Source organism: Eurosta solidaginis, chromosome 5 (assembly GCF_040869045.1).
Source record: "Eurosta solidaginis isolate ZX-2024a chromosome 5, ASM4086904v1, whole genome shotgun sequence".
Lineage (NCBI taxonomy): Eukaryota > Metazoa > Arthropoda > Insecta > Diptera > Tephritidae > Eurosta > Eurosta solidaginis.
In genome coordinates, this window is record NC_090323.1 from 62,241,135 (window position 1) to 62,313,223 (window position 72,089).

Here is a 72,089-nt window from a genome sequence, read left to right on the forward strand (position 1 = left end):
TTCCCTCCGTTTCGTACGATTTTTCAAAATATCCCGTACGCCCCCTGCCGAATGTTTTTGTATCGTGTCATCGGCTGTGACCAACCTCTGAATATAGTTTAAAATTTCAAGTCTCTAGCTCATCGAGAAGTAATTTAAAAGCTGGTTTGCAAATTTTATTCTTATCTAATTATTTATTCTTATCTAATTATTTCGATCCCTGCGCCACCTAACGGATTTTTCTTTCCTTTTGTTGCATTGTCACGGTGTTCTATCCTATGTTTAAAGTTTCACGTTTGTAGCTCAATGAGAAGTTACTTAAAAATCGATTTCAAGATTTGTATGAAAAACGGACAAACATTCAACCGACCTAATATAAAGGAAGTAAAAATACAGAAGTGCTTCAAAATGAATATAATACCCAATATTAAAGTATTTTACAGTCATCGACTATCTCTCGTGGTGAACGGTATTCTTTTCTCTCGCGAGCTTTGTCTTTGTTGTTTTTTTTTTTTTTCACTTTCTGTTTACGTGACCAAGTGACTATTCAACTTAATTCATACTTATAATCGAAATTCTTAAAAAAGAATATAGAAAGTGACTAAAAGTGTTGAAATATGGGTTCAGACCCGCCTGATAGACCTAACAGGTCTAATAGGTTTGAACTATCAGCCGATATGGACGATTTACCTACCAAAAAACAAAAAACTTGTGCATTTCCATCATTACCCAGCAAAATAAACAACTTAAACTGCCCCAAATTCGTCATAATTTCTTCAACCAATACAAACAAACCATTTACAAAAATGAGCCCTTTCGGTGTAAAAAAAGGTCTAGAATCTATTTCCACCGAGATTGATTCTACAAAGTTGCTTCGCGACGGTAACCTGCTCATACAAGCACGCTCCATTCGAGTGGCCGAAAAATTCCTTAAAGCAAAAACATTATCAAACATGTGCTCAATTAGTTGCAAGCTTCATGATACACTAAATTCGGAGAAGGGCACTATTTATGCACCTTGTCTAAACTGTGTCGACGAAAAAGAGATTATCAATGAACTAAGACTTCAAGGCGTAACAGCGGTATATAAATTCACCCGTCCCTCCGAAAATGGTCCTATCCCCACCGGAAGAATCGTATTGACATTTGACATGCTTAACTTGCCTGCTGAAGTCGACGGAGCATGGTATAAAGTCAAAGTCTCACCATATATCCCCAATCCCATGCGCTGCAGAAATTGCCAGAAGCTGGACCACACCGCAAAGAGATGCAGAAGTGGCACCACATGTGCTACTTGCAATCTCCCCCCTCATAACCCCAACCCATGTCCATGTGCGCCAATTGTTCTGGTAACCACACTTCAGATGACATAAACTGTCCCAATTACCAACAACTCAAAGAGATTTTAAAAATCTCTGTCACTGAGAAATGTAACATTGGCGAAGCACGGCGCCTTTACAACACACGCAATCTTTCTCATATTTCATCACCCTCTTTATATGCAGAGACCACCAAAAATAATAAAACCAACAAAAAGTTCTCGGCACATAACTCTCCCAACAATCAAAAATCAACTCAACAAAAAGATATCAGCACCTTACCCCCTCTTCCGCCTCAAACTGCTCGTGTAGAGCACTCAGTCGAAAACTTAACAACAACCAGCAAATCGAATCTAAGAGAATCGCCTCATATGCCTCTACCATCAACTCCCACACTTTTACCAAACTCTAACCACATGGACACAACAGAAGATAATCATTCAATCCCCTCATCCTTCACTCAACTAAATAATGAAACTGCAACTAACTCTCCCGAACTTCTACAAATTTTATTGAATTCAATTTCATCCACTCCGCCTGATTTTGTTACAACAGGTAACGCAAACTTCAATAACTCTCATCCCTTTTAAAAAATCATATCTCTTTCCATCTCCCTTAACTAGCGTATTTATAAATTTATCCCGTAAAACAAGTTTACTAAATACAAAGTATTTTATTTTCTCTTCAATTATCATGGTCTTTAGAATATTACAATGGAATATTAAAGGCTTCATGAATAATATTGATGAGCTAACTGTACTTATTAAAGAGCACAACCCAAGTGTAATTGCATTGCAAGAAACACATTGCCCATCATACTTTAACTCTTACCCACCGCGAGGCTATACTGGCCTTTTTTATAATTCAGCCAATAACTCCTCTTGCAAACAAGGGGTAGGAATATTTATAAAAGAAAATATACCATATAAACAGATCAGTATAAATTACCCTATACAGGCGATTGCCGTAGAACTGCAAATGCAAACAAAAATTAAAATTATCTCCTTATATTTACCTCCTCAAGACGCTATTGACAAAAAAAATCTCACTGACTTGCTAGTTTCCATGGGAAGCAATACGATTCTATTATGTCACGTCAATCGTTGGAACACAAAATGGGGATCTCTAAGAACCAACAAACGAGGAAAAATAATAGAAAACGCACTACACTTATCTGACCTCTGTCTCTTAAACCAAAACAAACCAACTCACTTTTCAACACATTCCACATTCACTAGCATAGATATCACATGTTGTTCTGTAACCCTACTTCCATACGCCTCTTGGGAGATAATCGGTGACTTACATAATAGCCACCACTATCCTATTTTAGCCAATTTTTCAATCTTTTGCGACCGAACGCGGCGAAAACCTCCTAAAATATTTCTTCTGGACCGAGCCAATTGGCCTAGCTTCTCGAAACAGGTAGATTTAGAAATCAGCAACCGTCCTTTTCAGGCAACAGCAATGCAGATGCGGCCACTTTCACAAAAGCTTTACGTGCTGCGGCTAATTTGCATATCCCACAAAGCTTTCCAACAAAAAGAAAAAGCGTTCTATGGTGGAACGATAAGCTAACAACTTTGAGAAGTTTAACAAGTAAGGAAGGTTAAGTTCGGGTGTAACCGAACATTACATACTCAGTTGAGAGCTATGGTGACAACATAAGGGAAAATAACCATGTAGGAAAATGAACCGAGGGAAACCCTGGAATGTGTTTGTATGACATGTGTATCAAAAAGAAGGCATTAAAGAGTATTTTATGAGGGAGTGGGCCATAGTTCTATAGGTGGAAAAAAAAGGTGGACGCCATTTAGGGATATAGCCATAAAGGTGGATCAGGTTGACTCTAGAATGCGTTTGTACGATATGGGTATCAAACTAAAGGTATTAAGGAGGGTTTTAAAAGGGAGTAATCCTTAGTTCCATAGGTGGACGCCGTTTCGAGATACCGCCATAAAGGTGGACCAGGGGTGACCCTAGAATTTGTTTGTACAATATGGGTATCAAAAGAAAGGTGTTAACGAGTATTTTAAAAGGGAGTAATCCTTAGTTCCATAGGTGGACGCCGTTTCGAGATATCGCCATAAAGGTGGACCAGGGGTGACCCTAGAATTTGTTTGTACAATATGGGTATCAAAAGAAAGGTGTTAATGAGTATTTTAAAAGCGAGTGATGCTTAGTTCCACAGGTGGACGCCGTTTCGAGATATCGCCATAAAGGTGGACCAGGTGTGACCCTAGAATTTGTTTGTACGATATGGGTATCAAATTAAAGGTATTAAGGAGGGTTTTAAAAGGGAGTGGTGGTAGTTGTATAGGTGGTGGCCTTTTCGAGATATCGCCATAAAGGTGGACCAGGGGTGACTCTAGAATGCGTTTGTACGATATGGGTATCAAATGAAAGGTGTTAATGAGTATTTTAAAAGGGAGTAATCCTTAGTTCCACAGGTAGACGCCGTTTCGAGATATCGCCACAAAGGTGGACCAGGTGTGACCCTAGAATTTGTTTGTACAATATTGGTATCAAAAGAAAGGTGTTAATGAGTATTTTAAAAGGGAGTGATGCTTAGTTCCACAGGTGGACGCCGTTTCGAGATATCGCCATAAAGGTGGACCAGGTGTGATCCTAGAATGCGTTTGTACAATATGGGTATCAAACGAAAGATGTTAATGAGTATTTTAAAAGGGAGTTATCCTTAGTTCCATAGGTGGACGCCGTTTCGAGATATCGCCACAAAGGTGGACCAGGTGTGACCCTAGAATGCGTTTGTACAATATGGGTATCAAACGAAAGATGTTAATGAGTATTTTAAAAGGGAGTAATCCTTAGTTCCACAGGTAGACGCCGTTTCGAGATATCGCCACAAAGGTGGACCAGGTGTGACCCTAGAATTTGTTTGTACAATATTGGTATCAAAAGAAAGGTGTTAATGAGTATTTTAAAAGGGAGTGATGCTTAGTTCCACAGGTGGACGCCGTTTCGAGATATCGCCATAAAGGTGGACCAGGTGTGACCCTAGAATGCGTTTGTACAATATGGGTATCAAACGAAAGATGTTAATGAGTATTTTAAAAGGGAGTAATCCTTAGTTCCATAGGTGGACGCCGTTTCGAGATATCGCCATAAAGGTGAACCAGGGGTGACCCTAGAATTTGTTTGTACAATATGGGTATCAAAAGAAAGGTGTCAATGAGTATTTTAAAAGGGAGTGATGCTAGTTCCACAGGTGGACGCCGTTTCGAGATATCGCCATAAAGGTGGACCAGGTGTGACCCTAGAATGCGTTTGTACAATATGGGTATCAAACGAAAGATGTTAATGAGTATTTTAAAAGGGAGTAATCCTTAGTTCCATAGGTGGGCGCCGTTTCGAGATATCGCCACAAAGGTGGACCAGGTGTGACCCTAGAATGCGTTTGTACAATATGGGTATCAAACGAAAGATGTTAATGAGTATTTTAAAAGGGAGTAATCCTTAGTTCCATAGGTGGACGCCGTGTCGAGATATCGCCATAAAGGTGGACCATGTGTGACCCTAGAATTTGTTTGTACAATATTGGTATCAAAAGAAAGGTGTTAATGAGTATTTTAAAAGGAGTGATGCTAGTTCCACAGGTGGACGCCGTTTCGAGATATCGCCATAAAGGTGGACCAGGTGTGACCCTAGAATGCGTTTGTACAATATGGGTATCAAACGAAAGATGTTAGTGAGTATTTTAAAAGGGAGTAATCCTTAGTTCCATAGGTGGACGCCGTTTCGAGATATCGCCATAAAGGTGGACCAGGGGTGACCCTAGAATTTGTTTGTACAATATGGGTATCAAAAGAAAGGTGTTAATGAGTATTTTAAAAGGGAGTGATGCTAGTTCCACAGGTGGACGCCGTTTCGAGATATCGCCATAAAGGTGGACCAGGTGTGACCCTAGAATGCGTTTGTACAATATGGGTATCAAACGAAAGATGTTAATGAGTATTTTAAAAGGGAGTAATCCTTAGTTCCATAGGTGAACGCCGTTTCGAGATATCGCCACAAAGGTGGACCAGGTGTGACCCTAGAATGCGTTTGTACAATATGGGTATCAAACGAAAGATGTTAATGAGTATTTTAAAAGGGAGTAATCCTTAGTTCCATAGGTGGACGCCGTTTCGAGATATCGCCACAAAGGTGGACCAGGTGTGACCCTAGAATGCGTTTGTACAATATGGGTATCAAACGAAAGATGTTAATGAGTATTTTAAAAGGGAGTAATCCTTAGTTCCACAGGTAGACGCCGTTTCGAGATATCGCCACAAAGGTGGACCAGGTGTGACCCTAGAATTTGTTTGTACAATATTGGTATCAAAAGAAAGGTGTTAATGAGTATTTTAAAAGGGAGTGATGCTTAGTTCCACAGGTGGACGCCGTTTCGAGATATCGCCATAAAGGTGGACCAGGTGTGACCCTAGAATGCGTTTGTACAATATAGGTATCAAACGAAAGATGTTAATGAGTATTTTAAAAGGGAGTAATCCTTAGTTCCATAGGTGGACGCCGTTTCGAGATATCGCCATAAAGGTGGACCAGGGGTGACCCTAGAATTTGTTTGTACAATATGGGTATCAAAAGAAAGGTGTTAATGAGTATTTTAAAAGCGAGTGATGCTTAGTTCCACAGGTGGACGCCGTTTCGAGATATCGCCATAAAGTTGGACCAGGTGTGACCCTAGAATTTGTTTGTACGATATGGGTATCAAACTAAAGGTATTAAGGAGGGTTTTAAAAGGGAGTGGTGGTAGTTGTATAGGTGGTCGCCTTTTCGAGATATCGCCATAAAGGCGGACCAGGGGTGACTCTAGAATGTGTTTGTACGATATGGGTATCAAATGAAAGGTGTTAATGAGTATTTTAAAAGGGAGTAATCCTTAGTTCCACAGGTAGACGCCTTTTCGAGATATCGCCATAAAGGTGGACCAGGGGTGACTCTAGAATGCGTTTGTACGATATGTGTATCAAATGAAAGGTGTTAATGAGTATTTTAAAAGGGAGTTATCCTTAGTTCCATAGGTGGACGCAGTTTCGAGATATCGCCATAAAGGTGGACCAGGGGTGACCCTAGAATTTGTTTGTACAATATGGGTATCAAAAGAAAGGTGTTAATGAGTATTTTAAAAGGGAGTAATCCTTAGTTCCATAGGTGGACGCCGTTTCGAGATATCGCCACAAAGGTGGACCAGGGGTGACCCTAGAATTTGTTTGTACAATATGGGCATCAAACGAATGGTGTTAATGAGTATTTTAAAAGGGAGTGGGCCTTAGTTCTATAGGTGGACGCCGTTTCGAAATATCGCCATAAAGGTGGACCAGGGGTGACTCTAGAATGTGTTTGTACGATATGGGTATCAAATTAAAGGTATTAATGAGGGTTTTAAAAGGGAGTGGTGGTTGTTGTATAGGTGGTCGCCTTTTCGAGATATCGCCATAAAGGTGGACCAGGGGTGACTCTAGAATGCGTTTGTACGATATGGGTATCAAATGAAAGGTGTTAAAGAGTATTTTATGAGGGAGTGGGCCATAGTTCTATAGGTGGACGCCATTTAGGGATATAGCCAAAAAGGTGGATCAGGGTTGACTCTAGAATGCGTTTGTACGATATGGGTATCAAATAAAAGGTGTTAATGAGTATTTTAAAAGGGAGTAATCCTTAGTTCCATAGGTGGACGCAGTTTCGAGATATCGCCATAAAGGTGGACCAGGGGTGACCCTAGAATTTGTTTGTACAATATGGGTATCAAAAGAAAGGTGTTAATGGGTATTTTAAAAGCGAGTGATGCTTAGTTCCACAGGTGGACGCCGTTTCGAGATATCGCCATAAAGGTGGACCAGGTGTGACCCTAGAATTTGTTTGTACGATATGGGTATCAAATGAAAGGTGTTAATGAGTATTTTAAAAGGGAGTAATCCTTAGTTCCTCAGGTAGACGCCTTTTCGAGATATCGCCATAAAGGTGGACCAGGGGTGACTCTAGAATGTGTTTGTACGATATGGGTATCAAATTAAAGGTATTAAGGAGGGTTTTAAAAGGGAGTGGTGGTAGTTGTATAGGTGGTCGCCTTTTCGAGATATCGCCATAAAGGTGGACCAGGGGTGACTCTAGAATGCGTTTGTACGATATGGGTATCAAATGAAAGGTGTTAATGTGTATTTTAAAAGGGAGTAATCCTTAGTTCCACAGGTAGACGCCTTTTCGAGATATAGCCATAAAGGTGGACCAGGGGTGACTCTAGAATGCGTTTGTACGATATGTGTATCAAATGAAAGGTGTTAATGAGTATTTTAAAAGGGAGTTATCCTTAGTTCCATAGATGGACGCAGTTTCGAGATATCGCCATAAAGGTGGACCAGGGGTGACCCTAGAATTTGTTTGTACAATATGGGTATCAAAAGAAAGGTGTTAATGAGTATTTTAAAAGGGAGTAATCCTTAGTTCCATAGGTGGACGCCGTTTCGAGATATCGCCACAAAGGTGGACCAGGGGTGACCCTAGAATTTGTTTGTACAATATGGGCATCAAACGAATGGTGTTAATGAGTATTTTAAAAGGGAGTGGGCCTTAGTTCTATAGGTGGACGCCGTTTCGAAATATCGCCATAAAGGTGGACCAGGGGTGACTCTAGAATGTGTTTGTACGATATGGGTATCAAATTAAAAGTATTAATGAGGGTTTTAAAAGGGAGTGGTGGTTGTTGTATAGGTGGTCGCCTTTTCGAGATATCGCCATAAAGGTGGACCAGGGGTGACTCTAGAATGCGTTTGTACGATATGGGTATCAAATGAAAGGTGTTAAAGAGTATTTTATGAGGGAGTGGGCCATAGTTCTATAGGTGGACGCCATTTAGGGATATAGCCATAAAGGTGGATCAGGGTTGACTCTAGAATGCGTTTGTACGATATGGGTATCAAATAAAAGGTGTTAATGAGTATTTTAAAAGGGAGTAATCCTTAGTTCCATAGGTGGACGCCGTTTCGAGATACCGCCATAAAGGTGGACCAGGGGTGACCCTAGAATTTGTTTGTACAATATGGGTATCAAAAGAAAGGTGTTACTGAGTATTTTAAAAGGGAGTAATCCTTAGTTCCATAGGTGGACGCCGTTTCGAGATATCGCCATAAAGGTGAACCAGGGGTGACCCTAGAATTTGTTTGTACAATATGGGTATCAAAAGAAAGGTGTTAATGAGTATTTTAAAAGGGAGTGGGCCTTAGTTCTATAGGTGGACGCCGTTTCGAAATATCGCCATAAAGGTGGACCAGGGTGACTCTAGAATGAGTTTGTACGATGTGGGTATCAAATTAAGGGTATTAATGAGAGTTTTAAAAGGGAGTGGTGGTAGTTGTATATGTGAAGGCGTTTTCCAGATCGCGACCAAAATGTGGACCAGGGTGACACAGAACATCATCTGTTGGATACCGCTAATTTATTTATATATGTAATACCTGCCAAGATTTTAAGGGTTTTTTATTTCGCCCTGCGGAACTTTTTCATTTTCTTCTACTTAATATGGTAGGTGTCACAACCATTTTATAAAGTTTTTTCTAAAGTTATATTTCGTGTCAATAAACCAATCCAATTACCTCACCATGTTTCATCCCTTTTTTCGTATTTGGTATAGAATTATGGCATTTTTTTCATTTTTCGTAATTTTCGATATCGAAAAAGTGGGCGTGGTCATTGTCGGATTTCGTTCATTTTTCTTACCAAAATAAAGTGAGTTCAAGTAAGTACGTGAACTAAGTTCATTAAAGATATGTCGATTTTTGCTCAAGTTATCGTGTTAACGGCCATGCGGAAGGACAGACGAACGACTGTGTATAAAAACTGGGCGTGGCATCAACCGATTTCGCCCGTTTTAACAGCAAACAGTTAGCATTATAAAAGTTATGCCCCTACCAAATTTCAAAAGGATTGGTTAATTTTTGTTCGACTTATGGCGTTAAAAGTATCCTAGACAAATTAAATGAAAAAGGGCGGAGCCACGCCCATTTTGAAATTTTCTTTTATTTTTATATTTGGTTGCACCATGTCATTACTGGAGTTGAATGTTGACATAATTTACTTATATACTGTAAAGATATTAAATTTTTTGTTAAAATTTTACTTTAAAAAAAATTTTTTTTTAAAGTGGGCGTGGTCCTTCTCCAAGTTTGCTAATTTTTATTAGGCGTACATATAGTAATAGGAGTAACGTCCCTGCCAAATTTCATCATGATATCTTTAACAACTGACAAATTACAGCTTGCAAAAATTTTAAATTACCTTCTTTTAAAAGTGGGCGGTGCCACGCCTATTGTCCAAAATTTTACTAGTTTTCCATTCTGCGTCATAAATTCAACTCATCTACCAAGTTACGTCGCTTTATCTGTCTTTGGTAATGAATTATCGCACTTTTTCGGTTTTACGAAATTTTCGATATCGAAAAAGTGGGCGTGGTTATAGTCCGATATTGTTCATTTTAAATACAGATCTGAGATGAGTGCTCAGGAACCTACGTACCAAATTTGATCAAGTTACCTCAAAATTTACTCAAGTTATCGTGTTAACGGCCATGCGGAAGGACAGACGGACGACTGTGTATAAAAACTGGGCGTGGCATCAACCTATTTCGCCCGTTTTCACAGAAAACAGTTAAAATCATAAAATCTATGCCCCTACAAAATTTCAAAAGGATTGGTTAATTTTTGTTCGACTTATGGCGTTAAAAGTATCCTAGACAAATTAAATGAAAAAGGGCGGAGCCACGCCCATTTTAAAATTTTCTTTTATTTTTGTATTTTGTTGCACCATGTCATTACCGGAGTTGAATGTTGCATTAATTTACTTATATACTGTAAAGATATAAAATTTTTTGTTAAAATTTTACTTTAAAAAAAATTTTTTTTTAAAAGTGGGCGTGGTCCTTCTCCGATTTTGCTAGTTTTTATTAGGCGTACATATAGTAATAGGAGTAACGTCCCTGCCAAATTTCATCATGATATCTTCAACGACTGACAAATTACAGCTTGCAAAAATTATAAATTACCTTCTTTTAAAAGTGGGCGGTGCCACGCCCATTGTCCAAAATTGTACTAATTTTCTATTCTGTGTCATAAATTCAACTCATCTACCAAGTTTCGTCGCTTTATCTGTCTTTGGTAATGAATTATCGCACTTTTTCGGTTTTACGAAATTTTCGATATCGAAAAAGTGGGCGTGGTTATTGTCCGATATCGTTCATTTTAAATAGCGATCTGAGATGAGTACTCAGGAACATACGTACCAAATTTCATCAAGTTACCTCAAAATTTACTCAAGTTATCGTGTTAACGGACGGACGGACGGACGGACGGACATGGCTCAATCAAATTTTTTTTCGATCCTGATTATTTTGATATATGGAAGTCTATATCTATCTCGATTCCTTTATATATGTACAACCAACCGTTATCCAATCAAACTTAATATACTCTGTGAGCTCTGCTCAACTGAGTATAAAAATGACACTCTGGCAAAAGTTTAAGAAATATCCTTCACAAGATAATCTGATTGCATACAAAAAAGCGAACTCTGATTTCCGGAGAGAAGTAAAGAGTAGCAAATCTAACAGCTTCAAAGAATTTACTAAAACTATAAATAAACCCCCATCGACTTCTTATATCTGACAAAGAATTAACGCTCCATCGGCAAGCTTAAAAAAATGGAAATCTCTTATATTAAAGCAAATGACGAAATCTTGTCGGATCCCTATAGAATCTCAGATCATTTCGCAGAAGCCTGGTCCAACTATTCCGACAATTCAAATTTCTCAGATACGTACAAGCAAGAAAAATCTCAGATTCAATCAATCGAAGTAGCGAGAGCCTCCAACCTTCAAGCTATATTAATAGAAGATAAGATTTCGCAATCAGAGTTACTCTCAAACCTGAATAAAGTCAAAGGCAAAACCCCAGGTTCAGATAGAATTTCATACAAAATGTTAAAAGCTCTATCCCCCATCGGAAGACTCTGCCTACTTTCATTATACAATACTGTGTTTGAATCAGGAATAATTCCTCAATCTTGGAAAATTTCCACGCTCATCGCTGTTCCAAAAAATAACTCTAATATCCAAGAAATAAAATCGTATCGCCCAATTTCCCTAATATCATGCCTATCCAAACTTATGGAGAAAATTATTGCCACGCGTTTAGCTTGGTTCTGCGAATCACAAAACCTCATTCTACCAAACCAAGTAGGATTCAAACGCGGTAGGGGATGCACAGACGCACACATAGATTTTATTGCCTCTAAAGCTATCTCTTCACGAAACCACATCTCGATTCTCTCCATAGACTTTGAGAAAGCCTTTGACCGTATAGGTCCACATATTATTCTGAACTGCCTGAAGGAATGAGGCGTAGGCTCTAAAATCTTCAAATATATAAAATCATTCCTATCAAATAGAAAGTGTAGAGTAAAAATCGGTAATATTTACTCAAACATCCATTCCCTGCACAATGGCATACCCTAAGGGTCACCACTCTCGGTAGTCCTATTTCAAATCGCTTTTAATGAAATAAGTAAGATAATATTAAAACATAAGCACATAGAACATTGCCTGTACGCAGATGACGTTTATATTATTAGTAAAAGACATTGCGATTTGGAAAACGACACCGCTTTAAAAAATGTGTTGAACGATATACTTGCATGGACCGACAGCTCCGGTGCAAGAATATCACTTAAAAAAAAGAAGAAATTACATATATGTCGTAAACAAAAATGCAAAGCATCGGAATCTATCCTTACTGTTAGTAACCATTGTATTGAAAATGTAAAAAATGTAAAGATCCTAGGTATAACATTCTCAAATAGATATTATTGGGTTGAACATTGTAATTTGTTGAAAAAATCATTAAGTAAAAAGCTAAATCTCATACAATACATTGCACGAAAAAGTCATGTTCATATCTACACACCTATATACTTAACTAAAACCTTAATTTTAAGCAAAATCGATTACGGCCTATGGCTCTATGGCCATACTGCAAAATCGGTATTAAACATACATAATTCGCACACAATATTGTTACGAATATTAGCAAAACTAAGGAGTGCTGCCAGCTCTAAGCCGATCTAAGCAGTGACGTGAATGCACATCAATAATTCAATCATTATGTATCTACATAAACGAATCAATAATTGCGTCTACACATATGTACACATTCCGACGAGCAACATTTACATACAAGGCAGCGAGAGATGAGATGTCACACACCGATGAATTTACTTATACGCTTATGTGTGTGTGGGAGACTGTAAACTACAAACACATGCATATACCTTATCTGAGTTGTCACAAGAGAGAGCAATAATTTGTGCACGTAGTTGTGGCTGGCGATTTTGTAGCCGAAACAACTAGTAACTTCTGGAAATCGAAGAGCCTAGAAGTATGCAGCGTAAACTATAAAAGCGATGCAGGCGAGTAAGAAGTAATTCAGTTTGATTTGAATTGTCAAGCAGTTACGAGTAAGACGATATCTAGCGAGCAATAGCACTATTATTTTGAAAGTCAGTTTCCTTTAAGATATCAGTTTGGTTATTAAGCTATTCGTTGCACAGTTTGAGTGTTATTGTGAAGTACTTAATAAAGGCCATTTTTCCATCATTCAATATTGGAGTTATTTATTCAACAGTTTAGTGATTCGAACTTAGCAGAGGATTGCAAATAAGAGGATTTGCAGAAAATTCGTTACAATTGGTGTCAGAAGAGGAATTGTTGAATAAATTCTAGAGGACAACAAGGACATGGCAAAGTTAAGTGAATTGAAGATCCCGCAACTGAAGAAGGAGTTGGAGAGCCGTGGATTGAATACAAGCGGCGTTAAACTCGAACTTCAGGCACGGCTACGAGAAGCAATGGAAGCAGAAGGAATTGATGTGGAAGAGCATGTCTTTCATCTTGATGGCGAGGAGACAACAAAAATTGAAGAGAAGAACGAAACATCGCAGACGGTTACCAGTACAGACTTGAACATGATTTTAGCTGCAATATCTGCTCAAACATCGACAGTGTCATCTCAACTGGCAGAACAGCAGACATATATGGAATCGCAGGAGAACCGTATAACATCCAAGATGGAAGAACAGAAGACATATATGGCATCACAACTAGAATCGCAGGAGACACGTATAACATCCAAGATGGAAGAACAGAAGACATATTTGGCATCTCAACTGGAAGCGCAAGAGGCACGTATATCTGAAATGTCGGCACAAATTTCGGAACAGGTATCAGCGCAGCTCTTTGTGAAACTGGAAGAGCAGGATGCAAAAATTTTACAACTCGAGGACAAAATTGATGCCGAAATAGAAGCGTTAAAAGGTCGTATGGAGCAGTTACAACTAAACCGCCCAGCTGTTTCAGCGAGTAATCCAAAGGTAAAGACACCATCCTTTGACGGTTCTGTTCCTTTTCAGGTCTTTAAGCTACAGTTTGAGAAGACCGCAGCAGTGAACCAATGGAATGCTGAAGATAAAGTTGCAGCTCTGTTCGTGGCACTGAAAGGGCCTGCCGCGGAAATCTTACAGACCATCCCAGAGTACGAGCGGAACCACTACGAAACATTGATGAGCGCTTTAGAGAGACGTTACGGAAGCGAGCATAGGAAACAGATATTCCAAATTGAGTTGCAAAACCGCTACCAAAAAGCAAATGAAACATTGCAGGAGTTTGCTTCAGATATTGAAAGATTGGCTCATCTTGCAAATGCGGACGCACCCGTGGAATACAATGAAAGGGTAAAAATCCAGAGTTTCATAAATGGCATACGGGACGTGGAAACGAAGCGAGCTACATACGCAAACCCAAAGCTGACATTTTCTGAAACGGTATCACATGCATTGACTCAGGAAACGGCCTCACTATTGAGTAAACCAGCATACAAAGCTCATCGTGTAGAAGTGGAAAGACCAGATTGGGTAGACACTATTTTGGAAGCACTGAAGGGATCACAACAGAAAAATGCCGGAGTTATTAAATGTTTCAAGTGCGGCAACCCAGGTCATATTGCACGACATTGCAGCAGCGGTCCCAATAGCTCCAACAATGTGGGTGGTCGTAAACGCAGAGCAGAAGGTGATGAGCAAATATCCAAGACCACTCAATCGTTAAACTAAATCGAGTCAGCCGCAAGGGGCGACAGCTGGCTCCCGCAATTGAATGCCCCATAATCTCTATCTCGCAGATTGGAAGAAGATCGAGCAATCTTACTGTTGGAGGACATGTGGACGGAAAGGAACGGTTACTGACTGTAGATACGGGTGCATCTCATTCCATCATTCGAGCGGATTTAGTCAACAAAAAGATAAGACCATTGCTTGGAGCAAGATTACGTACAGCCACGGGAGAGGACACCCAGGTAATTGGAGAAGTAGAATGTGAAGTCGCAATTGGGAACGTCACGGTAGTACACAATTTTATAGTGGCAGAAATTGTTGATGAAATCATAATTGGAGTCGACTTCTTAATCGACCAGGGCATCAAGATCGACATGCAAAGCAAGACGATGCGATATAAAAACATGGATGTACCACTTAATTTCGGCTACGAGAGAGGCTACAGCAGTAAACGAGTGCTGGTGGAAGAGAGTCAGCAAATACCACCAAAATCCGAAGCAGTCATCTGGGCAAAGGTTGATGGAGATTGTGGGACAAACAAATTGTGGGTTGTCGAAGCAGCAAACAAATCAGCTCTAAACATACTTGTAGGAAAAACCCTGGCTATGACACAACAAGATGGTCGTATTCCGGTAAGAGTACTCAATGAGTTCAAGTCACCACTCAAACTGACTAAAGGAGCTATTTTGGGAAGATGCCAAGAGGCTGAAGTAGTTATTAACTGTGAACAACTCCAGGAACACGTTTCAGCTAGTAATACTGATCTTTCAAATGACATCACGGCATGGATGCAGGGGCTAGAGAAAGCATATCAGAGTAAGGCAAAACAACTGCTCCTAAAGTACGCGAACATATTTGACCAGGATGATTCTAAACCAGGCCGCACCAACGTTGTGAAACATCAAATTGACACTGGCGATGCGAGGCCGATCCGTCAAGCTCCACGTAGTGTTCCACTGGCGAAGCGGGAAGTTGTGAGTCAAATCATTCAAGAAATGAGCGACAGCGGCGTCATCGAACCATCAGCTAGTCCATGGAGCTCACCGGTAGTACTTGTAAAAAAGAAGGATGGAAAAATGAGGTTTTGCGTGGACTACCGGAAGTTGAATGACGTAACGAAAAAGGATAGCTACCCATTGCCAAGAATTGACGACACTCTGGACTCGCTATCTGGTACGAAATGGTTTTCCACGCTGGACTTGAAAAGCGGCTACTGGCAAGTGGAGGTGAAGGAGGAAGATAAAGAGAAAACAGCCTTCAGTGTCGGTGATGGTCTTTGGCAATTTACAGTGATGCCTTTTGGACTTTGTAATGCACCAGCTACTTTTGAGAGACTCATGGACCAGGTACTGAAAGGACTACATTGGAAAACATGCTTGGTGTACCTGGACGACATCATCGTATTGGGCAAGAACTTTGATGAACATCTTAAGAATTTGGAGGAAGTTTTCCAGAGAATAGCTGGCGCTGGTCTGAAGTTGAGTCCCAAAAAGTGTGCGCTGTTTAAAAAGGAAGTCAATTATTTGGGTCACAAGGTAACGACAGAGGGCATCTGCACTGCGAACGAAAAAATAGAGGCTGTAAAGGATTGGCCAAGACCACAGAACCTACATGAATTGAGAAGTTTTCTTGGGCTGTGCACATATTACCGCCGATTTGTACCAAATTTTTCCAGCGTAGCCCATAGCCTCCATGAGCTTACAAAAAAAAATAAAGCTTTTGAATGGAAGAAGGAGCAAGAAGTGGCTTTCCAAACATTGAAGGAGCGTTTGTGCACTGCCCCAATGTTAGCATATCCGATTCCAGGAGCAACATTTATTCTAGATACAGATGCGAGTGGATATGCTATAGGAGGCGTTTTATCACAACTGGTCGATGGACAGGAGAAGGTAGTTGCATATTACAGCCGTTCGATTGGAAAACCAGAGAGGAACTACTGCGTTACGCGGAGAGAGCTGTTGGCATTGGTAGAGTGCGTTAAACATTTTCACAAATACCTCTACGGCCAGCGATTCCGTGTCAGGACAGATCACGCAGCTTTAAAATGGCTACTGCAGTTCCGTAATCCGGAAGGACAATTGGCACGGTGGATCGAGCGACTTCAAAGCTATGACTTTTCCATTGAGCATCGAAAAGGTAGTACCCATGGAAATGCCGATGCAATGTCACGAAGGCCATGTAGTTTGGAATGCAAGCACTGTTCAAAGGCCGAGGCTAAAGAAGACATTATAGATGTCCGGCTAATGACTATAACGTGTACGGATGAATGGGACAAGGAACAACTAAGAAAGTGTCAGCTAGAAGATACAGATCTGTCACATGTTATGCAAGGGCTCGAACGAAACGAAAGACCAAGCAGAGAGGATATGTCAGCAGAGAGTCCCATTGCGAAGTCATATTGGGCACAGTGGAACAGTTTGGAATTGATATCCGGTTGCTTGCATCGAGTATGGGAGAGTGAGGATGGTCAGTGTAAGAAGAAACTTATAGTTGTTCCCAGGAAGAGGATTCCTGACGTGCTCAGCGAGTTGCACAATGGTCCAAGTGGAGGCCATCTTGGAATCACGAAGACACTCGAGAAAATTAAGCAGAGATTCTATTGGGTTGGTTGCCGTCAGTCGGTCACCGAGTGGATTGCCAATTGCGAGGTATGCAACAGAGCGAAAGGGCCCAAAACCCGAAGTCGTGGCCAGATGAAGCAGTATATTTCAGGTGCACCATTTGAAAGGATCGCCATGGATGTCGCAGGTCCATTTCCTACTAGCAACCGCGGAAACAAATACGTACTGGTGGTTATGGATTATTTCAGTAAATGGCCAGAGGTATACCCAATCCCAAACCAAGAAGCAGAAACAGTAGCAGAAGTGGTTAAAAACGAATGGGTTGCAAGGTATGGTGTACCAATGGAGTTACATTCTGACCAAGGCAGGAATTTTGAATCAGCTGTGTTCCAAGAACTGTGCAAGAAGTTGGGCATTCGAAAAACACGGACAACTGCATTGCATCCTCAGTCCGATGGTATGGTGGAACGTTTCAATAGAACATTGGAGGAGCATTTAAGGAAAGTAGTCGACAAGTACCATAAGGACTGGGATACACACATATCGTTATTCTTGATGGCCTACCGATCGGCAGTACATGACACAACGGGCCAAACTCCCGCAAAGGTAATTTTTGGCAATGACCTTCGACTGCCAGCTGATTTGAAGTATGGGATAGATGCCGATGCGGAGAGGAATGTCAAGAAATCCACTGATGTCTTAGAAGAAGAGCTGAGAGAGATACACGATCTGGTAAGGCAACGAGCAAAGATTATGAGTGACAAGATGAAAGCGAGGTACGATAAAGCAATTAATTCGGAAGGGTTTCAGGAAGGAGATTTGGTGCTGCTATACAACCCACAACGAAAAAAAGGTTTGTCCCCGAAATTGCAGTGTAACTGGGAAGGCCCATACAAAGTTGTAAAACGGATCAACGATGTAGTGTACCGCATACAAACCACTACCAAACCACGAACCAAAATGAAAGTGGTTCATTTGGAGAGATTAGCAGCGTTTAGATCGAGAGATTTGTCTGATCGGGACGATCAGACTTAGGTGGAGGGCAGTGTTACGAATATTAGCAAAACTAAGGAGTGCTGCCAGCTCTAAGCCGATCTAAGCAGTGACGTGAATGCACATCAATAATTCAATCATTATGTATCTACATAAACGAATCAATAATTGCGTCTACACATATGTACACATTCCGACGAGCAACATTTACATACAAGGCAGCGAGAGATGAGATGTCACACACCGATGAATTTACTTATACGCTTATGTGTGTGTGGGAGACTGTAAACTACAAACACATGCATATACCTTATCTGAGTTGTCACAAGAGAGAGCAATAATTTGTGCACGTAGTTGTGGCTGGCGATTTTGTAGCCGAAACAACTAGTAACTTCTGGAAATCGAAGAGCCTAGAAGTATGCAGCGTAAACTATAAAAGCGATGCAGGCGAGTAAGAAGTAATTCAGTTTGATTTGAATTGTCAAGCAGTTACGAGTAAGACGATATCTAGCGAGCAATAGCACTATTATTTTGAAAGTCAGTTTCCTTTAAGATATCAGTTTGGTTATTAAGCTATTCGTTGCACAGTTTGAGTGTTATTGTGAAGTACTTAATAAAGGCCATTTTTCCATCATTCAATATTGGAGTTATTTATTCAACAGTTTAGTGATTCGAACTTAGCAGAGGATTGCAAATAAGAGGATTTGCAGAAAATTCGTTACAATATCATGCTGCCGCAAGAGCAAGTACTTATGCCATAAGAACCACCCCAGTATCAAACATCCTTGCTGAAGGCGGGTTTCCTAGTATTAAAGATAGAGTAACCGAATCGGAACGTAAACTATGAAAAAAATTACTTTTTCTCAACAACTCATTTATCGATGGGCACATCAAAACTACTATGAAAAGCAACAAAACATCCCAGGAACACGTGGGAAAAGTATTAAAATACAATTTTATATCACTCAGTATATAGTGTATGTATGTACATAAGCTCTTATTATTAATATTATTACCTTTATATTAAGTCCCTTTCATGTTTCTCCCCTCATTTCCATACGAATTTTTGACCCACGGAAAATTCTTTTTCGGTAACTTCCGTTGAGCTAGACACTTGATACTTAGAACATAGTTCATAGTTCAGATCTGGGAGACATTCAATGCGAGTGAAAAAAGATCCGCTGGTTGGCGCACCGATTGAGATATACAGAAAATTTATTTTAAAATTGAAATTTTGCGATCGACTTTTAATTAACTTCTCGGTGATCCAGAGCTTTAAACTTAGCACATAGTTTGCAAGTCGATGGCACCACAATTCGTGGAAAACAAAATGCCGTTAGGTGGCAGACGAATCGAGATAAACGAAAATCCCAGAAAAACGAGGGGAATCTTGCGATCGATTTTTGGGTAACTTGCCGGTGAGCCAGAGACTTGAAACTTGGGCTGTGGGTCACAACGCGGTGACAATGCAACATTTGATCAAAAAATAACGCTATGTGGTGATCGATATATGGATTGAGATATTAGGAAAATTAACTTTAATTTGGGAATCTTTCAATCCATTTTTAACTAACTTCCCGATTACCTACAGACTTGTAACTTAGCACATAGTTCGAGACCCAGTGACAACACAATCTACAGAAAACAAAACTCCGCTAGGTGGCGCGCTGAGTGAGATAACTACAAATCCTTTGAAAATTAGGGGAATCTTGCAATCGATTTTTGAGTAACTTCCCGGTGAGCTAGAGATATGAAGATTTAGCTGTAAATCAGAACCCGGTGAAATGCAATATTTTCTCAAAAATATTCCGCTAGGTGGCGCATGGATCGAAATATTAGGTAAATTAATTTTACTTTTGGAATCTTTCAATCCATTTTTAACTAACTTCCCGGTTACCTAGAGACTTGGAACTTAGCACATAGTTCGAGACCCGATGGCAATACAATTTATAGAAAACACAGTTCCGCTAGGTGGAGTGCTAATTGCGATAACTACAAATCCATGAAAAACAAGGGGAATCTTGCGATCAATTTTTGAGTAACTTGCCGGTGGGCTAGAGACTTGAAACTTGGGCCGTGGGCCAGAACCCGGTGAAAAGCAGTATTTGATCAACGCTAGGTGGCACGCGGATCGAGATAGTAAGAAAACAAATTTTAATTTGGGAGTCTTTCAATCCACTTTTAACTAACCCGGTTACCTAGAGGTTTGAAACTTGGCACTTAGTTAGAGGCCTGGTGACAATACAACTTATAAAAAACAAAGTTCCGCTAGGTGGCGCGCTAGTCAAGATAACTGCAAAACCTTTAAAAACAGGGAGAATCTTGCGATCGATTTTCGAGTACCTTCCCGATGAGCTAGAGATATGAAACTTGGGCCGTAAATCGGAACCCGGTGACAGTCCAATATTTTATCAAAAAAATTCCGCTGGTGGTGCACGGATCGAGATACTGAGAAAACTAGTTTTAAATTGGGAATCTTGCAATCGATTTTTAACTAACTTCCTGGATATCTAGAGACTTGAAACCTGAAATATAGTTTAAAACTCGGTGACAGTGCAATGTTTGATCAAAAAATTTGAGCTACGTAACGCACAAGTCGAACTATTTAGAAGATTAGGCCATACCTTCATGGCTAGCCTCCTGAGTGTTGCAGGCGTTGTAGAATTCCACCTCGTTGAAGACCCAACTCAATGCACGTCCTTGCATACTTTTAGGCATACGCGACTTTTACCACGATTCTTTTAGACTTTCAGGCGTATGCGAATTTCACCACGATTTTCAGCTGTGCAAACTAAGTAGCTGACAAACGAGGTGGAATTCTCTTGTTATGATGCGAGGTGGAATTCTTTTGTTTTCGCCAGTATTGTCAGCAAAAATTCCACTAATTCTCTTAAATCTTGCTATTTTGAACAAATAAATAAAGATAAGAATTTTCACTTAGGAATTGCTTAAATTACTAATCAAAGTTGCGATTGCCTTTTTGTAGGCAGTACTAAAAAATTTAAAATAAAAAGATGATAAAAAAATTTTAAGGACTACCTTTCTATAAATGGACCAAAAAATAGAAGGCAATTTTTTCTTTAATACAGACATAGTCTTGTTGAATTTTGACTAAAAAACTTTAACAAGAGCTCTTGTAAAAGAATTTTGGGATTTAAAATTATAAAGGTAGAACGCGTGTTTAAATTTTAAATAATCAATTAGTTAATCCCAAGTGCATGATTTGCCTTAAATTGAAAGATTGCGCTCCACCTTTATAGTTTTAAATCCCAAAATTCTTTTACAAGAGCTATTGTTAAAAATTTTTAGTCAAAATTCATAAAAAGTATCGACATTGGTAAAACAATCGTATCAAAGTATCGATGCTAGTACTCGTACTCAGTAAAAGGTAACGAAGTGAAGACATTTTTTTTTTAAATGAGATGGTATGCTTTGAATATAATTAGAAAAAAAGTTTGTTTAAATTTGGACGAAACCGAACATTATATGCCCATAATTTGGTCCTGACATATATTTTAGGGATACATTTAAAGAGAGACATTAAATGATTTTAAAGATTTTTGATCGATTTATGGCGTTTAAAAAATTTTTTTTCAGTTAGAAAAAAGTTTTTTAAATCTCCTCCGAGGTAAATAGCGTCAAATATTTGTTTATGTCATTAACGCTTTTGTGGAGACATTAACCAAATAGAAGGGGATCAGATCCTTTTCGATTTTCCATTTCTTGAGTATTTGTTAAGACATTATTTATTTTTTTTTTTTCATTTTTGAAAGTGGGCGTGGATATAATTTGATTTGGAATAGTTTCAATACCAATATATCATCGACTATACTGTGAAAGCTGCTAGAGAACGCAAAAGCTCTATTAGATGGCAAGTTAAAATATATTGGAATTTTATGGACTAAGCAGCTTTGCATATTTTTTTTTGGAATTACTAAATCTGGACACTAAACACATACTTTTCTTTAACCGCATATACACAAATCGTCTCCCATTCCACTATTATCAAAAAGTCGGTTTAAGATAAATGCGGAGCTTTTACCAAATCGTCAATTATTTCAGTTTATGCTCAAGTTATGGTGTTATTAAACTAATGCTAATGAACAAAGATGATCTTAGACATGTAGACCATCGACACTTGGTAAAGTATCGAGGTAAGTAATCGATGCTTTACTCAGTACTTGGAAAAAAGCATCAAGTACGAATTACTCGTGTATTTTTTGGAAAAGTATTGATACTATTCACTCAGTACTCGTAACGTTCTATCGCTAACTGTGTGGGTTTAATTGACCTGCTATCTAAGCTTATATGACAGCTGAACTGAACGTGCCCATAGTGTTATCAATCTTTAATCTGAAAATATTAAAAAATAAAAATAAAATAAAAATAAAATTAAAAATCTTAAGCACTTCCTTTATATAAATGAACAAAAATCAGCGAAAAATGTCTCCTTATATAAAGACATATTCTTGCTAAACTTTGCTTTTTGAATTTTGACATAGAAATTGCAAAAATATTTATGAGAAGTAAAAATATAAAAGTGGAGCACACATTACTTGGATTGGAAGGTTGGTAGGAAAGGAGATATTATTAGTCAATCAATTGCGCTTCACCTTTATATTTTTACTTCTCATAAATATTTTTGCAATTTTTGTGTCAAAATTTACAAATCAAAGTTTAGCGAAAATATTTCTTTATATAAGGAAACATTTTTCGCTGATTTTTGTCCATTTTTATAAAGGAAGTGCTTAAAATTTTTTTATTTAATTTTTGTTTTCTCATTTTCTAACATTTTCTCCTATCTATTAAGTTTCAAGCTTGTAGCTCAATGAGAACTTACATAAAAATCAATGCCAAAATTCCTACCGTTCCGTTTGATTTTTCTAAATATCTCAGTCCGTGCGACCCCTAGTGAAACTTTTTGTATTGTGTCACCGGCTGTCATCGACCTCTGAATTAAGCTCTAAATTTCTAGCTTCTAGCTCATCGAGCAGTTACTTAAAACCCGGTTTCAATTTCCAAATTATTATCCAATTTTTTCTATCCGTGCACCACCTAACGTGATTTTTTCTCCTTTTGTTCCTTTGCCACGGTGTCTTAACATCTCTCTGAGGTTTCATGTTTGTAGCTCAATGAGAAGTTACTTTAAAATCGATCTCAAAACACCAAATTCTTATCTAAATATTTCGATCCGTGCGCCATCTAACGGAATTTTTTCTCCTTTTTTAAATTTTCTCGGCGTCTTATCCTGTATGTGAAGTTTTACAGTTGTAGCTCAATGAGAACTCACATAAAAATCAATCCCAAAATTCCCTCCGTTTCGTACGATTTTTCAAAATATCCCGTGCGCCCCCTGACGATTGTTTTTGTATCGTGTCATCGGCTGTGATCAACCTCTGAATAAAGTTTAAAATTTCAAGTCTCTAGCTCATCGAGAAGTAACTTAAAAGCTGGTTTGCAAATTTTCAAATTCTTATCTAATTATTTCGATCCCTGCACCACCTAACGGATTTTTCTTTCCTTTTGTTGCATGGTCACGGTGTTCATAGGTTAGAAGTGTAGTGTAAAGTTTCACGTTTGTAGCTCAATGAGAAGTTACTTAAAAATCGATTTCAAGATTTGTATGAATAGCGGACAAACATTCAACCGACCTAATATAAAGGACTAAAAATACAGAAGTGCTTCAAAATGAATATAAGACCCAATATTAAAGTATTTTAACTTTCAACGACTAATTTATCATAATAACAGTAGTAATAAAAACCTGGTTTAGACAACGGCGAAAGCTTAAAACTAAGCACAACCCACAAAAATGCAACAAAGAAATTGAGAGAATGTACAACACTGTTAAAAGAAGAAGAAGGGAATGTACATAATTTTGTTAAAACTCTTGCTGATCAAGCAGAATCTATATATTAATACGCTAATAAAATTTCCATACAATCAATTGACAGGCTGTTTCGCATACTTAGCATACGTAAAATCATATAAAAGTTATATGAATCGATTCGTATTGGTCAGCCGCAGTGCATAGGCCTATTTTTGTTAACAAATATTACTCTATTTGTTTATAATTAATAGAAAAAGTTTTTTGTAAATTCGAACAATTTATACAAATATTGTAATTCATTTTCGTGCACAAGCGCGCCATCTTTGGGAACAATTATCTAAGTGTTCCAATGCGAATTTAAAAGATCTAAACATTTATGCACAAGCGCGCCGTCCTTGGGAAGAACTATCTAAGTGTTCCACTGTGAATTTCAAATTTTATGTATCCCCGCTAAATTCGAAAGCACAAATGTTTCACCTACATGCAAATATGGTTTCCCATTGTTGCCACTTACTTACCTACCAAAATCCTAAAAAAATGTTCCAAAATAATTTGTAGCGTACCAAAAAATCTTAAATAGAATTAATTTTTGACCGGCCCATTTTTTGTGGCAAATTTTACTTACACGTAAATACAGAAGTCTTTATTTAACATATTCTTTGTTTTCTATTTTAGTTGTTTTCAAAAAAAAAGATGAAATCACAAATAATGAGTTCAGTTTTGTTGAAACTAAGTAATTTATTTATAACAATTAATGGAAAATTTGCCCGAAAATGTTTTTGCATTTGCAGATTTAATCCTCATTTTAGATAAAGTACGTCTTATACTGAACAAAAAAAAAATTTACAAAAATATAACACTACATTTTTTATATTGCCTTTTATGCTAATTAGGTTTTGATCGGCCATTTTTTGTGGCAAATTTCACTTACAAGTAAATACATAAGTCTTTATTTAACAGATTCTTTGTTTTTTATTTTAGTTGTTTTCAAAAAAAAAAGATGAAATCACAAATAATGAGTTCAGTTTTGTTGAAACTAAGTAATTTATTTATAACAATTAATGGCAAATTTGCCCGAAAATGTGTTTGCATTTGCAGATTTAATCCTTATTTTAGATAAAGGACGTCTTATACTGAACAAAAAAAAGTTACAAAAATATAACATTACATTTTTTATATTGCCTTTTATGCTAATTACGAAACAAAAAAACGTCCCAAAAACGTTTTTTATTTTAGGTCAAAGCGGCAACCGGCATCATAGCGGACGTATTGCATAGACAGCATATTACCCACTATCTATATATTGTAACGAATTTACTTGCAAATCCTCTTATTTGCAAGCCTCTGCTAAGTTCGTATCACTAAACTGTTGAATAACCCTGCAGAAAAAAAATGCCAATTGGCAAAATCAAGCTAACTAATAGCTGACTATTTAGCGGGATTCTGAAAATTTACTCACTTTTAGTGGATTAAAAGAAATCAGCTAGTAACTGGTCTCAAAATCATGCAATGGTTAAATTGAAATGGAAATAATTCTAAGTAAATAAATTATTATTCAATGTATATAATTAAAATGTAAAATATTTATTACATTTTCACGACAGATTTCAAAGACTTTTATAAAATTTTTCAGATTTTATAAATTGCTGAAAATAGTGACCTTCTAAATAACTACTTTGTGTTAATGGGGAAAAAATATCAAATCTAAATCAAACGCAATTACGTTAACTACAAAGTCGTTGAATAGTCGTGCAGAGAAATCCACCACTCCGCTCTCACCACGAAATTCATTTGTGTTCGGGTTGTTTTGACATTCGAATATCAGCTGTTTGTCAAATGCCAAATTTAAAAGTAAACGAAAAGTTTGAAGCTGCGGTCGTGGAAATGTGTGCAAATCGTGAACTAAAGTGAATATTTTTTTAAGGTAATAGAAAATAATGAACAAAAAATGTGCAAGTGGAAGAAATCAGCGTAGGTTGATAAAAAAAACAAAAAGAAGTGTATTTAAATCGACTGTGAAATATTAGTGATAATGTGCAAGAATCAGTGACAGCTTCTGTTGCACTTAGCGCTCCGGAGGTCGTGTGTAACCTCAATGTGCAACGCCATGAGCAGGAAAAAACATTTAGGGAAAAAATAAAAGAATGGTACTTCGATAGCACAATTTCCCGAAAATCTTTTGAAGCACTTCTTCTAATTTTAAATGAAGAAAATTTAGATATCCCTCTCAGCGCTTCTGCATTTGAAGATGCTACTCGAAAAGCCGTAATCAGAAACGTCCATCCTGGTTTTTACGCTCACTTCGGGCTTGAACAGCAATTTAATAAGGCTTTAGATAATATTTCTCAGTGCGATGAGCTAATTATTGATATAAATATTGATGGTCTTCCACTTTACCGAAGCTCAAGAACACAATTATGGCCAGTTTTAGTGAAAATCGTAAACATAGATAACTTTTCAGTTTTCCCTGTTGGCGTTTATCTGGGAAAACTAAACTAGCATGTGTTGAAAGTTACTTGAGTGAAGCAATAAGCGAACTAAAAAACCTGGCCGAGAATGGTTTGTTTATTCGAAATAAGCTGATTAAAATAAAAGTAAGGGCAATAGTCTGCGATGCGCCAGCGCGAGCATTTGTTTGTGGTATACTAGGTCACACTGCTGCACATGGCTGTTCCAACTGTATCCAAGTTGCAGGAAAAATATATGGTGTATTAACGGACTCAACTCAATGTGAGGAGCTTGTTACTGGCACAGATTTCGAGTGGAGGAGATATCGTAACCATCACAAACCATGTTTTCAAATACGTAAAACTTCTTTCGAGCATTTAAATATTGATATGATTCAACAAGTACCACTGGACCCCATGCATTTGTTAGATTTGGCGGTGATGAGGAAGATCTTATTGAGATTAGATGGTAGCAAAACTGAATCTGCTTTCAAACTAAGTACTGCCCATAAAGATGACATTCAAAACATCTACAGACCCTTACTTCATATATTCCAAAAGAGTTTGTCCGAAAGCCACGGGCATTTGATGAGCTTATTCATTGGAAAGCCACTGAGTCCAGACAATTTCTTTTGTATTCTGGAATTTTGGTTTTAAAAGAAAAAGTTGGGCATGACTTTTACCATAGATTTCTTTTACTACATACTGCTTGTCGCCTGCTTTCCTGTCCGAAAACATGTAGATCCAACGTTTCAGAAGCTCACTCTTTCCTGCAACTTTTTGTTCAAAAGTTTCCAGTAATTTTTGGAAAAAACAGTGTATCATACAACGTTCACGGGTTGCTTCATTTGAGTGAAAGTGTTTGGGCCATTATATAGCTTTTCAGGGTAAGACTTTGAAAACTATTTGAAAAAATTAAAAAAATACGTTAAGAAGCCCAGTCATGTTCTGCAGCAGATTTTTAAGAAAGTCCAAAATGAAGACATATACCAGCCAGAAAAAATACCTGAACTAAAAGAAATAAATGGAGAAATAAAAAGTTTTCATTCGCGGTTCTATCTAAGTACAAATATGTCAGATAGCTTTTGTTGCCTTAAAAATAATGTACCTGCAAAAATAGTAGGGTTCGAAAAAGATACAGATCTTAAAATTTTGGTAAGAAAACTTAAACGTGAGAAGCTTTTTTACGAGCCCAGTCGATTCTTTCTTGAGTTTTGGTATTTGCCTTGCTGATTATGAAACTTTGCACCAATAGATAAGTTTAGCATATATCAAGTTGAACATAAATTTGTATGTTTGCCTTATAACAATGGATTTCTTTTAGTGCCGTTATTGCATACATCAAACCATGAGTAAGAAAATGAAAGTAGCTCGATTTAGTACGACAGTGGGTGAAAATCTGCCATCGAAAGGTATGTATATTTAATGTAAATTTGATCTTAAATTTCAAATTAATCGTTTGCTATTTTCAGAGTCAAATCCATGCAAAAACTGTATAAATCTGCAAAAGGATGTAAAAGATCTAAAAGGTAAATTGTCATAAAACCTGTTGCCGTTTTTATAAGCATATACCATGGTGGTCAGATAAAAATCAACAATTATCGCCTAATCTGTGCTCATAAAAGTGATAGTTAAATACTTTAGACAAACCTCACAGAAATTAAACTTCATATACTACAATTTTTTTCTCGAACTTGTTTCCGGTTTTCTTGTAAATATATAAAACATTTCTTGAATGCGTTGAATTTTTGTGAGTCTTGTATAAAGTACCTAGCTTGATTTTTGGGTTGATAGACAGGGAAAGTTAAATATAGTTAAAAATGATAATATACTATTTGTCTGACTACCACTCCGTGAATATTTATTTTAATTTTCCACTATTTATTTTACTCTATTTAACCCTTTTAAAAATAAAGGCGAGCATGAAGAAGGGGGTATGTCCCACATTGAGTGATTTTGTATTGTTTTACATTGGTGGATAGCTTTTATGCAATTAACGATTACTGACCCGTAAAATAGTTGTTTTCATTAAAAATTTTAGAAAATATCTACTCAAACTGCGACATACCCCCTTCCATGCACGTCTTCAAATTACTTAGTTTGACTTCATTTCCTCAAATTAAATTTATTTTGTTTTATTGTGTCGTTTTTTTAAATGCTTAGTAATTGTGGAAAATCAGAACAAAATAATTATGGAAACGTTGGCAGCTCACAACCTCTTATTAAAACAACTTATACACCAAGACCAAATATCAGGTGATTTGTTGAAGACTTTCCCACTAATGTCATTGGAGGAGGTTGAAAAAGTGGAAAATGAGATATGCAGCGAAAATAGACTCACTTATGTAAGAAGATACATATATAGTAATCATAGATAAGCAAGCTGCATTAAAAACGAAGTTCCACTAAATCAAGTTTTAATGGCTAGTTAAGTCCATTTCCATTACTACTCAGGTTTTTAATTTGAATGAAAATTTGCAACAGTAACCATTAAAGTTTTGATTTAGTGGAATTTTACCATTAAAACTTGAAACTGCTCATCTGTGGTAATAATGACGTATATTTTGAAATTGCAATAATTAACTTTTTTACTTTGTTTATTTAATTGATCAAAGCACTAAAAACTTTAAAGAGAGGAAAACTGACGAAAACATTGGATAACGTTATATCAACAAACGGTATTTTGTCCATAAATATTGACGGAGTACACGGAAAAAGGGGCTCAAAGAATATCGACGGTTCTTTGACATTTTGTTAGGCATGCGTATACATACATCAAACTTGTTAAACAATATGAGTGTCTAGCGAATTTTCCATGGAGAGAAACTGAAACCAGAACCGTGATCTTAGATATTTGAACCTTTTTTTTAATCGAAACAGGGACGAGTTCGTGTTCTAGGAAGTGATAAAATGTAAAAAATATTCGAACAAAATGAACGAAAAAAAGATCAAATACATGCAAATTTTTTATCACTTCATAGAACGAAGATTTCCCCAGGAACGTTGTTTTAAATCGATTTCACTCATGCCGCCTTTAAGCAACTATTTGAAAAAACTCATATAAGGTGGCTCTCAGCTTAATTGATAAAATGCCCTAATGCTCCTGACTTTGAAAAACCTTTGACATTTTTATACTCAGTTGAGCAGAGCTCACAGAGTATATTAAGTTTGATTGGATAACGGTTGGTTGTACATATATAAAGGAATCGAGATAGATATAGACTTCCATATATCAAAATAATCAGGATCGAAAAAAAATTTGATTGAGCCATGTCCGTCCGTCCGTCCGTCCGACCGTTAACACGATAACTTGAGTAAATTTTGAGGTATCTTGATGAAATTTGGTATGTAGGTTCCTGAGAACTCATCTCAGATCACTATTTAAAATGAACGATATCGGACTATAACCACGCCCACTTTTTCGATATCGAAAATTTCGAAAAACCGGAAAAGTGCGATAATTCATTACAAAAGACCGATAAAGCGACGAAACTTGGTAGATGAGTTGAACTTATGACGCAAAATATAAAATTAGTAAAATTTTGGACAATGGGCGTGGCACCGCCCACTTTTTAAAGAAGGTAATTTAAAACTTTTGCAAGCTGTAATTTGGCAGTCGTTGAAGATATCATGATGAAATTTGGCAGGAACGTTACTCTTATTACTGTTTGTACGCTTAATAAAAATTAGCAAAATCGGAGAAGGACCACGCCCACTTTTAAAAAAAAATTTTTTTTAAAGTAAAATTTTAACAAAAAATTTAATATCTTTACAGTATATAAGTAAATTATGTCAAGATTCAACTCCAGTAATGATATGGTGCAACAAAATACAAAAATAAAAGAAAATTTAAAAATGGGCCTGGCTCCGCCCTTTTTCATTTAATTTGTCTAGGATACTTTTAATGCCATAAATCGAACAAAAATTAACCGATCCTTTTGAAATTTGGTAGGGGCATAGATTTTATGGCGTTAACTGTTTTCTGTGAAAATGGGCGAAATCGGTTAATGCCACGCCCAGTTTTTATACACAGTCGTCCGTCTGTCCTTCCGCATGGCCGTTAACACGATAACTTGAGCAAAAATCGATATATCTTTACTAAACTCAGTTCACGTACTTATCTGAACCCACTTTATCTTGGTATGAAAAATGACGAAATCCGACTATGACCACGCCCACTTTTTCGATATCGAAAATTGCGAAAAATGAAAAAAATGCCATAATTCTATACCAAATACGAAAAAAGGGTAGAAACATGGTAAGGTAATTGGATTGTTTTATTGACGCGAAATATAACTTTAGAAAAAACTTTATAAAATGGTTGCGACACCTACCATATTAAGTAGAAGGAAATGAAAAAGTTCTGCAGGGCGAAATAAAACACCCTTAAAATCTTGCCAGGTATTACATATATAAATAAATTAGCGGTATCCAACCGATAATGTTCTGGGTCACCCTAGTCCACATTTTGGTCGATATCTGGAAAACGCCTTCACATATACAACTACCACCACTCCCTTTTAAAACTCTCATTAATACCTTTAATTTGATACCCATATCGTACAAACTCATTCTAGAGTCACCCCTGGTCCACCTTTATGGCGATATCTCGAAAAGGCGTCCACCTATAGAACTAAGCCCCACACCCTTTTAAAATACTTATTAACACCTTTCTTTTGATACCCATATTGTACAAACAAATTCTAGGGTCACCCCTGCTCCACCTTTATGGCGATATCTCGAAACGGCGTCCACCTATGGAACTAAGGAATACTCCCTTTTAAAATACTCATTAACACCTTTCTTTTGATACCCATATTGTACATACAAATTCTAGGGTCACCCCTGGTCCACCTTTATGGCGATATCTCGAAACGGCGTCCACCTATGGAACTAAGGATTACTCCCTTTTAAAACACTCATTAATACCTTTAATTTGATATCCATATCGTACAAACGCATTCTAGAGTCACCCCTGGTCCACCTATATGGCGATATTTCGAAAAGGCGTCCACCTATAGAACTAAGCCCCACACCCTTTTAAAATACTCATTATCACCTTTCTTTTGATGCCCATATTGTACAAACAAATTCTAGGGTCACCCTTGGTCCACCTTTATGGCGGTATCTCGAAAATGCGACCACCTATACAACAACCACCACTCCCTTTTAAAACCCTCAATTATACCTTTAATTTGATACCCATATCGTACAAACACATTCTAGAGTCACCCCTGGTCCACCTTTGTGGCGATATTCCGAAAAGGTGTCCACCTATAGAACTAAGCCCCACACCCTTTTAAAATACTCATTAACACCTTTCTTTTAATACCCATATTTTACAAACAAATTCTAGGGTCACCCCTGGTCCACCTTTATGGCGATATCTCGAAACGGCGTCCACCTATGGAACTAAGGATTACTCCCTTTTAAAATACCCATTAACACCTTTCTTTTGATACCCATATTGTACAAACAAATTCTAGGGTCACCCCTGGTCCACCTTTATGGGGATATCTCGAAACGGCGTCCACCTATGGAACTAAGGATTACTCCCTTTTAAAATACTCATTAATACCTTTAATTTCATATCCATATCGTACAAACGCATTCTAGAGTCACCCCTTGTCCACCTTTATGGCGATATTTCGAAAAGGCGACCACCTATACAACAACCACCACTCCCTTTTAAAATCCTCATTAATACCTTTAATTTGATATCCATATCGTACAAACACATTCTAGAGTCACCCCTGGTCCACTTTTATGGCGATATTTCGAAACGGCATCCACCTATAGAACTAAGGCCCACTCCCTTTTAAAATACTCATTAACACCATTCGTTTGATGCCCATATTGTACAAACAAATTCTAGGGTCACCCCTGGTCCACCTTTATGGCGATATCTCGAAACGGCGTCCACCTATGGAACTAAGGATTACTCACTTTTAAAATACTCATTAACACCTTTCATTTGATACCCATATCGTACAAACGCATTCTAGAGTCACCCCTGGTCCACCTTTATGGCGATATCTCGAAACGGCGTCCACCTATAGAACTAAGGCCCACTCCTTTTTAAAATACTCATTAACACCTTTCGTTTGATGCCCATATTGTGCAAACGCATTCTAGACGGCGATATCTCGAAAAGGCGTCCATCTATAGAACTTAGGTCCACGCCCTTTTAAAATACTCATTAATACCTTTCATTTGATACCCATAACGTACAAACGTATTCTAGAGTCAACCCTGATCCACCTTTATGGCTATATCCCTAAATGGCGCCCACCTATAGAACTATGGCGCACTCCCTCATAAAATACTCTTTAATGCCTTTCATTTGATACACATGTCATACAAACACATTCCAGGGTTTCCCTCGGTTCATTTTCCTACATGGTTATTTTCCCTTATGTTGTCACCATAGCTCTCAACTGAGTATGTAATGTTCGGTTACACCCGAACTTAACCTTCCTTACTTGCTTAATGTGGCTTCTGTTAGGAAATTTGCAATATTTTAAATGTAAATGATCAACAAAGTTGTGAGCCACTGCATACGAGTTTTTTTTAATTCCACGGATATGTACATTTATCTTATTTTCTTTCTTTTCATGTGACATAAACAGAAGCAATTGATGGTCCTGATCCTATGAATGTGCTCCGTAACGCATTACTGTCATTAAAAAAAGATATTTCCACAAAGCAAGTATTCAGCGAACAGCTGCTCAGAAAAACCTGCCAACAACTGCCAACTAGTTTTTTTTTTATTTGTGCTGAAAAAGAAGCTAAGCATATCAATTTTTTTGCTGAAATATTATTATTAATAATATAACCCCAGGTATTAATATAGGTTCTAAGTTGAAAATGAATTGCATTTATTTAACAAATACTATGTCAACTTATGTACCTAAAGGAAAAATTAAATAATATATGTTAAATAGAATGTAAGCTTGTTAGTACTTATTTATTCGTAGCTTGTGGCAAGAAGAAGCACATTTTGAAACTACGAAGAATGAAGGTCTATTCACGGTTCGTCAAAAACACGAAATTAAGAAACCAATTTTTTCTTGAATGCTGCAGTCTGGGATGCCAGGATTTCGGAACAGTTTAATTTAAAATCGCAACCATCCCCCTCCAGTCAAAACATCAAAAACCGCCAAAATGTGAAAAGGTCAGTGTATATGATAAGAGAACCCGGCAAACTTAAGCACATGTCCCACATCCACTAGCTCCCTTAACAAGGAGTCATTGGAGGTCGGATGTGTGCTAAAGTTTGCCGGATTTTGACGTTTTGGATGTAGGGGAGAATGATTGTGATTTTAAATTCAACTGGTTGGAGATCCAGCATCCAAGACTAACACATTTATCGTGTTTCTTGCAAACTGAATTATGTAACAATTTAAGTTACTCCACACTTACTTTGGACTTTAAATAATTCAAATGGAAATTTTTTTTGATTTATGTACCTCAAGGCCCACTTGCTCAACTGCAAGTTAAATTTTCAAATTTGAAAATTTGTCAAAAATTCATGAGTTTAACCCCTCATTTGACATTAACTTTAGAGTTAAAAATTTAAATTTACATCGAGCAAGTGGACCTAAGGCAATCAATGTTATAACATACTAATTTGATTTTGAAATTTTATTTTAAATAATTCTATACGAACTTATCTACCAAATGAAAAATATAATTAAAAAAATTGAAGTTAAATAATATAAGCATATCTCCCAAAGGGAAATTTAATTGAATTTATTTAATAAAGTGTATTTTAAAGACTGAAAACTAGTATTTTGTAACGTGTGCTAAACCAAATTTAAATGAGCAACACGTAAGTATTTAGTTTCCAGTGAAAGGAAGCTAGCTTTAAACCGCCTATTTAATTCCAAATACTAATAAGCTGATAAGATTAAGTACCAGCAAGTTTTTTTATAGCCATTATTATTTGGGTAAAAAAACACAGTTTTAAGTAAGCAACATGTAAGTATTTAGTTTCTAGTAAAAGGAAGCTAGCGTTAAACCGGTCAAAGGTAGACACGATTATCATGTGGGTAAAGGTAGTTTGATAATATCTAGTCTACAGGTCATGCAGAGGTAGTGATAACTGACCCGCTTTTGGCCATCGCCTCGTAAAAATAGTCAATCCAAATCTATTAGAATATACAAAAAGTAGTCAGCGCTAGGCTCTACCGACACCAATTAAAAGTGACTTATAAAGTAGCTTCATTTCCTGCAGGGAAATAACTCTAATATTGAATAATGGAAAAATGGCCTTTATTAAAGTACTTCACAATAACACTTATACTTTGCAATTAGCTGGCTTAATAACCAAACTTATAGCTTAAATGAAACTGACTTTCAAAATAATACTGCTATTGCTCGCTAGATATCGTCTTAATCGAAACTGCTTGACAACTCAAATCAAACTGAATTACTTCTTACTCGCTTGCGCCGCTTTTATAGTTTACGCTGCATACATCTAGGCTCTTCTATTTCCAGAACTTACCAACTATTTCGTGTGTTTATAGTTCTCATATAATTTCTACTTGTTTACAATTGTCTACTTTTCAGCGTCTCCCAGATGTATGTGAGTTTGTAGTTTACAGCAGGGCCATTCATTTCACAATTGTGCCCTCTCATATCATAAGTAAATGCATCTGTGTGTGACATCTCTCGGCTGCCTTATATATGTGTATACATGATTTGATTACCGACGTAAATACCGCTTAGCATGGCCTTAGCATGCCTTAGTGATGGTATAGCTTAGTGATGCTAATATCCGTGACAATATTAATACGCTAACAAAATTTCCATACAATCAATTGACAGGCTGTTTCGCATACTTAGCATACGTAAAATCATATAAAAGTTATATGCATATAATATATTTGTTTATAATTAATAGAAAAAGTTTTTTGTAAATTCGAACAATTCGTAATTCATTTTCGTGCACAAGCGCGCCATCTTTGGGAACAATTACCTAAGTGTTCAAATGCGAATTTCAAAGACTTAAACCTTTATGCACAAGCGCGCCGTCCTTGGGAAAAATTATCTAAGTGTTCCACTGTAAATTTCAAATTTTATGTATCCCCGCTAAATTCGAAAGCAGAAATGTTTCACCTACATGCAAATATGGTTTCCCATTGTTGCCACTTACCTACCAAAATCCTAAAACATTGTTCCAAAATAATTTGTAGCGTAACAAAAAATCTTATATAGAATTAATTTTTGACCGGCCCATTTTTGTGGCAAATTTCACTTACATGTAAATTCATAAGTCTTTATTTAACATATTCTTTGTTTTCTGTTTTAGTTATTTTCAAAAAACATGAAATCACAAATAATGAGTTCACTCTTGTTGAAACTAACTAATTTATTTATAACAAATAATGGCAAATTTGCCCGAAAATGTGTTTGCATTTGCAGATTTAATCCTTATTTTAATAAAGTACGTCTTATACTGAACAAAAAAAAAAAGTTACAGAAATATAGCATTAAATTTTTTATATTGCCTTTTATGCTAATTACGAAACAAAAAAACGTCCTAAAAATGTTTCTGATTTTAGGTAAAGCGGCAAACGGCTTCATAGCGGCCGTATTGCATAGGGAGTATATTACCCACTATATATATATTAATACACTAACAAAATTTCCATACAATCAATTGACAGGCTGTTTCGCATCCTTAGCATACGTAAAATCATATAAAAGTTATATGAATCGATTCGTATTGATCAGCCGCAGTGCATAGGCCTATTTTTGTTAACAAATATTACTGTACTTGTTTATAATTAATAGAAAAAGTTTTTTGTAAATTCGAACAATTCATACAAATATCGTAATTCATTTTCTTGCACAAGCGCGCCATCTTTGGGAACAATTTTCTAAGTGTTCTAATGCGAATTTCAAAGACATAAACCCTTATGCACAAGCGCTCGGTCTTTGGGAAAAATTATTTAAGTGTTCTAATGTGAAAATCAAATTTTATGTATCCCCGCTAAATTCGAAAGCAAAAATGTTTCACCTACATACAAATATGGTTTCCCATTGTTGCCACTTACCTATAATAGCCTCTACCAAAATCCTAAAAAATTGTTCCAAAATAATTTGTAGCGTACCAAAAAATCTTTAATAGAATTCATTTTTGACCGGCCCATTTTTAGTGGCAAATTTCACTTACACGTAAATACATAAGCCTTTTTTTAACAGATTCTTTGTTTTTTATTTTAGTTGTTTTCAAACAAACACGAAAGCACAAATAATGAGTTAACTTTTGTTGAAACAAACTAATTTATTTATAACAATTAATGGCAAATTTGCCCGAAAATGTTTTTGCATTTGCAGATTTAATCCTCATTTTAGATAAAGTACGTCTTATACTGAACAAAAAAAAAAGTTACAAAAATATAACATTACATTTTTTATATTTGCCTTCTTCCAGTGAGTTTTACAGCTCCGGCTCACGTTCAATTCGCACGGGAATGATCTGGATTATTGAGAGACTTGAGAAGTAGATGTCGTGAAATTTTCGCACACGTGAAATGTGATAGGCAGATGTCGCCGCCATTTTTCATTTAACTCATACGGTGAAAGGTTAAGCAGCGACATCTATTTTTGAAAAATTAGGTTTATTAAAGGCAGCGTTGCCAAACTAAAAAGAGGTCATTAAAAAAATTATCTGGCTCTCAAATTGAACCAGACTTCTATCTGGATTTATCTGGCTCAAATCGTTGTTGCGTTTACATGTAAAATTATTTTTCTGGCTCAGGATTTTGCCACCGAATGAGGGCAATTGCTTTTTACGCTTAAAGTTATGAAAACAAATTTTATTTTAGTAAATATGTTTGCGTGAATAATTTCAATGTTTTTGTTTGTTTTTCTTTTCTTCCTAATTTATTCTGCTTTGTTATATCTTAGTATTATATTGTTCACAGACGATATTTTGTGAGAGATATGGTCATATATATTAATGAAATGGAGTGTTTACAAATTTAATACAAATTAATTACGTACATAGATCTCAATGGGAAACCCAACATTAAATATCCGAACATTAGAATCTTCATATTTCCACAATGATCACGTTAAAACCCGGACAAAAGTCTAAGTGCACTTATTGCGTTTTTATATGGAGCTGTTTGTTCACTTCACTTAATTCATTCGCAATTTAAGTACTTTATTATACTCAGTTGAGCACAGCTCACAGAGTATATTAAGTTTGATTGCATAACGGTTGGTTGTACAGGTATAAAGGAATCGAGATAGATATAGACTTCCATATATCAAAATCATCAGGATCGAAAAAAAATTTGATTGAGCCATGTCCGTCCGTCCGTCCGTTAACACGATAACTTGAGTAAATTTTGAGGTATCTTGATGAAATTTGGTATGTAGGTTCCTGATCACTCATCTCAGATGGATATTTAAAATGAAAGATATCGGACTATAACCACGCCCACTTTTTCGATATCGAAAATTTCGAAAAACCGAAAAAGTGCGATAATTCATTACCAAAGACAGATAAAGCGATGAAGCTTGGTAGGTGGGCTGAACTTTTGACGCAGAATAGAAAATAAGTAAAATTTTGGACAATGGGCGTGGCACCGCCCACTTTTAAAAGAAGGTAATTTAAAAGTTTTGCAATCTGTAATTTGGCAGTCGTTGAAGATATCATGATGAAATTTCGCAGGAACGTTACTCCTATTACTATATGTACGCTTAATAAAAACTAGTATCGCCCGTGGTCGAAATTCGACCAACTTGTATTTTCTTCAACTCACTCTATGCATCCAGTTGGGTAGTGCAATAATGCGTTAATAGTTGAGCAGTGAGTGGAAATATAGCAAACTGATCTATCTTACTTAAAGTTCTCATTAAAATGTTGAATTTGACCTAAGACGTTATAATCTTTGTATTTTCTTAAATTTTCTACAAACTTTTCAAATGTAATTATAAGCTTTGGTATGGAGCTCCTTAAAAAAAATATAACAAATATGTAAAATCAAATGAAATTTACATAGAATTGTGGTGAAATTACTTGAAATTGAATTTAAAATTTGCTTTTTATACACCACCCGGGAGATACGCCGTTGGCGCGCTACCGAAGTTAGTTTTGGGTGCTCGGTTCCCCAGTAGGCCTACATCACCAATATAAACTGCATATACATATATCGCCCATTTACATCAATAGCGTCATAATTCAAAAAACACGAATTTTTAGTTAAGAACGAAGAAATGTGCTAAAGGAATTTTACCTATTTCACACCACCTGTTAGGTATGCAATCGGCGTTTTACTATTACATATGTATTTATAATTAATTAAATAAAATTATAATTTGCCATTAATTGTTATAAATGAATTTAGTTAGTTTCAACAAAAGTTAACTCATTATTTGTGATTTCATGTTTTCTTGAAAACAAATAAAAAAAACAAATAATCTGTTAAATAAAGACTTATGTATTTACGTGGAAGTAAAATTTGCCACAAAAAATGTGCCGTTCAAAAATTAATTCTATCCACTGCGGCTGATCAATACGAATCGATTCATATAACTTTTATATGATTTTACGTATGCTAAGTATGCGAAACAGCCGGTCGATTGATTGTATGGAAATTTTGTTAGCGTATTAATATATAGATAGTGGGTAAAATACTGCCTATGCAATACGGCCGCCATGGTGCCGGTTGCCGTTTTCACCTAAAATCAAGGGACGTTTTTTTTTTCGTTTAATATACAACGTGAAATTTTCCGATTCAATCAAGTTGCATTTAAATAATAATAAAGTAAAATAAGAAATAAAATCAATTAGCATAAAAGACAATATAAAAAATTTAATGTTATATTTTTGTAAATTTTTTGTTTTTTGTTCAGTATAAGACGTACTTTATTTAAAATGAGGATTAAATCTGCAAATGCAAAAACATTTTCGGGCAAATTTGCCATTAATTGTTATAAATAAATTAAGTTAGTTTCAACAAAAGTTAACTCATTATTTCTGATTTCATATTTTCTTGAAAACAACTAAAATAAAAAACAAATAATCTGTTAAATAAAGACTTATGTATTTACGTGCCACAAAAAATGGGCCGTTCAAAAATTAATTCTATTTAAGGTTTTTTGATACGCTACAAATTATTTTAGAACAGTTTTTTAGGATTTTGGTAGAGGCTATTATAGATAAGTGGCAACATTGGGCACCATATTTGTATGTACGTGAAACATTAGTGCTTTCGAATTTAGCAGGGAATCATAAAGGTTTAGGTCTTTGAAATTCGCATTAGAACACTTAGATAATTGTTCCCAAAGATGGGACGCTTGTGCACGAAAATTTATTTCGATATTTGTATGAATTGTTCGAATTTAGAAAACACTTTTTCTTTTAATTATAAACAAATAGAGTAATATTTGTTAACAAAAATAGGCCTATGCACTGCGGCTGATCAATACTAATCGATTCATATAGCTTTTATATGATTTTACGTATGCTAAGTATGCGAAACAGCCTGTCAATTGATTGTATGGAAATTTTGTTAGCGTATTAATATATAGATTACCAAAATCGGAGAAGGACCACGCCCACTTTAAAAAAAAAATTTTTTTTAAAGTAAAATTTTAACAAAAAATTTAATATCTTTACAGTATATAAGTAAATTATGTCAACATTCAACTCCAGTAATGATATGGTGCAACAAAATACAAAAATAAAAGAAATTTCAAAATGGGCGTGGCTCCGCCCTTTTTCATTTAATTTGTCTAGGATACTTTTAGTGCCATAAGTCGAACAAAAATTTCCCAATCCTTTGGTAGGGGCATAGATTTTATGACGTTAACTGTTTTCTGTGAAAATGGGCGAAATCGGTTGAAGCCACGCCCAGTTTTTATACAAAGTCGTCCGTCTGTCCTTCTGCATGGCCGTTAACACGATAACTACAGCAAAAATCGACATATCTTTACTGAACTTAGTACACGTACTTATCTGAACGCACTTTATCTTGGTATAAAAAATGAACGAAATCCGACTATGACGACGCCCACTTTTTCGATATCGAAAATTACGAAAAACTAAAAAAAGCCATAATTCTATACCAAATACGAAAAAAGGGATGAAACATGGTAATTGGATTGGTTTATTGACACGAAATATAACTTTGGGAAAAACTTTGTAAAATGGTTGTGACACCTACCATATTAAGTAGAAGAAAATGAAAAAGTTTTGCAGGGCGAAATCAAAAGCCCTTGGAATCTTGGAAGGAATACTGTTCGTGGTATTGCATATATAAATAAATTACCGGTACCCGACAGATGATGTTCTGGATCATCCTAGTCCACATTTTGGTCGATATCTCGAAAACGCCTTCACATATACAACTACCACTACTCCCTTCTAGGGTCACCCCTGGTCCACCTTTATGGAGATATTTCGAAACGGCGTCCGCCTATGGAACTAAGGATTCCTCCCTTTTAAAATACTCATTAACACGTTTCATTTGATACCCATATCGTACAAACAAAGTCTAGAGTCACCCCTGGTCCACCTTTATGGCGATATTTCGAAATGGCGTCCACCTATAGAACTAAGGCCCACTCCCTTTTAAAATACTCATTAACACCTTTCGTTTGATATCCATATTGTACAAACGCATTCTAGAGTCACCCCTGGTCCACCTTTATGGCGATATCTCGAAAAAGCGACCACCTATACAACTACCACCCTTTTAAAACCCTCATTAATACCTTTAATTTAATACCCATATCGTACAAACAAATTCTAGGGTCACTCCTGGTCCACCTTTATGGCGCTATCTCGAAACGGCGTCCACCTATAGGACTAAGGATCACTCCCTTTTAAAATACTCATTAGCACCTTTTTTTGATACCCATATTGTACAAACAAATTCTAGGGTCACCCCTGGTCCACCTTTATGGAGATATCTCGAAACGGCGTCCACCTATGGAACTAAGGATTACTCCCTTTTAAAATACTCATTAACACCTTCCATTTGATACCCATATCGTACAAACAAATTCTAGAGTCAACCCTGATCCACCTTTATGGCGATATCCCTAAATGGCGTCCACCTGTAGAACTATGGCCCACTCTCTCATAAAATACTCTTTAATGCCTTTTACTTGATACACATGTCATACAAACACATTCCAAGGTTTCCCTCAGTTCATTTTCCTGCATGGTTATTTTCCCTTATGTTGTCACCATATCTCTCAACTGAGTATGTAATGTTCGGTTACACCCGAACTTAACCTTCCTTACTTGTTTTTTTTTTCTTTAATTAAACATTTTTTTAGTAAACTCTGCCTTCCTTCTCATTACATAATTTTTTTATATTTTTATTTTATTTTTTATGAAGGTATCCTCTATTCTACTCGAAATTTTTGTTTAGGTCACGCTTACATATTAGATATGTATTTATACAAAATTAAACGGGTGGGGTGAAATAGGATAAATTCCTGTAGCAAATTCCTTCGTTTTTTACCAAAAGTTCATGTTTTTTGAATTATGAGACTATTGAACTAAATGGGCGATATATGTATATGGGTGATATAGGCCTACTTGGGAACCGGGCTCCCAAAACTAACTTCAGTATCGCGCCAACGGGGACCTTCCGGGTGTGGAAAGACATATTTTTCAATTCAATTTCAAGTAATTTCACCATAATTCTATGTCAATTTCATTTGGTTTTACATAATTTTTATATTTTTGTTTAAGGAGCTCCATACCAAAACGTTATAATTACATGTGGAAAGTTTGTAGAAAATTTAAGAAAATACAATCAAAAAGTACAAAGTCTTAGATCAAATTCAAAATTTTAAGGAAAAAGTTATGTAAGTTAGACCAGTTTGCTATATTTCTAACACTTGATGCACAGACTGAGTTGAAAAAAATAGACGTTGGTCGAATTTCGACCACAGGAGATACTAGTATTGATAAAAGCGTTCAAATCAGAATTCATTATCATCGCGGGCAAAGAGCAAAGTTCAAGGGAACTGAAAAGAAGAAGGAAAGCATACGTTGTAAGGAGCCCCACACCTTATACCTAGTTGTGATATGATCATATGGAGTCACAGATATTCAAATATATGGCTTTTAATACATCTATTGATAGAGCTGCTCTAGCTTACGCTAGGTTGAAATATTTCTTATAATTGTATTAAATGACAAGCTTTCTTTCTCTGAGTTTTTATTTCAATTGTCTGCTCAAAACTGAGCTACATAGAACAATCTAAATCACACATTTCTTTACCAGCTTTTTAGTTAAGGTAAAGAAAAATCGTCAATATTCAAAAACCAAATGGTAATATGTACATACATATATGAGTTAAAAACTCACAAAATTGGTAAAATTAGTGATTGAATTTTGTAAATCCGTAACAATATTAATTGTCAAGGTCGGGTGACATGGTTGGTTTCATGTAATTTCGTGGATGGCTTGCATTAGCTATTGATAGTTTCTGTTTTTCCATACTTTTGATTTGAAAGATGTGGATGTGATAAATGTCTGCTTTCGCAAATTTTTCATTCCAATATGTTCAGGATATATATAAGTGTCTAAGATTAAGGTATCCGCATTATTTTCTTAACTTACCAAATTTATTACTGACACATAGCTTTGTTATAAGGAAGTCTATTGTTAAGTACAACTAGGTATAAAAATATGTATACGCCATATTGAGTCTGGCCAAATAAAGCACTCGTCTAGGGCAGTTGAGAGCTTAGACTGAAAACAAAGAGAAGCATATGTACACATAATTTTTTTTGATTTATACTAACATTCACACATACAAAAGTAAAAAACAAGTAAGGAAGGCTGGGGTGTAACCGAATATTACATACTCAGCTGAAAGCTTTGGAGACAAAGTAAGGGAAAATCACCATGTAGGAAAATGAACCTAGGGTAACCCTGGAATGTGTTTGTATGACATGGGTACCAAATGGAAGGTATTAAAGAGTATTTTAAAAGGGAGTAGGCCATAGTTCTATAGGTGGACGCCATTTCGGGATATCGCCATAAAGGTGGACCAGAGGTGACTCTAGGATGTGTTTGTACGATATGGGAATCAAATTAAAGGTGTTAATGAGGATTTTAAAAGGGAGTGGGCCTTAGTTCTATAGGTGTACGCCTTTTCGAGATATCGCCATAATGGTGACTCTACAATGTGTTTGTACGATATGGGTATCAAAATGAGTGTTTTAAAAGGGAGTGGCCCCTAGTTGTATATGTGAAGGCATTTTCGAGATATCGACCAAAATGTGGACCAGGGTGACCCATAACATCATCTGTGAGACGTAAGTCATTTTAATTTTGCTCTCAGTCTCCCACAATCGTAAAGAGAGAGCAATCTCATTCTCAGTTTTCTCAGCTGCCATTACCCGCTTGTCAGTGGGGGTGTTTTTCAGTAGTAACTTTTTTGTTTACTGAAATATATACGATTGTTTTAAAAGTTTTTTTTTCAATTAAATAAAAAAAAAAATTATCGGCCCACTCCGGGATTAGTGGGGATGATTGCAGAATTGATTGAAGTTTTTTATGAGAAAAAAAATGGCGAAATTCGAATTTGAAAAATCTCGAAAACTGAAAAATTACAAAAAAAAAAAATTAAAAATTTGTTTGTATTTTTTCCGAAAAGTACATTTAAAAACAAATTTAAAAAAAAGATCCCAAACGGTCAATGTTTGGAAAAGTTATAGCAGTTTGAAAACAAAAACGGTGTTTTTTTTAAAATTCATAACTTTTTTTGAGTTGGATGAAAAAATTTTAAAAAATTCTGAAAAACGTCTTTCGTAAGCTAGAAAAAGATGAAAAACTTTCAGCCAATTCTAAAGGGGTCGGGTTCAAAATTGGTCGAAATGGGATGGAATACCCCATATTTTTATTACGTACTTGCCTTGTATTTTTATAGAAACTCTGTTTCGTATGCCATTTACTTTATTCTTCTTATGCCTTAGTATAACTTAACGTAAGTAATTATAATTTCTGTGCTTATGTTCTGTCTGAAAGCAATTTTTCAAAGGACGCACTCTTTTATATTTATATCTTAATTAAATTAATTGAACTTTAAGACCCCATTTATAGAACTTTTAAACTCAAAGTAAATTTTAACATTTGTCAAATTTGTAGGATCTTAACCCTTGATAACAAACTAAATCTGGGTTTAAAATATGACTTTCTGTTCTGCAAGTGGATCTAAGAAACTCTCTAAGAAACCCTCGAGAGGACTTTTCTTTTCAATTGCCCACTCAGTCCAAAGTAGCACGGTTTTTGTTGTGTTAACAGTGCTTTGCCGCATTTAATGGGTGCGACGACTAACAAATTGCCATCAAAGTGCTATAACTGAAATCCAAGGAAACTGGCACTTTCAACATGGGCGGGGCATAGGGAGATTGGTGTACGAGCCGTAGGATCCACATTAGGATTAAAAAGATGGTTGGTGTCATGTATGAACACATCGCATGCAGGACATACACTACGTATGTCGAGGCTGAACTGGACAGGTAAGAGGCCAACCTCTTACAGTATCCAGAACGAAGTTGGGCCAGGGTTGTGTTGTCAGCTGACGTATCTTATCTTAGTACCTACAGATATGTTCCCTGAACCCTCTTAGAGGCGGGGCTATATCAAGCAGTTGTTTGCTCGTATGTGTTTTTAATGCCAGGCGACCAACTCGTGAGGCGCCGCATATGAGCGTCCGGCCAATTGCTTTGTATGTGGTTAGCAATCTATCTTTTCCCCATATGCTGCCGGCAAGCCACTTAAAGATTTTGTTGCGGCTTTGTACTTTAGATAGATTTTCAGTGGCATGTGCCTAGAAGGTGGAAGTATTATCGAACGTTACCCCTAAGATCTTTGGGTGACTGACAGTCGGTAGCATAACACCATCGGAGTGAACTCCCAATATTTGTGTCATCTGTTCCTTCCACGTCGTAAACAGAGTGCCCGTGGATTATGTCGGTGATAATGCGAACCTTCTATGTCTTGGAGTAGAGTGCCGTGGTTGAGTGATCGAGTGCCCCGGCACCGTCATGTGATGGGGCTTTCCTTGATTTCGGCTGTAATTTATCTGAATGTCTGTAACATTTAGCGCTGTTTTTGTTGTTGTTCTAGCAATGTTTCGCCGCACCTAATAGCTGCGACCGATTACAAATTTTCATCAATATCCTCTAACGGGAGTCGAAGGAAACTTGCTGTTTCGGCAGGGGTGGACCATAATGAAAGGGGTGTTAGAAGCGTTGGTTCCACATTACACTTACAGAGATGGTTGGTGTCATGTGGGGACAAATTGCAAGCGGGGCATACATTTTGTATGTCGGGGTTTATTCTGGATATGTAAGAGTTTAACCTGTTACAGTATCCAGAACGAAGTTGAGCCAGAGTGACTCGCGTTTCCTTTGCGAGTATGAGTTCCTCTTCCGCAAATTTTGGGAACTGTTCCCTGAATACTGGATTCACCGGGCAATTCCCGGCGTAAAGGTCCGACGCCTGTTTGTGGAGATCACCAAGGACCTGCTTGTGTTTTTTTGCTTCATACGGCTGAGTTCTCAGGTGCCGTATTTCCTCAAAATGCTTACGGAAACTCCTTAAGTCCCTAGTCGGTGCTGGCTCATCAATAAGATGTATGTTGGGATGCCCAGGTTTCTGGGTATTCAACCGGAACTGTTTGGTCAGCATCTCATTTCTCTCCCTGATGGGGAGTATTCTCGCCCGTGGCGGTTCTGAGCGCAGTATTTTGGCAGGCCTGTCGCTTCTTCCAGTGGGTAGTGTTTAGGCTTGGCGACCATATAGGGAACGCATAGCACGCAAACAGCTGGCCAATTGCTTTGTATGTGGTAATGAGCGTTTCTTTGTCTTTTATCCAAGTACTGCCAGCAAGGGATTTGAGGATTTTATTACGGCTCTGGATTTTCGGAACAATTGCGGCTGCGTGCTCACCAAAATGTAGATCCTGATCAAACGTCACACCTAAGATTTTTGGGTGTAAGACAGTCGGTAGCGTAGTGCCATCAACGTGGATGTTCAAAATGGTCGACATTTGGGACGTCCAAGTTGTGAATAAGGTCGCGGCTGATTTATTCGGTGATAATGCCAGGTTTCGCGAGGCGAAATCCTGGACAGATCAGGGAGGTAGCTGTTTATTCTGTTACAAAGCTCATCGATTTGTGGGCCCGGGCCTGTGACCATTATTGTGCAGTCATCGGCCTAAGAAACGATAATAACTCCTTCCGGTGGCGAAGTTAGTTTTGATATGTAAAAATTAAACAAAAGTGGGGATAGGACACCACCCTGTGGCACCCCTTGTTTAACTCTTCTTGGTGCTATGGAGTTTTCTAAAGCCATGTGATGGCAGGCTAGCTGCAAATTTGCTTTGAAGTAGGGGAGCAAAATGGCTTCAAGCGTCTTTACTACTGGCGATAGGAGAGATATCGGGCGATATGACTCTCCTATGTTAGCTGGTTTCCCATGCTTTAGTAGCGGGACCACCTTAGCCATTTTCCATTTTTCGGGTATGAAAAATGTGGAAAGAGACAGGTGGAAGACATGTGCTAAATATTTAAAACCTCTTTCCCTAGGCTTTTAAGCATCGGCATGGCTATGCCGTCTGGGTCCACTGCTTTGGATGGTTTAGCAGGACCGATGACATCCCCAACCTCTTTGGCGGTGATGGTAATTGGTGATACGCTGAACTTATGTTTACGTGCGTGTCTTTTGGCCCTCCGTCTATTTTTGTCGACCGTAGAATGCATTATGTATTGTCGGCAGAAAGCGCTCGCGCATTTTTTCGCATCCGACAGCACTTTGTCGCCAAAGGCTATGGAAACTTTGTCATTGTGCCTAAACGGATTCGATAGGAACTTTACAGTGGACCAAAGTTTACCTACACCGGCAGAGAGGTTACAGCCGCTTAGGTGCTCCTCCCATCTCGCCGGGATCGAGCTGTCTTATAAGGTCACTTTCTCTCGCTAAACCTGCGGTCTCTGCCGGGAAGTGGGGCCGAATTTCACGAATTCTACCGGCGAGAATGAAACGAGCCGAGGCGGATTCAATTACCTTGTGGAAAGCACGCTCCCCTTGGCGGCCATCAGTTGGGATAGGGAGGGCAGCAAAACGGTTTTCTGTAAAGGATTTGTATTCGTCCCACTTTCCTTTTTTAAAGTTAATGAAAGTGCGTTTTTCTGCGACGATGAAGTCGGCGGGACGCTCGAGCGAAATAAGTATAGGCAGGTGGTCGGATGCCAATGTTACAATCTGCTGCCAGTTGACGCAGTTTACGAGTTCTGCGCTCACGATATCCGGCGAACTGTAACAACTTACTACCATACGTGTGGGGGCGTCTCCGTTTATAGTGCAGAACGTCGTTTCTTCTATTTAATCCCCTAACATCTCACCACTACTATCCACCCGCAAGGGGCGCTAAGGCGCAGATTACGGGACGTCCTAGGACGTGAACAGCAAGCAGCCACAAAATATTTATAGAAGTTACGTGGACGTCTGGATTTGGGGTCTAGCCCAGAACAACCTATCCGATGCAACCATCCCTTACACGAGACACACTGACAAGAGTATGACCGTCCTAAAAAGATTCTTTTACGGCAGATGCAGCAAAACCATTTCTCAGGACCGGGATCAGGAGACGGACCCGGATTGGGTTCTATACCTTCCCGTAGCAAGAGAATATGGAGAAGTCCCGCTGCAAGGAGCTACTGGGAGGATGACAATTTGTGGGAAGGACGCAACAAATTAAATGGGGTTACACTGAAATGGCAGTCCTTGGTCGGGAAAAATCCCGAGTCCCTCCGGTATATAGAACCGACCACCTTGGGAAGCGCTGTGGTAGTGCTATGCCTTTTGCGGAAGCCATGTTGATGAGTGGCTAGGCCAAAATTCGCAATAGAATGAAAGAGCAGGACGGTTTCCAATGTCTTCGCTACTGGCGAAAGGAGAAATATCAGTTGATATGACTCGCCTTCGTTGGCTGATTTCTCCGGCTTTAGAAGTGAATTAGTACATAATATTTTCATGATGTTTTGTTGACCCCTAAGAAATATTTTCGGAATAATTTCGGAACTGCTTTGGGACTTAATAGAATCATCACGGAAATATTTTAAGGCATTTTGGGTATAATTTTGAGACTTTTTTAAGGAAAAAGCTTCATCTTATTGATAGCCGTAATAACAGCTATCGAAAAGTTATCGGTTTGTTTTTATCTTATTATTCTTTTACAGGTAGAACTTTTATCGATGTTTTTGATCCCTTGCCGGATATTGCTGGAAAATAGCACCAATAACGTAAAGCCGTCTCAATAACGATTTGATATAACCACGTTGAACCTTCTAGATCATTATCAAACATCCTCCTTTCGTGAAGAACTTGGTTCCAGCAGAGCCACACCTGCTAAACAAACAGGACAGATGGGTGAGGTCGGCAATTGGGTTGAACATTTTTCGCTGCACAATATCTTGAATTTCTTGTTGTTTTTGTCGAGTAATTGGCATTTAATTGATTTCTTATCGGCTTGTAATCGATGAGTTGTCGTTGCGTCATCGACTTGCTGAACTCTAATCGGTATCTCAATAATTATAAACCTATACAAAAAAATGCGGCCATCGTGGTCCGCTCCGCCTACCACACCGTATGCCCTGGGTTCACACCCGTGGCAAAGCAACATCAAAATTTTAGAAATAAAGTTTTTCAATTAGAAGACAATTTTTCTAAGCGGGGCCGCCCCTCGGCAATGTTTGGCAAGCGCTCCGGGTGTATTTCTGCCATGAAAAGCTCTCAGTGAAAACTCATCTGCCTTGCAGATACCGTTCGGAGTCGGCATAAAACATGGTCTGGTCCGGCCAATTTGTAGGGAAAATCAAGAAGAGCACGACGCAAATTGGAAGAGAAGCTCGGCCTTAGATCTCTTCGGAGGTTATCGCGCCTTACATTTATTTATTTTTTTATACAAAAAAATGCATGCGCGAAGAGATTTTGTGCCGAGCTTCTTTTTCAATTTGCGTCGTGCTCCTTTTTAATTTTTCCTACAAATTGGTGGGACGGGACCTGCATGTTTTATGCCGACTCCGAATGGCAACTGCAAGGCAAATGAGTTTTCACTGAGAAGCTTTTCATGGCAGAAATACACTCGCAGGGTTTGGCAAATTTCGGAGCACGCTACCACCACACCATGGCGGCCGTTTAAACCCACCAGTCTAATGTTGCTATGGAAAACTTAATCGATAACTCGGCCGTAAGAAATCTATAACACCCTCATTAAAGATCAATTAATCCTCGATAGTAATTCTATAATAGGCTGATAACAAACCGATAGCTCGTCTATAAAAAATCGAGAACACGGCGATTACAAATCGAGAACCAAGAGCCACGGTTTGTTATTGATAAAAACCTATTATCACTTCGATAACTTATCGATACCAAGCCGTCCGGTTTCGGTTTCGGCTTCGGTTCTGGTTTCGATTTCGGGTTTGATTTCTTATGTTTTCTTTCCTCTCCTAATATTCGATAAATTTTCTTTTTTGTAGCTAAGGAATCCGAAATTTGAAAACTTAATTTCGTTCGTATCTCTTACAAGCACACGTGACCCATACAAATATCTTCATTGATGTATTAGTATTGTTTCTAAAATATAGTTTATGTTTTTGCCGAATTAAAAATAAAATAAATGTAAGGCGCGATAACCTCCGAAGAGATCTAAAGCCGAGCTTCTCTTCCAATTTGCGTCGTGCTCCTCTTGATTTTCCCTACAAATTGGCCGGACGGGACCTACATGATTTATGCCGACTCCGAACGGCATCTCCAAGGCAGATGAGTTTTCACTGAGAGCTTTTCATGGCAGAAATATACTCGGAGCGCTTGCCAGTCACCGCCGAGGGGCGACCCCGCCTAGAAAAATTTTCTTTTAATTGAAAAGCCTTATTTCTAAAATTTTGATGTTGCTTTGCCCGGGAGTTGAACCCAGGGCATACGGTGTGATAGGCGGAGCACGCTACCATCACACCACGGTTGCCGGATTGGCAAAGTTCTTTTCCAAATATTATCAGCTCCTCTGAAATTTCACCATAACTAAGAACCATTTTTCCATAACGCAAATTGGAAGGGAAGCTCGGCCTTAGATCTTTTCTGAGGTTATCGCGCCTTACATTTTTTTTTATTTTAAGAACCATTTTGCATTGGAGCTATCACATACAAACGCATGTTTATTATTGTTTTTGTTGTTTTCGGCAAAGACATTTCCCGAAGGTTTGGGGTGGTACTATCGATACTGATGGTCGTTTGCCCCACTAGGCTCGTATAGCGATGCTGGTTTAAAGGGTATAGCGGTATTGATATGGCGAAATCGCTCACTCTAAGTTTTATGGACTTGTACAAGGTTGCATGTAGCTTACATTTTCTACTGGGAATTATTAAGAGTATGGCAGTACCGTAACACAAGTTTTCAACATTTTTCACAAATAATTTTAGCTGTCCTTTTACTGCCACAATACCATTTAATAAAAATCTATATTGAATTACATTAATCATATACTGAAGTGAGAGGCACTTACATACATACAAATGTATTTTTAAACCTAAATCCCTTTTTATTTGCACACATGCATACATAAGTATTGCTCATTTCAGTAACATTTTACTAACGCTTTCAGCACTTACTTTCGTGATCACCATCACACTATTCTCTAAATCCCATAATTGTTTCTATTGGAGTCAATAACTTAGAACATAAACTGAACTTGACTATTTTATTAAATATTATGACGCCGTAAAAATAAAAACTGAAAGCTTCTTAATGGCACATAAAAACTATTAAATTAACTAACTTATTTGCTTGAACTGAATACTACAGTTTAAGTGAGTAAATTGCACATTGATAAAAGCGTAGTTTACGAGGATATGGTAGGCACCCCATAAATACCTTGCAGCGAATTGCCTAGTTCCAGTCTAGCGCAGAACTATCGCAATTAGAGGCCGTACTAGTTCTTTCTCCATACTAATTCTCTCTAGAGCTAGATAGAGAGAAAAGAAGGAATTGAAAAGACGGAGAGGCAGAAAGAGATGCAGAGAGAGGAGTGAGTAAAAGCAGGAGAGGGGGAGGGAAAATAAGAGGCAGAAACTTCTTAATACCTATGCAGATAGACCAAAGTCAGGGCAGAACAACATCTGCCGGATCAGTTAGTATTATACATATTTTATTCGGAGTTGAATTTAGGCAAAACTTGTAATACGATGATTACGAAACTATCAACAAAATTTTTTGAACTATCGAAAATATTGAATGACCTACTATCGATAATTATGCAGCTATCATTTCTCATATATTAAGAAAGGAGCGTGTCATTATTCTGTATTACAAAATGCTGGGTGACAAAATTTTGTAAATTGCAAAAAAAATTCTGATTGTGGATTGATTGATTGATTTATTTAGTAATAATAGGATTACTTGCAATTACATTGCATGTAAGTAAGTAAGTACATGACCTCTTTAACATTATATTTTAATACAGAATTTTGTAATACAGAATTTTGAAAGCATAATTTTAGAAAGCAGAATTTTAAAAAAGCAGAATTTTAAAAAGCAGAATTTTTTTTTTAGAATTTTGTACATACAGAATTTCGACACCAACCCATTAAGAACGTGCTGAGACAGTAGCAGTTATGTATGTAGTTATGTAGACCTATGAATGTTCTATGCAACCTCTAAGAGAACGCTGTAATGCATTGCTCGAATCATTAGTGACTTATTATTATCTTATGTCTTATTATGTTTTAAGGTATGCAGCAAATCCACGTTACTGTCACGGTACGTTCAAGCGTAAATCGCACTTTCTCTGAACTAGCACACAACTATCGCCTTAAGGAAAGGTATTCGTCGTGCTTTCAACTGACACTTTCACCATTGTGTTGCCTACGAAAGGGAAATTACCCCCTATAGAGACTTTAGGACGCATTCTGAACTGGTTCAGTCGTAGGCAGTTCTAAGAAAGCAAAAGTGTGGCAACTAACTGTCCGGCCCAGCATCCGAATTACACCAGTGCGGTGGGACTGCCTCCCACTTTCTCTGCATGGTACACGTAAATACTTATGTAGTGCCTTAGTTTTAGCATTATAATAAAAAGTGCCTGGGCGACCGAGCTTTGCTCGGCAATCATCGAGTATAACCTACTTTGTTCTACATGTCATCATTAATCAAACTCAACTTTTTTAAATGTACATATATTATATATTTTTACATAACAATATTGATTTCCTTAAATATAGATTTCAAAAACATATCAAACACTAACCGTTAAATGAACCGGAATGAAAAATTTGAAATGGGTAATTCCAGCCTATAGTATAGAGGATTGTTATGACAATTAGTGAAATCGGGAACTAAGTTATTTAGGTCGAATATCTTCATGCGCCGAATTATTAATTTCAAACATTTTTTTAGTTTTACACTATGAAAGTCTCACAATTTTATTACATTCCAAAAACTTTTAAATTTCACGAACGACAACTATCAGTTAGTTTAATTAAATGTCAACTTACTTCTTTACGCGCCATCTGTTGGTAAGTAGTTAAATGGTTAGATGTCGTTTTCAAATTGAACATATCTATAGATATCTTTTTGCTATGGTGAGAAATCTTTCTAATAGTAATCTGTGAGAAATTGCAATTGTTCCTTTAATATTGGCCAAAAATAAGCATTTAAATATATTTTGCTAGAATTTGCCACGGTACCTTGATATTGCATTTCAATTTTATTGGCGTGTGTGAAACTAAGAAAATTAAGTCGAATCATGTGTAAGATTTTTTTACTAAAATAGGCACAACTGACCCGCTCGTGGTTACAATCGAATGATTCTTTTATTTCTTTTTCTTTGTTTGTCTCACACTTCAAAATGGTTGACATAAGTGCTTACAAGTTGCCAGTATGTTTCTAACTTAATCGAATAGCGTTGCCAGATAGTCTGACTTATTTCGTACCTAAACCTTATATTTAGTCCTACTACATTACGAAGATTTCTAACTTCAATGTTCTCCTTTAAAGCTTTAATAGAATATGAGTAATTAGAGTACTATTTCTTCATTCTACCCCAACCCCAAATGGCAACCCTGCTCAAAAATATCTCTATTGTAATGCGGAGTGAAATACCTTTCGTTTGATACCCATATCGGCATATCTCAGGCAATTTTTTTTTAATTTCGAATAGGTGGAAACCCTACTCAAAAATGTCTCTGTTGTAATGCGGAGGGAAATACCTTTCGTTTGATACCCATATCGACATATCTCATACATTTTTTTTAATTTCTAATAGGTGGTAACCCTAAATGGCAACCCTAATCAAAAATGTCACTATTGTAATGCGGAGTGAAATACGTTTGTTACCCTAATCGGCACATCTCATGCAATTTTTTTTTAATTTCGAATAGGTGGCAACCTTGTGAAACATTCTGAGTGGCAGCGCCTAGGTAGAAAGTCTTAGAAGGTGATACTTTATCTCTGTGCCAGACTTCATTTAAATCGGTTGAGCCGTTCCCGAGATCGTTCGGCTATACAAACATACAAATATATGAATATACAAGAATTGCTCGTTTAAAGTTACAAGAATCGCCTTAGCTTTTGTGGTTTTCTCAAAGGTTTGAAGTTCTTTTGGTCGACGGAATGGAACAGGAATCAAGCTTATTTTCGATTTGCTTTAACTGTGGTGCATAAACAACTTTTTGCTTAGATATGAGTATGTATGTATGTAACTTTTTTTGTCAAGAAGTGGTAGAAAGACAAATATAGACGAAAAGAGTAGAGATAGAAACGCTTAATTATAATGGAAAATAGACAAAGGGAAGAACTAGGAAAACAACAATAATTTAAAGCAAGCATTCACACTTCTGATACTTTCAACAAGAAGTGAAGTTTCAGTTTCCACTCCTTTTTGTTACTTTCACAAGCACGTGCGAATTAAATAAAAACTTTGGTGAACAAATCTAAATCTATATGTATATTCTTATATATATATATTCTTATACACAAAGAGCATACAAACGTACATAGAAAGTTTAAGCATCGTTGCATCAAATATTGAAACCAAATCATAATGAAGTTAACACAAATAACAATGAACATTAGGGCGGGTCGATTTCAAAATCGCTCATTGCTCTGTGAAAATCGTATTCTAGGGATCAAAATAAGAAACTTTGCCGAAGGAACCATACCTCTAAAACGAATTCTGATGTCCCCCCCTTTGGGTCGAACTTTTGGGTAGGGGCAATTTCAATTCTACCTGCTGTGTCTTGTGGTGGCTTAAAAAAAAACAACACAAGCAATTTTACGATATGCAATTGTGTCACATTGATACCTTCATTTTTTAAAACGGTTGAATAAAAAACCCACACAACTATGTTTACGACATGCAAATGCATCACAGTGATGCCTTGGTTTTAAAAGGGGGTTGTAAAAACGCTAATTTCTAATAATTTTTTTTTAATTTCTTTTCTATTACTAAGTTAAATTCATTTTTTCATTTACATATGTTCTGACTAAATAAATTTCTAAAGAGAAAAATAAACTCCAAAAAGAAAAAAAGATAGGCATTTCAAAGTGGGATTTTTCAAAATTTGGCCCTACGACCCAAAGGGGGGGGCGGGGGGACATCAGAATTCGTTTTAGTGGTATGGTTCCTTCGGCAAAGTTTCTTATTTTGATCCTTAGAATATGATTTTCACAGAGCAATGGACGATTTTTTGCCTCCCCACAAATCGACCCGGCCTAATGAACATCCTAAAAAAAGTACTTGTATAGCTGTTCAGGATGTGGGTCATTATGTGGATGATGGTATGAACGTTAAGCAAAATTTAAAAGGAGCATAAAATGTGAACGTGAAAACGTTGTGAAGAAAGAGCCTAGTCAAGTTTTACGAATTAGGGCTAACAAAAGTTGAAATAGTTGGGATATGAAAAACATACTAGTAAACAATGCGCTACTGTCCCGTTTCCCTTTTTATAGTCGGCATTTTGAAACTCCCAGTTTTCCAAGTATGAGCGATCATCAGTTATGATACGAAATAAAATAAAATTGCGTGATAAGCCGGTCAGAACACAAATTTTATGAATACGTTGCAAACATTATTCCGTCAGTTGAGTGATATAAATTTTATTTTATGAACGGCGAGTTGAGTCAACTGCCAAATGAAATCATTATTCTTATATTTAAGAGAAAAGTACTTCTTAAATTATTTTTCATATTCCTCATGCCTGTGAAGTTGGCATACACAAAATCGCAAAACAAAAGCTGTTCTGAGTAGGTTTCAGTTAGTTCTGGAGTTCCTGAAAAGGAGAAAAAAGTTCTGGCTTTTTAGATAGAAAAAAACGTTTTTGAAATTTGTGTATGCCAACTTCACGCAGCATACAAAGTGTCGAAAATCGATGAAAAAAAAACTGTTCTGAGTAGCTTCTTAATAATTCTGGAGTTCCTGAAAACGAGAAAAAAGTTCTGCAGAATTTCGCCAAATATTCAAATTTTTTAAAAAATTTGAAAAATTCGAAAATTTGAAAAAAAGGTAAAAACAAGTAAGAACGGGACTGTCTTCGGCTGTGCCGAAGACTTCATACCTTTCATGAATGGGGCTGAACAATAGTCTTATCCCGTTCGTAATCTCCGAATAATCGGATGTATAAGATAAGAAATATATAGTGAACAGATCTGCATACCTTAACGATTTTTAAGATAAATATAAAATAAAAAACAGGTAGGTACTTTGTGTGAGGATGCAAAGTTTCTGGTTTTTTGTGGTCTGCGTGTAAAAACTATGACTGCGAATCACGTATTTCAACAATATATGACGTAAACGTAACTATTTGATGAAATTTGATGAATTTTGAAGCTTCTAGCCGTAAAAAGGGGGCAAAAATTGAGTTTATATGGGGTATATAATATATATACCACCGATATCTATGATTTTCTCAGACAACAATATATGCTATACACGTAAGCATTTAGTGAAATTTGAACATATTTAAACGATTTTTAAGATAAATATAAAATAAAAAATAGGTAGGTAATATGTGTGAGGATGCAAAGATTCACGTTTTTTGTGGTCTGCATGTAAAAACTATGACTACGAATCACGTATTTCAAAAATATATGACGTAAACGTACTATTTGATGAAATTTGATGAATTTTGAAGCTTCTAGCCGTAAAAAAGGGGCAAAAATGACAGTTTATATGAAGTATATAATATATATACCACCGATTTCTATGATTTTTTCAGACAACAATATATGCTATATACGTAAGCATTTTGTGAAATTTGAAGCTTCTAGCTGTTAAAACGGGGCAGAAATTGCGCAAAGTTTCTTATCTGAACAATCGGTTGTATGAGATATATACTATATATACAACCGATCTCTATGATTTTTTCAGACAACAATATATGCTATATACTTAAGCATTTGGTGAAATTTGAAGCTTCTAGCTGTTAAAATGGGGTAGAAATTGCGAAAAGTTTCTTATCTGAACAATCGGTTGTATGAGATATATACTATATATACAACCGATCTCTATGATTTTTTCAGACAACAATATATGCTATACACGTAAGCATTTAGTGAAATTTGAACATATCTAAACGATTTTTAAGATAAATATAAAATAAAAAATATGTAGGTAATCTGTGTGAGGATGCAAAGCTTCACGTTTTTTGTGGTATGCATGTAAAAACTATGACTACGAATCACGTATTTCAAAAATATATGACGTAAACGTACTATTTGATGAAATTTGATGAATTTTGAAGCTTCTAGCCGTAAAAAAGGGGCAAAAATGACAGTTTATATGAAGTATATAATATATATACCACCGATCTCTATGATTTTTTCAGACAACAATATATGCTATATACGTAAGCATTTTGTGAAATTTGAAGCTTCTAGCTGTTAAAACGGGGCAGAAATTGCGCAAAGTTTCTTATCTGAACAATCGGTTGTATGAGATATATACTATATATACAACCGATCTCTATGATTTTTTCAGAGAACAATATATGCTATATACTTAAGCATTTGGTGAAATTTGAAGCTTCTAGCTGTTAAAATGGGGTAGAAATTGCGAAAAGTTTCTTATCTGAACAATCGGTGGTATGAGTTATATACTATATATACAACCGATCTCTATGATTTTTTCAGACAACAATATATGCTATATACGTAAGCAATCGGTGAAATTTGAAGCTTATAGCTGTTAAAATGGGGTAGAAATTGCGAAAAGTTTCTTATCTGAACAATCGGTTGTATGAGATATATACTATATATACAACCGATCTATATGATTTTTTCAGACAACAATATATGCTATATGCGTAAGCAAGCGGTGAAATTTGAAGCTTATAGCTGTTAAAATGGGGTAGAAATTGCGAAAAGTTTCTTATCTGAACAATCGGTTGTATGAGATATATACTATATATACAACCGATCTCTATGATTTTTTCAGACAACAATATATGCTATATACGTAAGTATTCGGTGAAATTTGAAGCTTCTTGCTGTTAAAATGGGGCTAAAATTTGCGAAAATATATATATATATATACTATATAAGTATACTATATATACCACCGATCTTTATGATTTTTTCAGACAACAATATATGCTATATACCTAAGCATTCGTTGAAATTGGAAGCCTCTAGCTCTTAAAATGGGGCAGTAATTACGAAAAGTTCCTTATCTGAACAATCGGTTGTGGGGGATATATACTATATATACGACCGATCTCATCAATTTTTTCAGGCAACAATATGTGCAATATACGAAAGTATATGGTGAAGTTTGAAGCTTCAATCTGTTAAATTGGGTAAGATATTACAAAAATCCTCTTTTTCTGAAAAATCGGTTGTATGGAGGATATATGCTATAGTGGTCCGATCCGGTCGGTTCCGACAAATGTCTAATCGGACACCCAAATATACCCGCTCACCAAATTTTATCAAGATATCTCAAAAATTGAGGGACTAGTTTGCATACAAACAAACAGACGGACAGACGGACAGACGGACAGACGGACATGGCTAAATCAACTCAGCTCTTCAACCTGATTATTTCGGTATACTTAATGGTGGGTCTATCTATTTTCCTTTAAGGACTTACAATTTTCAGTTTCGTGACGAAATTAATATACCATTTCATTTTCATGAAAGGTATAAAAAGTTGTTCTGAGTAGGTTTTTAAAGGTTCTGCAGTTCCTGAAAAGGAGAAAAAATTTTCTGCAAATTACGCACAATATTCACATTTTTTCAAGTCAAATTTTTTAAAAAATGTTCAAAATCAAAAAAAAAAAAAAAAAAAAAAACAAGTAAGGAAGGTTAAGTTCGGGTGTAACCGAACATTACATACTCAGTTGAGAGCTTTGGTGACAGCATAAGGGCAAATAACCATGTAGGAAAATGAACCGAGGGAAACCCTGGAATGTGCTTGTAGGACATGTGTATCAAATGAAAGGCATTAAAGAGTATTTTATGAGGTAGTGGGCCATAGTTCTATAGGTGGACGCCATTTAGGGATATAGCCATAAAGGTGGATCAGGGTTGACTCTAGAATGCGTTTGTACGATATGGGTATCAAATTAAAGGTATTAATGAGTATTTTAAAAGGGAGTAATCCTTAGTTCCATAGGTGGACGCCGTTTCGAGATATCGCCACAAAGGTGGACCAGGGGCGACCCTAGAATTTGTTTGTACAATATGGGCATCAAACGAATGGTGTTAATGAGTATTTTAAAAGGGAGTGGGCCTTAGTTCTATAAGTGGACGCCGTTTCGAAATATCGCCATAAAGGTGGACCAGGGGTTACTCTAGAATGTGTTTGTAAGATATGGGTATCAAATTAAAGGTATTAACGAGGGTTTTAAAAGGGAGTGGGCTTTAGTTCTATAGGTGGATGCCGTTTCGAAATATCGCCATAAAGGTGGACCAGGGGTGACTCTAGAATGTGTTTGTACGATATGGGTATCAAATTAAAGGTATTAATGAGGGTTTTAAAAGGGAGTGGTGGTTGTTGTATAGGTGGTCGCCTTTTCGAGATATCGCCATAAAGGTGGACCAGGGGTGACTCTAGAATGCGTTTGTACGATATGGGTATCAAATGAAAGGTGTTAATGAGTATTTTAAAAGGGAGTAATCCTTAGTTCCATAGATGGACGCCGTTTCGAGATATCGCCATAAAGGTGGACCAGGCGTGACCCTAGAATTTGTTTGTACAATATGGGTATCAAAAGAAAGGTGTTAATGAGCATTTAAAAGGGAGTAATCCTTATTTCTATAGGTGGACGCCGTTTCGAGATATCGCCATAAAGGTGGACCAGGCGTGACCCTAGAATTTGTTTGTACAATATGGGTATCAAAAGAAAGGTGTTAATGAGCATTTAAAAGGGAGTAATCCTTATTTCCATAGGTGGACGCCGTTTCGAGATATCGCCATAAAGGTGGACCAGGGGTGACCCTAGAATTTGTTTGCACAATATGGGCATCAAACGAAATGTGCTAATGAGTATTTTAAAAGGGAGTGGGCCTTAGTTCTATAAGTGGGCGCCGTTTCGAAATATCGCCATAAAGGTGGACCAGGGGTGACTCTAGAATGTGTTTGTACGATATGGGTATCAAATGAAAGGTGTTAATTAGTATTTTAAAAGACAGTAATCCTTAGTTCCATAGGTGGACGCCGTTTCGAGATATCGCCATAAAGGTGGGCCAGGGGTAACTCTAGAATTCGTTTGTGCAATATGGGTATCAAACGAAAGGTGTTAATGCGTATTTTTAAAAGGGAGTGGGCCTTAGTTCTATAGGTGGACGCCTTTTCGAGATATCGCCATAAAGGTGGACCAGGGGTGACTCTAGACTGAGTTTGTACGATATGGGTATCAAATTAAAGGTATTAATGAGAGTTTTAAAAGGGAGTGGTGGTAGTTGTATATGTGAAGGCGTTTTCCAGATATCGACCAAAATGTGGACCAGGGTGACCCAGAACATCATCTGCTGGATACCGCTAATTTATTTATATATGTAATACCTGCCAAGATTTTAAGTGTTTTTTATTTCGCCCTGCAGAACTTTTTCATTTTCTTCTACTTAATATGGTAGGTGTCACAACCATTTTATAAAGTTTTTTGTAAAGTTATATTTCGCGTCAATAAAACAATCCAATTACCTTACCATATTTCATCCCTTTTTTCGTATTTGGTATAGAATTATGGCATTTTTTTCATTTTTCGTAATTTTCGATATCGAAAAAGTGGGCGTGGTCATAGTCGGATTTCGTTCATTTTTCATACCAAGATAAAGTGAGTTCAAGTAAGTACGTGAACTAAGTTCATTAAAGATATGTCGATTTTTGCTCAAGTTATCGTGTTAACGGCCATGCGGAAGGACAGACGGACGACTGTGTATAAAAACTGGGCGTGGCATCAACCGATTTCGCCCATTTTCACAGAAAACAGTTAACGTCATAAAATCTATGCCCCTACCAAATTTCAAAAGGATTGGTTAATTTTTGTTCGACTTATAGCGTTAAAAGTATCCTAGACAAATTAAATGAAAAAGGGCGGAGCCACGCCCAATTTGAAATTTTCTTTTATTTTTTGTATTTTGTTGCACCATATCATTACTGGAGTTGAATGTTGACATAATTTACTTATATACTGTAAAGATATTAAATTTTTTGTTAAAATTTTACTTAAAAAAAATTTTTTTTTTAAAAGTGAGCGTGGTCCTTCTCAGATTTTGCTAATTTTTATTAAGCGTACATATGGTAATAGGAGTAACGTTTCTGCCAAATTTCATAATGATATCTTCAACGACTGCCAAATTACAGCTTGCAAAATTTTTAAATTACCTTCTTTAAAAGTGGGCGGTGCCACACCCATTATCCAAAATTTTGCAAATTTTCTATTCTGCGTCATAAGTTCAACTCATCTACCAAGTTTCGTCGCTGTATCGGTCTTTTGTAATGAATTATCGCACTTTTTCGGTTTTTCGAAATATTCGATATCGAAAAAGTGGGCGTGGTTATAGTCCGATATCGTTCATTTTAAATAGCGATCTGAGATCAGTGCTCAGGAACCTACATACCAAATTTCATCAAGATACCTCAAAATTTACTCAATTTATCGTGTTAACGGACGGACGGGCGGACATGGCTCAATCAAATTTTTTTTCGATCCTGATTATTTTGATATATGGAAGTCTATATCTATCTCGATTCCTTTATATATGTACAACCAACCGTTATCCAATCAAACTTAATATACTCTGTGAGCTCTGCTCAACTGAGTATGAAAATTGGTGTACTGAGTAACTTTTAAAACGTTCTGGAGTTCTGAAAAGGAGTGCACGTTCTTTGCCATCCACATTCCCTCTGACGTTAAGACTGCTTGATTTCCTTCCAATTTGCGACACAGATATCACAGGAAATTCAATAGCTGGGGCAAGTTTCCGATCTTTACATCTGACTCGCTCTTGCTTTTCTCCTCCAGCTTTGCGTTTACGGCAACCCAAGTTGGAACTACCAGGACCGGTGCTGCAATGACGAGCAACGTGACCTGGGTTACCGCACTTAAGGTATTTGACTGCACCATTATTTTTCTGTTACGTCCCCTTTAAAGCTTCCAAAATTGCGTCTACCTACTCTGGTCTTTCTACTTCCACACGATGAGCTTTGTATGCTGGTTTCTCAATAGTGAGGCAGTTTGCTGAGTCATGCATGTGATACCGTTTCTGCAAATGATGGCTTTGGGTATGCGTATGTAGCTCGCTTTGTTTCGACGTCCTTTATGCCATTTATAAAGCTCTGAATATTTATCCTTTCAGTGTATTCCACTGGTGCGTCCGAGTTTGTCAAATAAGCCAACCTTTCAACATCCGAAGAAAACTCCTGCAATGTCTCATTTGCTTTTTGGTAACGGTTTTGCAACTCAATTTGGTATATCTGTTTTCTATGATCGCTCCGTATCGCCTCTCTAGAACACTCATCAAAGTTCCGTAGTTGTTCTGCCCTCCCTCGGGAATTGTCTTTAGAATTTCAGCAGCAGATCCTTTCAATGCCAAGAATAGTGCAGCAACTTTATCTTCGGCATTCCAGTTGTTCACTGCTGACGTCTTTTCATATTGTAGCTTAAAGACCTGGAAAGGAACAGAACCGTCAAAGGATGGTGTCTTTACCTTTGGATTACTCGCTGAAACTGCAGGGCGATTTATTTGCACCTCCTGTATACGACCTCTCAAATATTCTATTTCGGTATCAATTTTGTCCTCGAGCTGTACAATTTTTGTATCCTGTGCTTCCAGCTTTGATGTTACCCTTGCTTCATGTGCTTCTAACTGCGAAGACATTTGTGCCACTTGCAATGATAAGCGCTCGTCTTGTGCTTCCATCTTGGATGTAAACTGTGTCGACAGTTCTGAAATACGCGCTTCATGTGCTTCAATCTTCGATGTTATTTCTGACAACATTTCTGCAATACGTGTCTCCTGTGATTCGATCTTGGATGCCATATATGTCTTCTGTTCTTCCATCTCGGATGTTATACGGTTCTCCTGGGATTCTAGCTGAGATGACATTTGCGACGACATTGATGTTACTGTCGATGTTTGTGCAGATATTGAAGCCAATAACATGTTCAAATCTGTGCTCATATCTGTCTGCGATGTTTCATTTTTCTCTTAAATTTTTGTTGTCTCCTCGCCATCAAGAGGAAAGGCATACTCTTCCAAGTTAATTCCCTCTAATTCCATTGCCTTTCATAGTCGTGCCTGAAGTTCGATTTTATTTTCCGGTTGTATTCAATCTACGGCTCTCCAACTCCTTCTTCAGTTCCTGGATCTTCAATTCACTCCACATTGCCATGTCCAAGTTGTATTCGAAGTCTTCGGAATTTATTCAACAATTCCTCTTCTGACACCAATTGCAACGAATTTACTGAAATTCCTCTTATTTGCAACCTTCTACTAACGTTCGTAATAATATATAATAATATTCAATAAATAACTCTAATATCCAATAATGCAAAATGGCCTTTATTAAAGTATTTCACAATAACACTGATACTTCACAACCAATAGCTTGCTTAAATCAAACTTATTGTCGTGCCTCCACTGTCGCTGCTTTTATACTGTGCGGTTTCCTCGTTGACATATTTCTAGGCGCTTCTATTTCCAGAACTTTAGTTAGTTATCAGCTATAAAATTACTCAGCTGTAACTTCAGATAAACGATGTGAGGTGGGTTTTGTCGAAGGCTGAGGTAAGCTCAGCCGCTCCAGGGTCAGGCGAAGGTCCCACTAACCTTTACCAATTAATAACACAAGTAGTTGTTGTTTTGTTCCGAATACGCACACACACACGATGCGGCTTTTGCCTTTCGATGCCGGCAGCCTGTGATCCCAGAAAGAGAGGGAGAGAGAACGAGAGAGATAGAGAGAGAGATGCCACGGATGATAGCGTAGGAGCGGTGGAAAATGACAGTACGAGTCGCGGTTCTCACGGAACGGTGGTGATAATCCTCAAGTATCTTACCCCAGAGAACGCTTACTAAGATTGGTTCAGGCGGATTAGGGTGGTGCTCCTATGGCTAACGATTGACTGCGGCGGGCAGGAAGGGCGCGGTTTGACCTAGGTGAAGTATATCAAGTTTCTGTTAGTACTACCCAACGTATAGGTTTATTTGTATACATGGGTGCTGGGTAGATTCAGTACCCCTCTCAGGGAGCCTCGGACGAGAGTCCTAGCGACCATGAGCGGTGTAGTGAAGTCCACCGTTGCATTCGGCTCGGCGGGGAGGGAGATGCTCCTCGGCCACCCTGAGTGGACTGTCCGCGCCTCATGCCATCCCCCATTTGTTGCTGGGTAGACCCAGTACTCCTATCAGGGAGCCTCGGACAAGATTCCTAGCGACCGTGAGGGGTGTAGTAAGGTCCACCGTTCCATATGGCTCGTAACCTCACCCAAGGAGCGGGGGAGCGAGATGATCCTCGGCAACCCTATGTGGACTGTCTGCGACAAATGCCACCCGTATTAATATGTATTAGGCCTGGCATGTCCCTCAAGTGGAGCCCAGGACTGGTCCTGGACGCGCCTTGGGGGAACTACCCGTGCCCATCCGTCCTTCAAGGTAGAAAGGGAGCGTATCCCCTTCTACCCCGTGGGACGTTGTGCAAAGGTTGGTTTCCCATAGTTGAGGGGGGGGGGGGGGGGAGATCCATGAGATCGATGGGTTCGCTGGGAATCTTCCCCGTTCACCTTGGGGCCCCTTTGATACCTACCATTGGAAGTTTGGCCTCAGCCTCTCTTACCTAGGTGAAGTATGCAGTGAGTGATGGCGTTTGCCATTTCATACTTGGTAGCGAATAAAATGGTTAAGAATTCAGCTCATCAATAACTCCTCGTTATGATAGCGAATGAAAAATGCACGCCAGATAGTCAGTACCACGCGTGCTGAGTATGTTTGGTTGTTCACTGTTGGTACTTGGCATACTATGTGCGGGTGGTATTTCGCTGTGCAAGGCGATCGTAGGGTATGTATATTTAAATGACATATAATGTGCGGATGGTTGTTCGCAGTGCAAGGCGAACGTAGGGTATGTATATATTTAGTGTTAGGGTATGTATATATTTAATGTTAGGGCTGTGAGTAGGTTATTGTGAGATAGCATTTTGCTACGTTACAGTCCCCCTCCCACTTCGGGGAAAAAAAAGCTTTGGCATTCGGGAGTTTGTGGCCTTAAGGCCTGCACTGCCGTGGACCAAGTGGTCCCGGTATATTTTACCGCCTATGAGGTGGCGCGGCCGACGTACGTGTGTGTGTTTGTTGTCCGGTATTTCCCTTTATTCATATATTTACTTATATATATATATGTTTTTTCCCCTAAACTTGTATATAAATCAGCAAAAAAAACATTATACATTGTATTATTTTTTGTTTATGAAAAAAAAATCTCCTTTTAGCTTAATACTAATTAATTGAAATTCATGTGTAAGTCTCCTTTTTTTCTTTTGTAGGAGTGTTTGTATAAAGTTGAACATTTTGTTTGAAAGGTATTTTGCAGTAAAAAAAATGGGTATATATTTGAACAATATATTTTTTTTTCTTAGTTTTAGAGGTAAATTTTTATGATATATATGTAACGTACAATCATTCATCAAAAAAAATTGTTTTTAACTTATATTTACAATTGTTAACAAAAAAGATTTGTGACAATAATTTGCTCAAGCTAACAATAAAGTCGCAACGGCATATTATGCGGTTTGAGGAATGGTGTGTATTACTAAGAAAATATATCTCTTTCTCCACGTGTGGTTTTTTTCTTTTTTTTTTTTTGGTGGTGACAATTCATATAAAAGTATATTCTTTTCTTCTTACTAGTAGCGTGTATAAAAACATTTTTTTTACTGTGTGTATGACTTTACATAAATAAAAAAGAAATCTAACTCCCTTGTTTTCTAAGGTTGCATGGATTTTTGTTTTTTGTTTGTTTTTTTTTTACAATTTTTACCATGCAATAAAAATAAAAAAATTATAATTAAAAAAAAAAATATAAAAAATATTGAATGCATCGGAGCCTACGATTACGGTGGTGCCCAGGTTAATCCTTATATTTCATTATTCTCTTGTGCCCACCGATCTTCACTAAAGCGTGGTCCGCGTCCATCTGCGTGCAGAACACATGCTGTTTGCCACATCGAAAGAGCCATTAGGGCGTATTCTTCTTTGGTCGCTTCACGCAGGCTAATTTTTTGAATGTTTTCTCTTTTTGATTTTCGCTTATCTTTTCCGGTGCCTCTGTTTCGGTGGGTCGAGCTGTTTCGTCTTCTCCCTTTTTACGGTCGGTCGTGTTGTCTGCGTACTCGCTTATGCTTAGCATCGGGTGTACTGTTTGCATCAAGTTGGGATAAAGCCGTGAAATATTTGTACCCGCTGTATTATCGTCTTGTTGGGTGGCCATGGCCATTCCTTTACCTTTTGTGGCGAATCCGATGGGACTGGCTGACGCATCGTAATCTGTAATGATAAGAGCAGATTTATGTACGTGTTGTGTTAGTTGGTGATATTACTGGTTCGACAGTGAGTGGGCGTTCGCCGGCGTAGGGTTTTAAGTCCTGTAGATGCGTATGCGCGGTCCTTTTGTAATAATCTTCGGTGTGTCTCAGCTGGACGGTATTGGATGATATGTATTTTTCTACCACATAAGGTCCGGAGAACTTTGGTGTTAACTTTTGTGTAAATTGATTGACCGCGGAGGAGAGCGGATGCTCTCGTTTCATCACCTTTTCCCCAACCTGTGGTTTCCAGGGTCTGCGGCGGAGATCGTAGTATTTTTTCTGTGTCTTGGCTGCTTTAGCCAGATTCTTCTTGATATCTTCCCAAAGGTCGGTTATTGTTGGGGTTACGGTCGGTGATTCTTCGGGGACGGCGCCTTCGGTGCGTATTTGCTGGGCTGTCGCGATGTTTCTGCCAAAGTTGATTTCAGCAGCCGATGCTTGGGTTGCTTCGTGATGTGCTGTGTTCATAGCGAAGGCGATTTGCGGGATTTCCCGGTCCCAGGTGCGGTGATCGGCTTTTGAGCGCTGCGCTATCATGGTCTTGATTACTCTGTTAGCTCTTTCGGTCGGGTTTTCGTGGGGGGCGTATGCGGCTGTGAATTTGTGGATTATTCGATGTTCGTCGACTTCAGCATTTATTACCTGTTGCATCGCTGAGTTCCGTGGGTAATATCGCTGTTTTAGCGGGCGATCATGCTTCAGCGAGATTACATGTTCTGCTGCCCTACTGGGACCAGTTATTCCCCCGAATATCTGTTGGTGGTGGTTTAAAAAACTGCCCGTTCGGCGTTTTGAGTTGCTCTTAAATGCTTTCCTTCTGTCACGGTACTTAGTTTTGCAATTATGGTGTTGTGGGTTGGCGTGGCTGGCGGTAATAAGTTTCCATCTAAGGTGAGGGTGAACCCTCTTTCCCTGAGAAAATCCATGCCTAGAATCATGTATTCGGCCAAATTAGGCAGGGTGGACACTCGCATGTGGGTCGGTTTATTGTTACAGAGTGTGGTTACTTGGTAGGTGTACGAACTAACAACTCACGTCCTATCGGCGAGCTGTACGTTGCGGACGCTGGGCGCCCATGCTATATTCTTGCTTTCCAGATGCTTACATATAGTGTCACCTACGTAGGTGAGCGTTGCGCCGGTGTCCACCAAGGCTCGGACGTTTAACCCTTCGATGGTGAGCTTGACGTAGTGACGGCCATCCATCTTTTCGTTCCGCGGCTGTTCGTCGATGGCTGCTGATTATGGTATTTTCCCGTGCCGTAGCCTGTCGGGAGTCAAGGTGCTCGCCTTATCGCACCTGCAATCTCTGGATAGAACGTTGTCCCGACCACATCTGCAGCAAAATAGTCTTCGGGCTTTTCGGCATTGGTAGCGCATATGTCCTCGTTCCTTGCATCTCCAACAGGATTCCTCTCGGCTATATTCTTCGGTCAACGGTGACAAATAATGCGCTGGTTGTCTGCTTTGTCTGGTGGCCTCCAATTGTAGCAGCTCGAATTCGTCGGTGAGCTCCATCAGCTCTTCAATAGTTCGGAACTCGCTACGTTTTGCGAATAACCGGTATTCGACACGAAGCCCATCGCAAATGCGTTCCAGGTGGTTCTCTCGTGACATAATTGGATGTTGTCGGATCATGGTTTGCATGGCGAGAATATAATCCTTTGCCTTTTCTCGCCCCTGCTGGCTCCTCTGACGTATGGCGTCCTTTAGTTGGTGTAGATGCCGTCTGGGTAGGAAGAATTGCTCGGCCGCTGTGCGGAACTGTGCCCATGAGAGTATCTCGGCTTTGCGTACACGGAACCATTGCAATGCCTTGCCGCGCAACATCTCTGGCAGCGTTGGGAGCAATCTGTCCAATGGAATGCTATAGCACTCGGCCGGCTCCTCAATTCTCTCTAAAAAGTCGTAAAGCGTTTCTCCACCCGTGAAATGGACATCCCATCGGCGGACCGTATTCATTACTTCGGCGTCGGTTAACTCGGTACGGGGTGGTGACGGTCGTTGATTGGCCTTTGTAACTGCAGACGGTGTAGTCACATGGATGGAGGGAGTTTGGTAGAGGGGGGTTTTAATTTGGCTATTATCTTCTGCCTTGATTTCATCCTCAACTTCTCTCAGTAGATTTTCAGTTGACTTGCGATTTCGTTTTGCCTTGACGTAGGCACTGAGCGCTATGCGTACCTCAGCGACAGTGCTGCCGCTAACGAATATCCTGTATCTCTTGCACTCCTCGATGAGTCTCTCTTTCTTCAGGGAATATATCCAGTCCAAGCTGTCGGTATTCAATAGGTTGGTGTTGTCCTCTGATTGTGGTTGCGTGTTCGGTGGCCCATCTCCCGGCGGGCTGGTGCTTGTTGTTGCCTTTAAACTTTCCTCTCCGGAGATGGGTCCCTTCTCGGGCGCCATTTGTGAGGTGGGTTTTGTCAAAGGCTGAGGTAACCTCACCCGCTCCAGGATCAGGCGAAGGTCCCACTAACCATTACCAATTAATAACACAAGTAGTTGTTGTTTTGTTCCGAACACGCACACACACACGATGCGGCTTTTGCCTTTCGATGCCGGCAGCCTTTGATCCCAGAGAGAGAGGGAGAGAGAGCGAGAGAGATAGAGAGAGAGATGCCACGGATGATAGCGCAGGAGCGGTGGAAAGATGCCAGTACGGGTCGCGGTTCTCAGGGAACGGTGGTGATAATCTTCAAGTATCTTACCCCAGAGATAGCTTACTAGGATTGGTTCAGGCGGGTTACGGTGGTGCTCCTATGGCTAGCGATTGACTGCGGCGGGCAGGAAGGGCGCGGTTTGACCTAGGTGAAGTATATCAAGTTTCTATTAGTACTACCCAACGTATAGGTGTATTTGTATACATGGGTGTTGGGTAGATTCAGTACCCCTCTCAGGGAGCCTCGGACGAGAGTCCTAGCGACCATGAGCGGTGTAGTGAAGTCCACCGTTGCATTCGGCTCGGCGGGGAGGGAGATGCTCCTCGGCCACCCTGAGTGGACTGTCCGCGCCTCATGCCATCCCCCATTTCATGCTGGGTAGACCCAGTACTCCTCTCAGGGAGCCTCGGACAAGAGTTCTAGCGACCGTGAGGGGTTTAGTAAGGTCCACCGTTGCATATGGCTCGGCACCTTACCCAGGGAGCGGGGGGGCGAGATGATCCTCGGCAACCCTGGGTGGACTGTCCGCGACAAAAGCCACCCGTATTAGTATGTATTGGGCCTGGCATGTCCCTCAAGTGGAGCCCAGGACTGGTCCTGGACGCGCCTTGGGGGAACTACCCGTGCCCATCCGTCCTTCAAAGTAGAAAGGGAGCGTATCCCCTTCTACCCCGTGGGACGTTGTGCAAAGGTTGGTTTCCCATAGTTGAGGGGGGGGGGGGAGATCCATGAGCCCGATGGGTTCGCTGCGAGTCTTCCCCGTTCACCTTGGGGCCCCTTTGATACCTACCATTGGAAGTTTGGCCTCAGCCTCACTTACCTAGGTGAAGTATGCAGTGAGTGATGGCGTTTGCCATTTCATACTTGGTAGCGAATAAAATGGTTAAAAATTCAGCTCATCAATAACTCCTCGCACGCCAGATAGTCAGTACCACGCGTGCTGAGTATGTTTGGTTGTTCACTGTTGGTACTTGGCATACTATGTGCGGGTGGTTGTTCGCTGTGCAAGGCGATCGTAGGGTATTTATATATTTAGTGTTAGGGTATGTATATATTTAATGTTATGGCTGTGAGTAGGTTAATGTGACGTAATATTTTGCTACGTTACAACGATTATATAGCTTCTCTCATTGCATACTTTCGGAAGTATGTCAGATATATGCAGGTGGTTGTGCGTTGCTTCTCCGCTGCGTGTACGTACATATGTGTAGACATAATGATTGATTCGTTTATGTAGATGCAAGTGACTGTCTGCTTTATTGTTGTTGTGACTTCATTTACTTAGCATCAGACTAGTGATGTGAGTATCACTTAGTGTCACAAATATTCGTCACAATATTAATAACCAAATTTTTTTTTTAGAGTCATAAGCCACCTTTTCATAGACCGGGTCAAATATGATGTTAGTTTTATTTCTCCTTTTCAGAACTCCAGAACTTTTTAAAAGCTACTCAGAACACCAATTTTTTTTTTGCTTTTGAACATTTTTTAAAAAATTTGACTTTTGAAAAATGTGAATATTGGGCGTCATTTTGCAAAAAATTTTTTCTCCTTTTCAGGAACTCCAGAACTTTTTAAAACCTACTCAGAACAACTTTTTTTTACTTTTTTCCAAATTTTCGAATTTTGAAAATTTTTGAAAAATGTGAATATTTGGCGAAATTCTGCAAAACTTTTTTCTCCTTTTCAGGAACTCCAGAGCTATTGAAAAGCTAATCAGAACAGTTTTTCTAATCGATTTTCGGCACTTTGTATGCTGCGTGAAATTGACATACACAAATTTCAAATACGTTTTTTTCCATCTAAAAAGCCAGAACTTTTTTTCTCCTTTTCAGGAACTCCAGAACTGTCTGAAACATACTCAGAACAGTTTTTGTTTTCTTGTTTTGCGATATTGCGTATGCCAACTTCACATACATACATTCCTCTGTTATATGAAAAGGAACAATTGCAAATGTTAAAGAACTGCCCAACAGCCGAATAAACACGATGAGTAAATGTAGCAAAAAAATATGTGCTCAGTAAAGTCCCAACCTTTGAGTGGATCAAAAATACTCAACGGTGAGCTCAGAAAAATATCACTCAACGAATGATCAACAGTTGTGTTCGCTGAAAACGCCCATTATGTTGATGATATGAACGTCAAGCAAAATTGAAAAGGGTCAGAAACAAGAAAATGTTCTGATGAAAAAGCGTCGCCAAGTTTTACAAATTAGGGCTAACAGCAGCAGAAAGAGTAGTAGTAAAGTAATAGAAAAATCAGTGGGAAAATGTGTTGAAACAGTTAGGACCAGGGTCTCAGTGCGAGTTTAAACTCAAGTTCTATTAATAGAGCAGGAGTTAACGCATGGAAGAGAAGCTCGGCCTTAAATCTCTTCGGAGGTTATCGCGCCTTTCATTTATTTATTTATTTAGTTAACGCATAAAACAAGCGAAAAACTAACATCATATGTGACCCGGTCTATGAAAAGGTGGCTTATGACTCAAAAAAAATTGTTCCACTTTTTTCTGGTTTCGATAGTTTTTGAGACGCTCTTTCACGTGGTGAAAACTATAAAGTCCTAGCTTGCTTCGAAGTGTACTAAAAATGTAGAGAAAGAAGAGCACAAATGAAAGACGATGAAGCCTTTGGTTCCTTCGATGCCACTTTAGTGGCTGGTGAAGCATCCTCAGATTTTTTGATAGCATTTTTTCGATGGCAATGGAGCCAAAATATCGGTCAGAAACTGGTTTGTGCTTTGCGTTTTGGGCATGACTTTTCATAATGCAAAAGAAAAACTACTAAGGCACTGAAGAAATGCATTGTTTATCTTTAACAGCTGCTTCTCGCAATTTCTTTTTTGAGTCATAAGCCACCTTTTCATAGGCCGGGTCACATATATTGGCGAAACTTGATGATGAATTTACGTCCTATGCTTGTAAAGAAAAACTCAAAAGTTGTGTGCCTCTCGTGGAAATTCGTTTGTTGCAGTTAATCAATATACTCTAAGTCGACGTTTGCCTGAATCCCTCCAGCATACGAATTAGATGCAAATCATCTTCCCAATTA

General features: G+C 37.9%; 1 protein-coding gene across 2 annotated transcripts; it reads left to right on the forward strand.

Annotated features, from left to right (window-relative positions):
- The first annotated feature begins 25,489 nt into the window (after window positions 1-25,489).
- LOC137254074 (uncharacterized) lies at window positions 25,490-33,116 on the forward strand. 2 transcript variants are annotated; one of them, XR_010953969.1, is made up of 6 exons: window positions 25,490-25,779; window positions 27,627-27,714; window positions 27,775-27,831; window positions 28,466-28,647; window positions 28,918-28,980; window positions 32,932-33,116. XR_010953969.1 is itself a non-coding variant. In XM_067791769.1 (5 exons), the coding sequence occupies exons 2-5, from the start codon at window positions 27,651-27,653 to the stop codon at window positions 28,921-28,923; spliced, it is 309 nt and encodes a 102-aa protein (XP_067647870.1). In that variant the 5' UTR covers window positions 25,490-25,779; window positions 27,627-27,650; the 3' UTR covers window positions 28,924-29,463. The 2 variants fall into 2 exon arrangements, 1 of the variants encoding a protein (XP_067647870.1); XM_067791769.1 differs by lacking the exon at window positions 32,932-33,116 and having other exon boundaries at window positions 28,918-29,463.
- The last annotated feature ends 38,973 nt before the right edge of the window (window positions 33,117-72,089 follow it).

Bases quoted from the DNA above. Each gene is read 5' to 3' on its own strand.
- LOC137254074 (XM_067791769.1), top strand. From the start codon at position 27,651: ATGAGTAAGAAAATGAAAGTAGCTCGATTTAGTACGACAGTGGGTGAA. The intron at 27,715-27,774 runs GTATGTATATTT...TGCTATTTTCAG, and splicing joins TGAAAATCTGCCATCGAAAG to AGTCAAATCCATGCAAAAAC. The intron at 27,832-28,465 runs GTAAATTGTCAT...TTAAATGCTTAG, and splicing joins GGATGTAAAAGATCTAAAAG to TAATTGTGGAAAATCAGAAC.